Source organism: Mytilus californianus, unplaced genomic scaffold (genome assembly GCF_021869535.1).
Source record: "Mytilus californianus isolate M0D057914Y unplaced genomic scaffold, xbMytCali1.0.p SCAF_9, whole genome shotgun sequence".
Lineage (NCBI taxonomy): Eukaryota > Metazoa > Mollusca > Bivalvia > Mytilida > Mytilidae > Mytilus > Mytilus californianus.
Genome location: NW_026262745.1, coordinates 98,498,983 through 98,565,497, shown reverse-complemented (window position 1 = coordinate 98,565,497; position 66,515 = coordinate 98,498,983). Strand labels below are relative to the sequence as shown.

Below are 66,515 nucleotides of genomic sequence, written 5' to 3'. Positions count from 1 at the left end.
TGCTAGATTTCCAAAGTGTTCAGTAAAGCCTTCGATTACTTGGTCACCAGAGTAACATTTGTCATTTACATGTAGATCCATTATACCAGCCCTGTTTCTGTTCCTACTGCTTTTTACGAGTTTGTGGTACAGCTTACTGTCTCTTGTTCTTGCCTCCAATATCTCTTGTTTTTCCCTGTCTCGCTCTCTGGCCTGCTCAACTTTCACCTGCTTTTTAAATTCCTTTCTGGTGTTAATTCTGTCTTGATATGACTTGTCAGCTGGGTTGGTGGGTTTTCCATTTCTAGTCCATACATCATAGCGTTTTCTCATCTCTTTCAGACTACTTTTGATGATTGGCGTCCATACTTTCAGTTTTGGCTTTGCCTTATATCTTGATTTCTTCGATGAGCTCTCAATTGCTGCTTTTGTTAGCATTTGGTGCATCTTACTGATAAGGAGGTTGGCGTCCTCTGCTGTCTCAGCTGGGCATTCTGCTATCGTATCCACCTGCTCGTTTATAATTGCCAGATATAAATCCTGGTCTACTTTGTCCCATTTTATAGTTGGTTGAATTTGCTGTAAATTGTTGGTTTTGTTTGTACTAATTTTTGGTATCCCTATTTTAAGGTCACATCTAATAGGATAATGGTCGGAGTGGTTACTAATGACATCCTTCATGACCTCTTTCGCTGCAACTTGCATATGTCTAGACTTGTGCAGGAAGTAGTCGAGTTCGGAACATTCTTCGCCATTTGTCTTAATAAAGGTCCTCCCGGTATTCTCATAGCCTAGACTATAGTCTGCGATGAGCTGTTGTAAGTACTTTTTCCTCTTGTTTTGTCTTTCTTCATTTCCCAAATCTTCGTTGAGGTCACCGCCAATTACAATTTCGTGCGTGTCTTGGTATTTTATTATGATCTCATTTAGTTGGTCAATGGTGTCCATATATTCATCTATACTGTTTCGCCCTCCAGTTGAAGGTAAGTACGCTGATACTAAGAGTAGTTTTTGATCCTTTCCTGATATTTCCACACATTGGATCCTCTCTCTACCGTCGTCCAGTTGTCTGACTCTACTGTCTATTTCATTTTTCCAAATTACTGCAACCCCTCCATGTCCCCTTGGTAGAAATATTGGTTGTATTGGGTCATATTCATCACAACCTTTTGCAGCATAGTTGGTACATTTGCCGATTTCTTGTAGATAATGTAATTGTGCATGAAACAGCCAGTGTTCTTGAAGCAAAAGTATGTCGTTATTTTCGACTAGGTCGTGCAAGGCGTATATGTTTGATTTTGCGTTTTTACAGTTGAATGATATGATTTTCAGAGCTGGTACGCCTTCTTTTGCTGCTGTTTTTGCTATCTTCTGAGTTTTTGGAGGCTTGGTTGGCATAAAAAAACCTCGTTGTGGGTTTTGGTTTTATTGAGGGGCTCTTGATTATAGCTAGTTGTAGTCTGTCTGATACTATTGCAGCTCTCATGTATCCCCTGGTTGTTGTTTGGGTTGTTGTTGTGTTTGTGGGCATGTTGTCCAGCATACCTTCGATCTTTAACTGTTACGTGTCTTCGATCAGGTGTGTGTGTTGATCTGGGTGGTAGGTTGGGAACTTGCCGTACTTGTCCTCTATTGTTTGGATGTGAGGCTCTAGGTGGGATGGAGCTTGCTAGAAGAGCACTCTGCTGTACAGTGTTACATATTAATGGCATTCCGGTTAACATTGGATATACCGGTTGTGATTGGATATGTTGGTTGGTAAATGTTGGATTTTTTATATTTGTTGCCATTTTTGGTTGTTGATAGTCCTGTCTGGTTTTGGATTGTTGACTTTGCTGCACTTGGAGATGTATGTTTTCATCCATGCTGTGGTCTTTCATGTCGAGGTTCGCTGCGTACGAGTTGAATGCTGTCTCGTCTTTAGGATTCTCATGATTGTTGTTGTAATGGTGGTAGTAATTGGGATCGCCGTAGCTTGCTTTCTCATACTGTTTTGCATTTGTTGTGCTGTTATCAGTGCTCAGTAGGCCCGTTGCTACAGCGTCAATCTGCTTTTCTACCTGGTCCATCACCATTGATGCTAGTTTTTCATGTATAGTCATCATTCTGTTATTTAGCTTCTTCTGCATTTGTTCAAAGATTCCAGTCTGTTCTTCTCTAGGTTGCTGCTTATGGTCAGTTGTGCTACCATTTCCCTGCAGTTCCTCCAGGCGCCGTCTCATTGTTGTTACCAACGATTCAAGTTCGAAGTTGCGGGCTTCCAAGTATTGGACTCTTGTTTCAAGCTGTATCGCTTTTGCCTGATCTTCTTTTAGGGTTTTTTCCCTGATTTTGAGTTGCTCCTCAGCTTTTCTTAGTTTAAGCTCTCTGTCTCTCATGTCTTTCGTTTTTGTATCTGTTTGGTCTCGTTTACTTTTTGGGGCTTTTGCAGTAGGAGCATCTATGTGTACCTCTGCTGGACTCAACGTTGCCTTTGGGTTAACCTGCTGTTGATCTGTTGGCTCGGATTGTGGCTTTCCAGTTATATTAGTCTGCTGTTCCTCAGGTGTTTCTCCCAGTTTGACATAAGTTTGATGTTCATCTATATTGCTGTTACACTGGGTTATGCTGGTTCGTTTAACGGTATCTATACATGGGAGGCAGATTGTTTGACCATCGCTACATATTAAACAGGATGAATGGGCTATGTTTTGGCAGATCTCACAGGAGTCGGCAGTATCTTCTATTGTATTTTCACATATTCCACATGTTTCAGCTTCATATACCTCTTCCTCTCTTACAGCACCTGAGTCTGCCAGTATACTTAAGGCGTTGTTACTACAGGTTGGTAGGGCGAGTTGCTCATAATGGCCGTCAGTTGGTCTTGATGTTTGGACGGGTTGAGTATTGTTTGCTTCTCCCTCAATAGCTCTATTTTCATTGCATAACTTGCATGTATAGTTGTCATCTTTCTCCTCCTCTGATTCTATATCCACTATTTCCTGGGATGTCATCTTTTGGCATTTGTAATGGACCCAGTGCTTTCCTGTTGTTCAATAAGCGCCACGCGTTCTACAATTCTTTTTGCATTTTATGCATTCAATGCCAGGGTTTATGTTTCTATCGCATGTGGCTAGTGTGGTTTTGGCTCCAACTGACTGTTCCAGTCGTTCTCTCATGAGGTTGTTTAGGTGGGCTAAGTTGACCTTGGAATTTCCACATTTAGCATTTTGTGCTATCTGTCTTATTTCTATAAGATCCACATCGACAAAACGGTTTTGGTCTTTTCCGTTTACCAGTATCTTGCTCTTGGTATTATAGAAATTAACAGTATAACTATAATCATTGCTACTGTACTTATAGCTGTGTTGTACAATTATGTTGTTTGATTTATCTTTCTCTTCTTGGATTAGGATATTTTCTCCTGTCGTTCTGGTGTAGTAGATTGCAGTTGCCTGTTTTATAAGCTCGAAAGTAGCAGCATCAGCAGTTATGACCAGTCCACCACCTGTGGTTTTTAATTCAAGGTGGGCCTCTCTTTTAGTTGCCTCGAGCTTATTCATTAGTGCTCTCTGGATGTTAAGGTTATAATCTTTGGTGATCTGTCTCTTGTTTGGTAAGCTGCGCCCAACTCTGCTGACTTGCTGGTTGTCCCCCATATTATCAGGTGTACACAATCAGTGGAGAGGTACGTAGTGGATAATCCCACGGTCGACAGCTTTCCACTGACTGTGTACAGGCCTTGACGTTAGCGGGCTATATTTTATTTGAGCTGTAAGTATATATCTCTAGTGACGTTCCCCCTTTTCCTTTGTTTTCTGTTTATAGTACTGTTGTTTAATAAATAGCAAAAATCTATATATATATATGTATGTATAGTCTTCTTATAGAAGCTGTATAAAAGCTTTATAGTTAAGCTTGATAAGTTAATATGTGCTTATAAGGCAAAATGCAGACCTAATGGTAGAAACGGTATAAACACACAGCTACCTTGTTGGACGTATTGCTCTTATGTTGGTGGACGTATTTCTCAATCAGTGTAGATATGTTTAGGCCAGTCAGTTGTAAGTTCTAAGTCTGCTGCCAATTAGTGAGTAGGTACGTCGTGGATAATCCCACTGCCGACTGCTAATCACCAATCCACAGCAAACTTCACCCTACTGTTGGTAACAGTGACCCTGAGCTAACCTTCCAATCTTCTTCAGCCACACTCTGGCCAATAGCACTGAAGGATGTATTCCGTCTATATATAGGTTGAAGTTATACCTATCAGCTACCCTTTTGTGTCTGTTTTTGGAGCTCTTTTGCTGGTTATGACTGATGTCGACTGAAAGTGTGGGTGGAAAGACCTGTATCAGTTGGTTTATTTCACGTATTTTGCTGTTTAATTCCAGAATGTGTTTAACCAATAGGCAGTCCTGGTTAATATACTGGTTAGTGTCCGGGTGGTTTCGGCTTTTGTTCCAGTGGTAGATTGAAATGGGGGGTACTTCTAGGAGCGTCACTTTGCACCCAGGATAATTTTGTACTATTTTAACAATTTCATTTAGGTTATCCACTCTGTCTTTTGTGGCTTCGTATGGATCTGGGTGTAGTTCTATGTATTTAGTCTTGTAATTGTAGCATGTCAGGTCACATGTACCAAGCCATACGTATATGGAAATGTTGTCAAGTTGGCCTATCTTAGTGGCTATGTTGTCCCTTAGCCACTGGACTCCTTTCTTTGTTGTCCTGCCTTTCTCACTCCAGAATTTGATTTCCCTGCTGATTCCTGGTCTGATTTGTCTCTCTAGGTAGTTTCCTTTACTGTCGCTGAATAAAACCGGTGTCAAAGTTTTACCTCCCTTTATTGGCGGGTCAGGTTTTTTGAGATAGTCATTTAGCTTCTTAATGGACATACCAGTTGAACCACTATTTGGTGTTGTCAATAGGGAATGGGGGGGGGGGAGGGGGGAGGGGGTCGGTGGCAGGACAGTCAAGACCTGTGAAAACGGTGAAATGTAAATACACGGATAATGGCGGTTCGCGACTAGCCTATATTTATCACCGTGAATATAACAAATATACCAAATATATGATGGAATTCGGTCAAGAGTACCAGCAAACTTGGGTTCGGGGTTGAGACCCACGTGGGTTCAACAGTCAGAAATGTTCAGCTGTTTTTTTATGATATTCCTTGTTAGGGCGTCGAAAAGTTTGTAGGTATTTGTTTTCCAACGACTGTGGGAGTGTTATTGTATGGTTTTTAGTGGGTTTTGCTATGTTTTGCTACACTTATTCACAAATTTGTTCCAAATTTTTCCTCTGCTCGAGAAAACACAAGATGTCAGCCGTGCCTCGTTTTCAACATCAGTTGCAATGGCCAATGGCATTTTTTTATAAAACCGGATGTGGGTACGCGTAGCCTATGAATGGCAATTTGACTATTCGTACCCGCATGCGGGTACGCGCAGACACTGCCAAAATGGAAAGCTGACGATAGAAAAATTAGATGCATTGTTTGTGTGTCTAAAACTATGTTCTCAATATATGTTGAAAGCATATTTTTCTCTTTCTTTTTCGCCCTCTTCCTATACGAAATCTATACCGAGTAAAGAAAAGAATAAATCGGCGATATCAGGAACATATTTGTTTTACAAACCGGGCAAAAATATTGTTGTTTAACATTCGTTTCACTCCATTTCAAAGTCCATTAAGATTTCATTCTGACAATGAAGCCTGTGTATGCCATTTCAATCGGTAGTAAATGCAAGATTTGTTTTAATAATGTTTTGTACTTACAATGTATCCATCAGTTACATGTATATTATCTCAAGATACCATCTTTTTGTATACGTTGTAAATCGAGTTTGTTTTTATTTTTCAAACGTGACTGCACTTATTCACTTAGAGTGTAATGCTAAAGCATATATTATATAACTGCCGAAGCTTCTGATAAGTTATGCAAGTCCTTTCCGACTGATATTTAGTTTGTTTTACAGACTTGTTCTAGGCTGGTGGAGGGTTGACCACACACAAACATTTTAAACACGCCATTTTCTTTTCCAGGGGCCAGTTTTAGTCCAGTGGGTTGTCGTTAGTTGCTGTCTATCATATTTATTATTCGTTTACTGCTTTGTTATATAGGTAAGGGTGTTGGCTTTATCTTTTGAATTGTTTCACACTTTGCTACTAGTATTACAACCATGGCCTTGATAGCTTATAATACGGTTTGTGTTTTGGTCATTGTTGAAGGACGTACGGTGACTTGTAGTAGTTTCCATCCTCACCCATCATGTCTTTGGTGGATTGTTGTCTTACTGGCAATCATATAACGTTTACTTATTCTTTTATTATCCGTTCCTCAGTCCCTTTTTTGGTAGCATTTTTTGATAATCGGGAATTGCAAATAGAGATTCCTGAAATTTGTTATCCAGCATCATGTGAGCCTGACCATATCCTTTGATGCGTTTTCACTTCCATCAACCTCCTATTTACCGAATACTTACGTATTCTTACACATAATGGTCAAGTACATGTATGAAATTTTCAATGCATTTTTCTCTGAAACTACGAATCAGAGATTCCTTAAATTAAGTATCAATTAAGCTTAATGTAAGCATTCTGTGTCATTTGGTCTCTGGTGGAGTGTTGTCTCATTGGCAATCATATCACATCTTCTTATTTTTATATATACCGTATCATTGTTTTTTTTCAAATCTATCACTTATCAATTTTCTGTTACTGAATACTCATATACTACTATAGTTTTATAAGTAATAGGCAAAACACGAAAATATATCAAAACTCATTATTTAAAGGCAATAACTCCTGAAACGTTATCCACAGATTAGGTCATATTTACTTTTTTATAGATCTTGTGTTGGTGATTAATTTGGCTGTTTACAGATTCTATCTATCTATTATAGTTTTCGAGATGATAAGCAAAGACATGAAAATTATACAAAATCTTCATTTAAGGGCAATAACTCCTTCAGAAGTCATCTCATAATGTTAGTGAAAATAGGAAGTAGGTAGATCCACCTAGGGGCATTATGTTTTTCAGTCTGTGCGTTCGTTTCTTCGTTCGTCAGTCTGTCCCGCTTCAGGTTGAAGTTTTTGGTCAAGATTGTTTTTGATAAAGTTGAAGTCCAATCAACTTGAAACTTAGTACACATGTTCCCTATGATATTATCTTTCTAATTTTAATGCCAAATTAGAGATTGACCCCAATTTCACGGTCCACTGAACATAGAAAATGATAGTGCGAGTGGGGCATCCGTGTACTATGGACATATTCTTGTTTTTTATGTTATGGTTTTGAAGATAAGACAATTTATAATGCATTTTACACATATATTTTAATTTTAGCCATGACAGACATGTTTGTTGATTAACAGAGGGAAAAACACAATTTATACTAAACACTCTAAGGATCATTCACCCAAAGTTTGGTTTAAATTGATTCAGTAGTTTCAGAGAAGATCTTGTATTTAATTAAGTACAAACAATAAGAGGAGAAAATCTAACAGAGTTAAAAAAATTATAAAAACTATTTATACAGATGTTTTATTATCCCTTGAAATAAAAAAAATACATATACATGTATAATCACAGCAATTGTGTCTAGTATTGAATTCATATGAAAAATTCACCAACTATACTATTGTTCTTTATTTATTCTGGAACTGCATATCCTGGTGCAGCTAAAGGTCCCTCTTTATGAAATAAAACTGCAGGCCAGACCGTAAGCCTAAACTTTGTTCCTTTCTTTCCTGAGAAACGGAACATTTCCTTATTAAATTTTTCACCACGTTTTCCCCAGACTATTTCCATCGGTGGTTGTTGAATACACATATACCAAATAAGATTTACGCAGTTATCAACATATTCTTTGAGTTCTTTGCCTATAGATATGTCTGGTAGTACCTTACACTGCAACTCTTGTGTTAGAATATTCTAAAACAAACGAGATACAAACATTAAAATAGGTATTAGATTCCTATATATAAAAATATTAGATAGTCAAGTATATACAACAACAACAACAAAAAAAAATGCTGTTTTCTTAATTGCCCAGCTTAGCATTTAAATTTTCCAGAGGGTTCTTTGTAGTCACTGTCCATACAGAAACACACATGCCTTGTTCATATACTCAAAAGTTAATATAGATATCATCAAATAACTTAAATATAACATATGTAAATATATATCATGTTTTAAATTAAAAAAAATATACTAAGATACACATATTCATGACTCGTCAATCTGTCGATACCTGTCTCTTGGCATTGCAAAAGGTCATGTTTTTCTCTGACTGTTTATGACATCTTTACACTCAATCCATTGGATGTTAGTGTGTACTGATTGATATTTTAGTCCTAGATGCAAGATTTTTTTACTAGTTGCAATTTGCTTTGAATTAGGTGTCAGTAACTGTGCATGCAAGTACTCTCAGATCTGTACTCAGTGTCTTTTGGTTGTGGGAATATTATAGGTATCCTGACACATCCACTCTGTGCTTTTGCTACTTGTTTTTGCTTTACATCTATCAGACTAGTTGTGTCTTTTTCAAACTAATTTTTACAGTTTGTTCATTAGTTAAGTGGAGGTTTGGGCATCCCCTAACATGTTTTACCCTGCCACAATCTATGTGCCTGTCCAAAGTCAGCAGCCTATAATTCAGTGGTTTTTGTTTGTTGCTGTATATCATACCAGGTATTTGTTTTTCATACATTATGTTGTACATGAATCATCTGCTCATTGTTGAAGGCTGTACAGTGACCTATGATTGATTATTTCCATGTCATTTGGTCTCTTGTGGACAATTGTCTCATTGCAATCATACCACATTTTCTTATTCTTATATATAAGATGACAGTTTCTAATTAACAGGATTAGTATAAAAAGTATTCTGAATTTTAAACTTTAAAAAGTACATGGTAAAATTCCAAGGCATTTACATGATCTCACAGTTAATCTGATTTTTTTCATACAAAATAATTTAGATGTCCCAATGTCTTAACTTTCTTTAGACAGTATACAACTACCTGTTTGAGGATAGGAATGGTTGCTGGGGCAACAGCTTTTCTGTAGTCTTTTGCCATTTTTTCTGTTTTTGCTACAGTTTCATCATCACCTTTCTGCAATGTATAAAATCAGTGGTTGAACATTAGATTGCGTGCATTTTTCATTCAGATGCTGTATGAGAAGTTTAATTTCTTTTGTGCGTTTCATGTCAATCAAAAAATTATAAAAAGTTCCAATGTCCCCTGCGTTGTACATATTTATCAATCTATGATACAAGGGCAATAACTCAAAAAAAAATGTTTTTGTTCTTTTTAAACAATTCATAAATATCTTAAGAGAAATAAATGCTTCAGAGCAAATGCAATGTGAATTCTGTTAAAATTATTTTTTCCAAGGGGCATAACTCATAAATAAAATTTGATCAGCACTGATTTTCAAAGACGATCGATGCTGAAATAAACTTTACATAAAATTCTGTCAAGAATTGTACACATGAGAGTGCTTAAACAGAACAATTTTCCATATTATCCATATAATCGAACTCATCCAACGTTAAGACATTGCTAAAAAAACCATCACATAAGGTTCATAAAAATCTGGCAAGAACTGTGCATGTGAGAGCGCTTACAAGACCAGACTGAAAGACAGAAAGACTGACTGACGAATTGACAGACGCCTAGTATTTCTATGTCCCCCTCAATGCATTCCTGGGGGACTATAAATGTAAAAGAAATAAATCTCATGATATCAAGAGACTGAACTGCTTAACAGACAGAATTGTTCTATTAGGGTCAGGATGGGGTTTACTGAAAAGAGAATCATAGGCTAAATCTACAGAAAAATGGACCAAAAAAATAAAGAATAGAATTAAAAGTTAGGGCAAAATAATAAATAGAGATAAATAATGCAAAAATATACGATGTTTAAAGAAAAAAGAATAATAAGGGCCCTAAAATATAAAGAATAGAGAATAATAGGGGCTCTAGAATATAAAGAATAGAGAATAATAGGAGCACTAGAATATAAAGAATAGAGAATAATGGCCAAAAATTTATAGAAAATAGAAATATTTGCAAAAATTTAAGAATAGTGGGCAAAAAATATACATGATATAAAGAATCGAGAAAAAATTACAAAAATATAACAGAAAAATTGTCTAAAAATTAAAGAATACAGAAATGAAGGAACCAATCAAGACCCTCTTCTTTGAGTGTTAAGGTTTGAGTGATGATATATGGTAACTCCAGTTTAGACTTCTGAAAATGAATGTCAAACCTGAGGTCATTGTGTAGCTAGAAAATTTAAATTAATCAAATGCATTGTTGATTGCTCTCAATAAAAAATTCTATAAAATTGAGAATGGGAATGGGGAATGTGTCAAAGAGACAACGACCCAATCAAATTGCAGAAAACAGCAGGAGGCAACCAATGGGCTTCAGCTGGCCCCTTAACAAAAATGTGTACTAGTTCATTGAAAATGGTTGTCACACGAAACTCCAAAACATATAAATGAACTAAAATTTAAAAAATTATGACTACTTACACACTCTTTCTTTGTATTCATTGGATCAAATATGGGTGGAAGCATTTCCATCATGAGTTTATTAACCTGGCTATCTGCAGTCTTCTTACAGAATTCATAAATCACCTGCAAAACAAAAAATACTAATCACTGGTTTAAATCTAATAAATATTTCTCTCCACTGAAGACTAATGATTCTATCTTTACATTGTGATGTAGTGGCAATCATACCTCATTTTGATATAATGGCAATCATACCACATCTTCTTTTTTATATTGTACCTTGAAATAGCTTGTACTAAATATCCTTGAGTCTTCTTTGCACTGCTGATGGACAACCATTCATTTTGATGCTGGGAAATTGAATTTTAATGAAATTCTTACAATAATAGAAAAAATTAAGTAAATTCCTAATAGTTTTAATGATTGTTTTATCAAGTATTGTAGGAACTCAACTATAAGTCGGAAGTTTGGGAGTACAATTCACATTCCAGAGAGGGGTACCAACTTATAAGCGAGAGCCAGTGTACAGAGGAAAAATCCAAGCCAGAAATATGTGATCAGACGTGAATTTCCTGAGAAAAACTATGTTGGCTATAAAGCCAAAACTACTTTAAAACTTTCTTAATAAAGGTAAACAATACAATTCCTATATATCTGCCGAAACTAATTTTCAGGGGTATACACAAAAAAGTTTTTTTCAGGTTTATAAGTTAGCACAATTTTGAAATAAATTTATATGTAATTTTAAGGTGGTTCCAAACACCTTGACTAAAATTAATTTCCTCATTTAATTTTCATAAAATTTTTACCAAATATTTACTTTGATCCTTTGACAGAAAAATAAAATTAAAAACAAAAATTGAAACCTCTCACTGTATCGGAAAAAAATCCCTTGGATAAATGGCAATTTGACAAGCACTAATTTTGATCATTGAGGAGCTTAATATTTCTTTAACAATAAAACTTGATTAAAACATTCAGCTGATTTTTACAGAGTTATCTCCCTGTAGTTTTATGTACCACCTTAAATCAATAGCAGTGTACAATATTCAAAGCTATTAATAGCACCTACATACCTTTACAACATTTTGTAAGATATCAATTGTTTTCTCATCCATTTCTTCCTTCTCATCCTCTTTCTTACTTTCAGTTTTTTTAGGTTTCAGTACTTCATAAGCATTTGACCAGGTATCCTCAAATACCTCAGAGAATCTCTGACCAAGCCGTATTGGTTCATTTTGATCATCTCTTTCAGTAAATGTTCCATCTGCTTTTTGCCGGCTAGCTACATCATTTAACCTTCAACAAATCTAACATGTTTAATTTATTAAAGATGACATCAGGAACTGATTACCAGACACTAAATCCGCACGTAACGATTCTGCGTGTTGATGACCAAAACCTTCGAAAGTGATTGTATCTTGCACGTGATTGAAGATTTAAAACTTTAGAAAATTGTATTATTTTAATAAAAATTCAAATATTCACAGTACAAGTGGGCTTATATGAACGTAATCTATGAATCGCTGGTACATAATTAAGTCAGGGATTTTGTTACCACACTTCAATTAAAAAAAATACACAGTACTTTTATATATACAAATAGTTGATTTAAAAGTTTAGGGTATTACAAACAGGATATCACTTCCTACTTTTTACAATCATGTTGTTTACTAAGTCTGTGAATTTAGAAATAATCCTTTAACTAACTTATCATGTGGAAGAAACCACAGAGAAATCCAAACTTATAGTCATTAACAAACTGACAACGCCATGGCAAAAAAAATACATGCGCAGTAGTGATAGATATGTAGTATAAATATAGAAAATTTAATATTTTAATCAACAACAAAAAAAATTTTAAATATTATCTGTATCATATACCCAAGCGCCTGTGATTTATTATGGTATAAAATTCCGAGATAATAATGTTGAGGGTTTTACGTTTTACGTCAAAACTACAACGACCCACAACACGTTAGATAGGTATAGTTTTGTTTTTCCATTTTGTAGATATTTTTTCCAGCGAGTACTTAAAGTGTCGTTTGATAAATGTATTTCTCTACTTCTTACTCAATTTATCCCTTTCGTGACCCGTTGGTTATTTCTTATTTAATTTTAAAACGTCTGGTTGTTTGGTCTTTTTTCTTCATTGGTCAAAATTTGATAATGACGTCAAATTATCTTGCTTTTCTATGAAATTCCTATTGTAATGTGATGAAAAAAGGCGACCATGCCTGATGACGACACGTTAAAAACACATTCATTAAGCAAGTCGTTCGAAAAGATTGTCTGCATACCGTCTAAAAAGCATTAGCGAAACACATTCCACCACCTAATATCGCGCAATACGATAGCTATCAACTCACGACAGTTAAATTTTAAACATTTAAAACGCTCGGCGAGCCTCGCGTTTTAAATTTGGAAATTTAACTGTTTCGAGTGGATAAATATCGTATCACACTCGATGTAGCAGTAGAATCTTTATATATACAATATACATTTTTAGTTTTAGACAAATACCTGATCTTAAACTGTGTACAAAGAGACTGTATGATATCTTCTGTGAACCTTTGTTCATGAAACGCTGATGGTTGATAAGGTTTCATTATATTCGGGGTTGTCATGGAACCATTTTCTATATCGCATTTTAAAATCTGGTATGCAGATAAAAATGTCATGCCATGTTTTTCTCTAAGTAAATTGTCCAGAATAGAACAAGCTTCAGCTTGTTTCTTATAGTTTTGTCGCATATTGGCCAAATCCCGACGCGTTCGTTCTGTTTCAATTGACTGATCATCTTCGTATTCTGTTATTTTTATCTTGCCTTTACTGTTGATAATCTGTTGGGCCTCTTTCATTATAGAAGTAACATTTGCTGTGATGCTTTGTGTCTGTTTTTGACGTTTTTGAAGTTCTGGTATATGTATTTCCTCAATTTCCTTGATAATAGTAGAGGAAGATTGCATGGTCTCCTTCAATTTGACAACTTGAAGTCCTGCTGATTTTCGAGCTTCCTTCACGGCATTTTCAACATCACAAAATTTATGGTTATTATGAAGAGATGTAACACATTTGCTGCAAATTAAACATTCACAGTCAGAACAATACAACGAAAATTCTTGTTTATGGGTTTTGCATTCCGACAAAAATGTATATGCTGCTCGATCTACCTGATTTAAATCCGTTATGGAATGGTTTCTGGAAGCAGGAATGTTACTATGAATTGTTTTACATGGCTTACATATTGCTGTTTTACATTCGTAACAGAAGTATACTCCATTAATCAGTCCACAAAGATTGCATTTCGATGATGAAGCCTGTGCCATTGATATTTTGTATCAAGGAAGTTGTTTGCATATGCACAAAAAACGGAAATAGCTCTTCATAGTTTAATTTTAGACCATTTCTTAACTATTTAGGTCGACAATATTTATCAGTATCACATCTGGTGTTTTACCTTTTCTTATTTGCTTTAATATTTATAAATAATCTAAATAGCAGTAATTTCAACGAAAACAAATAAATAAACAAACAAACAAAACATTTAAAAAAAAAGAATTAGAATAGAGAAACAAAATCAATATTTGTTTATTAAATAAATTATAATATAAATTCGCTTGATTTGTTAGAGTTTGATTAACCTTTACAATTAACTTTAAGGACAGTTGGCTTGTTGATTACTCAATAAACGTGATGCATGTAAATGAGATCTATATTAGGTTTAATATCCAATCTAATTAAAATATAGATCTCTGATTTCGTTATACTACGTTATACTACATATAACGAAATCAATGATCTATATTTCAATTAGATTAATTTGGTTTTATATCCTGAGGCAAACCATTTCGGAATAGTTTTGGGTCCTAAATATTTCTTGAGCATCAAGGCGAATCCAGCTCAGGATAAAAGGGGGGGGGGGGGGGGGGGGGGTGTTCAACCATATGTCATCATTCAAAAGCATTTGATTGTCAAAAAAGGGGGACCAGATAGGACCCCCCCCAATTGATCCGCCACTGAGTATCCCGAATCTGTAGTAGAGACTGGCGTACACAAGCTACTATTGTAAGATCGTATGAATAGGAAAAAAAAAGAACATCTATTAAGTGAAAATATCTAAATACCCCTGAAAGGATAAACTAAAGGCCCTGAAGACATTGAAAGAGCCTGTGTCGTTCGCCTTGGTCTATGTGCATATTCAACAAACTTTAAGGACACTCTCCAACATTATAGACGAGAAAAAGAATTCATGACTAAAATCTCTGTTCTGTTGATCTTGTATTGCTAATTTAGTCTGTTTAATTTTTCTATGTCTTTTTTAGTGTTTAGTCAAAACACAAAAGAGGTAAAACAAATCCTCATTTGGGACAAATAGTCCTATAAAGAGTGACAGTCTACTAACTATATCGGCAAAATTTGACTTGATGTTAGATCTTGGCCTTTTTTGAGATCTAAAGTGTCTATGTATCTATTATAATTTTTATCATATAAGGCAAACACAAATCGTGAAAATCGTCATTAAAGGGCAATAACTCCAATAAAGAGTCGTAGGCCGATTTCCTCCAATCGGCAATCCTCGGGTGAATCCGCTACTCTCCTTAAGGTACGGAATCGGCCGAGTTGTGACGAATGCGATTTCCTCCATATTGTCTTAATTGTAGATCTTTTCTTGTTGATCATTTTTGCTTATTTAAGTTTCTGTAAATCTATTGTGGTGCTGAACACCAATATATAGTACTGAACCAGTCCATGTTTTATATGTACCTTATTATGAATCGATGACGTAATACTCATAATGAGACATTCTAACTCTTCACCTTCAACCACATGCATTGATCGTATATTGACATTATTGATTGCATTGATTGTTTATATTATAACTGTATTTTGTGTATAATTGCTGTGTCACCTCAATAAACCCTGGTGAGTTTCATATATGGTTATAATGTATTATTAGTATGTATGCTCGGATCCCACGACACTATTATTACTTTTAAGACATTAGGCGAAAACGCAAAAACATGGTAGAAAAATCGTCATTAAAAGGCAAATTAATCTAGGAATCTGATGTTTAGTAGTTGTCGTTTGTTGATGTGGTTCATAAGTGTTTCTCGTTTCTCGTTTTTTATATAGATTAGACCGTTGGTTTCCCTTTTTGAATGGTTTTACACTAGTAATTTTTGGGGCCCTTTATAGCTTGCTGTTCAGTGTGAGCCAAGGCTCCGTGTTGAAGACCATACTGTGACCTATAATGGTTTACTTTTATAAATTTTGACTTGGATGAAGAGTTGTCTCATTGGCACCCATACCACATCTTCTTATATCTAATAACTGTAATAAGGAGTGACGATCTCGACTATAAAACTTATTGTAGAGCTTGTCTTGTTGATTATTTATGCATTTTAAAGTTTCTCTCTATCTATTATAGCTTTCAAGATTATAGGCAAAAATGTGTCATTAAAGGGTAATGACTCCTATAAGAAGTCGTCCTACAGTTAGAGGTATATGGACAGTTGGTAGAGTTCAACACTCTGAATTTGTCTGCTTCTGTAAGATTTTTCTATTGATACATAGTAACGGTTTTCAAAATAAAAGACAAAATGTTAACAAAGGTACCAGGCTTATATTTTTGATACGCTAGACGCGCGTTTCGTCTACATAAGATGCATCAGTGACGCTCAGATCAAATACTTAGAAAGCCAAATGAGTATAAAGTTGAAGAGCATTGGGGACCAAAAATTCCAAAAAGTTGTACCAAATATGCCTAGGATAATCTATGCCTGGGATAAGAAAATCCCTAGTATTTCGAATAATTCATAATTTTGCAAACAGTTAATTTATAAAAATGACCATACAATTGATATTCATGTCAACACCGAAGTGCTGACTATACTGGACTGGTGATGACCTCGGGGACGAAACGTCCACCAGCAATGTCGACCCAGTGGTGTAAATATTTATGAAAGGTACCAGGCTTATAATTCTGATACGCCAGACGCGCGTTTCGTCTACATAAGACTCATCAGTGACGCTCAGATCAAAATAGTTATAAAGCCAAACAAGTATATAGTTGAAATGCATTGGGGACCAAAAATTCCAAAAAGTTGTGCCAAATACGGCTAAGGTCATCTATGCCTGGGTTAAAACTTGTATTTACCCTTATAGTCGATTTAAGCCATGTCGGCCATCTTGGTTGGCAGGCAGGGTCATCAGACAGAGTTTTTAAACTAGATACCCTAATGATGATGGTGGCAAAGTTTTGTTAAATTTTTCCCAGTAGTTTCAGAGAATATTTTTGTAGAAATTAACAGACGATGAAGGACGGAGACAGACGTCATGTGATGAGAAAAGTTCACTTGGCTAAATATACGACAAAAGAAATTATTTCAGATTTCCAATTGTGAACTTTCCATTTTTATGTAGCAACATTCAAGCAGCGCCTGCATACGGAGTATGTATCTCCCAATTGATAAGATATTCCCGGGCTTGTATTTCCTATCACGATTTCCTTGATAGAGGGTTGCTGCTCACAAGAAAGCTATTAAACCAAGAGTTTCAAATGGTGAAGTTGAAATCCTCCCTTCGTAAATTTTACGGACGCCATCACGAGTTTGTTGACCGTTATGGAATATCCGTTTCACAGATAATATCGGATATGTTCCTTTTGCCATATCAACTACAATCCCGTTCCCTTTTCACGAATGTGACCTACCGAATTAGACTATTTACCGGGTTTGTAATAACACGAGCAACACGACGGGTACCACATGTCGAGCAGGATCTGCTTATCCTACCACAGCACTGAGATCACCCCCTAGTTTTTTGTGGGGTTTGTGTTGCTTAGTCTTTAGTTTTCCATGTTGTATCTTGTGTACTATTATTTGTCTGTTTGTCTTTTTCTTTTTTAGCCATGGCGTTGTCAGTTAATTTTCGATCTATGAGTTTGAATGTCCCTCTGGTATCTTTCGCCCCTCTTTTTTGTCATGCGGGCCAGGTGAGCTAAACAGTCCATTCTCAAAATATGGTTTACCGAAGGCAAGAAAAAAGATATACCAAATAAAGATTTAGACAACATGTCAAATATAAACTAAATGATTTCAGTAAGTAGCGAGATTTTTGTTCTTGCGAAGGAAATACAAAATGTAAGACACGGCTGGTAATCTACACAAGCAGAACAATCGGTTCTGAAACGAAAAGCATAAGAGAATTTTCAGGTTATGCTTGAATGGAGTCATTGTCACCGCTTCGCAAGGCATGTACATTTCTAAAATCGCAATTTTCTAATTCAACTGATCAAATATTGCAAATCGGGGAATGCTATGCTGTGGTGAATGCTTTCTTGAAGAGACACGTGTACTGTTGTGCATGGATTTAAACTCCTGTAAAATCAATCACCCCACGAGAAATTGCCGAAAAAAAGTGACATTAAACTTTTGAGATGATTCTATTAACCATGTTAACAGACCTGCAAGTTCAAATTTCTTTCTTTTTTTCTGTCCACGCGACTGGATATCGATTTGGGCGGCTTATGTGCGGTCAGAAGTTGATAGACGTCTTTTATAATTATCTAATCTGTCAATGCTCATTATTTCATGCGTGAGGGGAATCGTTTCTGATTGAGGACATCATGAATGCTTGAGGGGAAGTGCAAATCTATCTTATCGAAAGTTCATGAATATCCCACTCTATAGTATTGACTGTATATGATAACCCTTATGAAACTGAATTGTTTACCGCAAACTTGCAGCAGACTTGCCGCAAACTTGCGGCAAACAAAAAGTTTGCAGGAACACAGAAAATTGTGTTTGCAGATGTTTGCCGCTAGCTGCAAACTTCCGGCAAACATTGCAGCTTTTTGCTGCAAGCTTGCGGCAAGTTTGCAGAAACATCAATGTTTGCCGTAAGATTGCCAGAAAGTTAGGATAATTAAGAATGTTTGCCGCAAGATTGCAGAAAACTTTGACCATTTTATATGTTTGCCACCAAATTGCAGAAAACTTTGACCATTCTATATGTTTGCCAGAACATTGCAAGAACTACACAATATTGACTGGGCATGCCTAGTTGGCACTTCCTGGAAGCTAACAATTTGAAATTGTGACTAGGTCATGTTGATTGTGTTTGGAAAATGCATTTCACATATAAGAGATCAAGGAGGCATTTTGGTTCAATGATAAAGGATTTATATCAATATGTAATTTTGTAAGTACAAATAATTCATAGAACAGCATGTTTTGATAAAATAATTAATGTCACAATATACATAATTAAGTAAGCAACTATATATATATGTGTGTGTTTGAAAATCTTTCGCTACATGTATTATAAGTTTGAATTTTGTAATTGATGTACTGTACCATGTTTATTAAAATTAAGTTCAATTTTGTAATGCAATTATTACCTAGCTTTATACCCGATACACACTTAAGATTTATTCTTTTTTCATTTCTTAATTACAGGTATATGATGTCATTTGAGAATGACCCCTGTCCCCTTTGTTTGCAAGAATTCTTTCAATGACTGTTTGTATACAGGCAGGAATTCTTTTAAAAATGTTGCTGTGTAATTTGAAAGAGCTAAATTAATTGAATGTGTCTACACACATGACATTAATATATGTGTAGTTCCTGCAAGTTTGCCGCAAGTTTGCAACAAACATTTGCCGCAAGCTTGCAGAAAACAATTGCCGCAAGCTTGCCGCAAATCTAATTTGCATAATTTTGTTTGCAGCAAGCTTGCCGCAACCTTCATTTGCATGGTAAAATGGTTGCGGCAAGTTTGCAGCAAATGTTTGCCGCAAGCTTGCGGCAATGTTTGCTGCAAACTTGCGGCAAATGTTTGCCACAGGGCTTATTTTTCGGTAAGGGAACTTTGTCCAAACTGGGGTTTTTGATTGATTAAAGCTAAATAAATGCGTCTTAAATTTCACTTACAACAAACATTCTGTGAGTATTGCATAGCAATACATAATCCCCTACCAATTAAAAATTCATTGTATTGGAACAAAATTCGAACTTGATTTCTAACTTGTCACAGTGTAAACTATGATAAAAACAATTATCGCTATTTTATGAATTTTTCCTTTGATCTTGCTGACTGATAATTTCTGTTCTCAGCAGAGTCGAGTGATATGATATTATCGCTAGAAACTAATGGAACACGTGCCGTTGTCAAGGAAATTAATAAGGTCTTCATAGGTAAAATAGCGATAAACAGACTGAGATTATCATTGGTCATCTCAACTCGATTGCTTTTCTCGCTTTCGCCGTACCGGCTCAAGTGAGAAAACCAATCTCGTTGAGATAACCAAAGATAATCTATAAATATCAAGTCAATATCTTTAGGCATGACGAAATAAAGTGTTGAAAACTAATAAAATACGTGTATTTTGTAAGTCCAAGGACCATAACTCTGCACAAAATCATCATACCGTAACAAAATCCTAACTTGATCTGTAACTTGTCATGATAACGGTCTATACGGTTCGTGTAACACTTATCAATTCAAAATTTTTAAAAGTTTTCAAATTTAAGATTTTTGGAATTTTGATCAAAGTTTTAAATTATCAAAAATTTTTGAGATTTTTTGAAATTTTTTAATTTTCACCAAATAATTAAATTTTAAAAATCTAAATATCGTTTTTAAATTTGATAGTTTAGATATTTGATCAAACTTTAAAAGTACTAAACTTGACGTACAGTTTTGATTATTTCGCTTTTTGAAAGTTTGATTTTTAAAATTTTTGATTAAGATATCAAAAATAGAAAACGGGCGAAAAGAGGGGTACCTGTAAAGTGCGAAACGGAATAAAAGCGGAACGAAACGAAACAAAACAAAAAGAAACGAAACAAAATTAAATGAATAGTTACTGTTACTTAAAAGTTAATGTATAAAATAAAACCAGCGGCAGACAGTTGTAAGCGGTGAAAAATTTGATAACAAAATAAATATTTCTCAAAAGCGGAGAATTCATTTTAAAACAAGAAACACGGCTCTGAATTATGATCATTCTCAGTTCGGAATGAAAAGCACGAAATATATCAAATCCTTTTTAATTGCAAAATAAACAATTTTAAGAAGAAGTCGTTTTTTTTTAAAACAAATTGGACATCAAATGAGAAAACAGTATTCTGAAATTTTTTAGGTTTTACATTTATTGAAAAAAAAATTATTTAAACCTATTCAAACCGGCATCAAACAAGTTGATTAACTTAAAAAAAAAATCTCTTATATAAGCTTAGCGTTTCAGATAAATAATTCAGATCTATTTGGTTTCCCCAGCGCCCATCATTTAGGAGTAACAGTGAAAACTGACCAACTCGCAGTAGGCCAAATAGTTTGATACTTGCACATTTTTTATGTTATCGTACGACAATCAACTTTGAGCAAAGTACAAGAACGCAGCTACGTCCAGGGCGTGTAGAGAGTGCCATCCAGTTTGGCCATACACCAATGTTGCTCTCGAAAAACTAGGACAATGTAAAACGCTGAATTTTAAGTAAAGCATTTAACCACGGAACGCTGAAAACTGAATATTTGAATGTCAAGTAAATATAAGAACCGAAACAATTGAAGAGGTGTATGGCCAAAAGGAAAGTTAAACATATCAAAATCCATCTAAGGGCTACTTTGCCCGAGGGAATCGAAACGCAAGTTTCTTTGTAATTTGTATATAAACTACCTATTCTAAATGATTGATTGTCGGTTGCCAGTGGCACATATTTCATGCATGGTCAGGACGTTAACATTAACAATAAATACAATAGGTAGGTCCTGTAAGAGTCCGTTCAGGATGAAGATCGGCATTTTAGATGCCACTGGGAAATGAGAGAATATTGGATAGGGACAGAAATGTTGCCTTGCAACAAACCAACGAGTTACTGCAGGGGTTCTTAGCGTGAAAAGAGCTTGGCACTCTTTCTACACGCCCCATTCTGACTAGACTTCGCTGCGTACTTGTACTTTGCTCAAAGTTGATTTTCGTGTGATAACTTAAAAATGCGCAAATTACAATTACGGAATTATCCCTTAATACAAAAAAATCCCGTTTCCTTTTATTCGCTATTTAAAAACAGGGCGGATTTAAAACCCCTAAAAGAGCTACATATATGATAAATGCATATACTTTTTACAAGCATCAGTCCAAACGTTGTCTAAGGGAGAAACCATTTAACTTCAATGGTTTTTTGTCGGATTAAAATTGTATTTGGTTTTTCAACGCTATCAATCAAATTATTTTGTTCAAAATTTAACACTATAAAGTATGGGGAAAATCTGGATTCAGAATATATTTTTTTTGTCCTCTGCTTGAACAGAATATTTTTTTTCATCAAATTGGGGATCAGAATATTTTTTTAGGAAAAAACCATACCCCTCTCTTTGAAGTTAAATGGTCGTTTCCTGACTAGGCCCCCACCTCTTCAAATTCATTGATCTGCACCTAAATAATGTACCATTATTGAAGCCCCTCGTGGAAGTATCCAAGTCAAATTAAGTGTCACCTTAGTATCAATATTTATATTTCCGATTCCCAAATAGATTACCATTTATCGTTGATATGAACTTTTAAAGATTTATTTCATATCACGATTTCAAAATGCCGACACCTACAAATAGGTAGATGGGCGCTTAATGTACAGCGGCAACTATTACAGGCTTAAAATAATGTTTATGGTTTACGTTTATATAGTATGAATGTATTCAGCTTTTACAAGAATAGCACGATCAGTTGGATGTTTACGTTAGATACATTTTAACAGTAACCTGGCTCCAAGCTACTAATATTTGATCTTACTCTTAAATTCAGCGTGTATAGCGGGTAGCAGTGTAAAATAGTTATCAACAACCTTCTACATTCGTGGCTAGCACAACGTTCATTGCGACACAATAAATTCAGTTTTCCTACCGTATCAATACTTTGAACTTAAATCAATGATAAAAGGCAATATATGATCGTCATGCAATCGATAAAAAATGAAAACAAAACGTTAAAAATTGCTGGCGTCCGAAGCGCTTTCCTGGATCTACCTTCATCGGGAACGCTCAAAAGCCGAATATTTGAAGGCCAACAATTTATAACAACCGAAATAGTTGATAAAATGTTTACTGAGATGATCATTCAACATATACATCCAATGATTTCATCTGCCGACATGATTGCAGATAGCAACAAGAGGCTCTCAAGAGCCTGAATCGCTCACCTGTATGTCAGAGGAGAAGATTTTTAAATGTTAGCAAACTTGATGAACAAATTGTGTAAAATTGTCTTTAAAGGGCAATAACTCCATAAGGGGTCAATTGACAATTTTAGTCATATTAACTTTTTTGTAGATCTTACTTTGCTGAACATTATTGCTGCTTACAGTTTATATATATCTATAATAATATTCAAAATAATAACAAAAGACTGCAAAATTTTGTTAAAACTACCAATTCAGTGGCAGCAACCCAACAATGGGTTGTTCGATTCGTCTGATAATTTCAGGGCCGATAGATCTTGACCAATTAAACAATTTTACCCCCATGTCACATTTGTTCTAAAAGATTTAGTTTTTGAGATATAAGCCAAAAACTGCATTTGACCCTTATGTTCTATTTTTAGCCATGGCGGCCATGTTTGTCGATGGATACAAACTTCGGATATAATTTATAAACAAGATACCCTAAGGAACATTGAGTTAAAGTTCGAAGGTAATTGGCCCAGTAGTTTCAGAGAAGAAGTTTTTTAAATGTTAGCAAACTTCATGAACAAATTGTGTAAAATTGTCTTTAAAGGGCAATAACTCCTTAAGGGGTCAATTGACAATTATGGTCATATTAACTTTTTTTGTAGATCTTACTTTGCTGAACATTATTGCTGCTTACAGTTTATATATATCTATAATAATATTCAAAATAATATAAAAAAAAACTGCAAAATTTTGTTAAAACTACCAATTCGGTGGCAGCAACCCAACAATGGGTTGTTCGATTCGTCTGAAAATTTCAGAGCTGATAGATCTTGACCAATTGAACAATTTTACCCCCATGTCAGATTTGCTTTAAAAGCTTTAGTTTTTGAGATATAAGCCAAAAAACTGCATTTGACCCCTATGTTCTATTTTTAGCCATGGCGGCCATGTTTGTCGATGGATCAAAACTTCGGATACAATTTATAAACTAGATACCCTAAGGAACATTTAGTTAAAGTTTGAAAGTATTTGGCCCAGTAGTTTCAGAGGAGAAGATTTTTTAAATAGTTTATGACGACAGACGACAACAGACGACGGACGACGACGGACGCCAAGTGATTGCATAAGCTTTCATGGGGCCCTTCGGGCCCCGGTGAGCTAAAAAGTCGTAATCAAAACAAAAAACAAAAATGAAATCAAATTTGAGAGAATACAAGCTTGTATTGAGCCATTTTATTGCTTAATTTTCAGTAGAAAATAAATATACATACTCAACCCTACCATACTATTTAGCCTACTGCGAGTTGGTCAGTTTTCACTGTTACTCCTAAATGATGGGCGCTGGGGAAATCAAATAGATCTGAATTATTTATCTGAAACGCCAAGCTTATGTTAGAGATTTTTTTAAACGTAAATCAACTTGTTTGATGCAGCTGTAAATAGGTTTTATAACATTATTTTTTCTTCAATAGATGCAAACCCTTAAATAAATCAGGATACTGTTATCTCATGTGATGTCTAATTTGTTTTAAAAAACCCGACATTTTTATTTAAATCATTTATTTTGCAAATAAAAATGTTTTGATATTTTTCGTGTTTTTTATTCCTAACGTACTAAGAATGGTCATAATCAGAGCCGTGTTTCTTGTTTTAAAATGAATTCTCCGCTTTTGAGAAATATTTATTTTGTTATCAAACTTTTCATCGCTTACAACTGTCTGCCGCTGGTTTTATTTTACACATTAACTTTTAAGTAACAGTAACTGTTCTTTTCATTTTGTTTCGTTTCGTTTCGTTTCGCACTTTACAGGTATCCCTTTTTTCGCCCGTATTCTATTTTTGATATCTTAATCAAAATTTAAAAAATCAAACTTTCAAAAAGCGAAATAATCAAAACTGCACGTTAATTTTAGTACTTTTAAAGTTAGATCAAATATCTAAACTATCAAAAACGATATTTAGATTTTTAAAATTTTAATTATATGGTGAAAATTTCAAAAATTTCAAAAATTCGGAATTTTGATATTTTAAAACTTTGATCAAATTTCCAAAAATCTAAAATTTTAAAACTTTTTAAAATTTTGAATTGATAAGTGTTAAACGGACCCTATACCAATTTTCAAATCAACACCTTCAATTATGACAAAAATTGCGGAAACTGATTATTTGAGCAATAAGTCCAAGGACCATAACTCTGCACAAAATCATCAGACCAGAACAAAATTCAAACTTGACCTGTAACTTGTCATAATAAAACAATAGACCAAATATCAAATCAATATCCTCAAGCATTACGAAAAGAAGTGCAGAAAACTGCTAATTTGAGTGAATTTTCTAAGTCCAAGGAAAATAAATGTGCTCAAAATCATCATACCGGAACAAAACTCGAACTTGATCTGTAACTTGTCATGATAAAACAATATACCAAATATCAAATCAATATCTTCAAGCATGAAAAAAAAATGTGGACATAACTTATTTGCCGGACTGACGGATGGACAGACAGACAGACAGACGGACGGAGTGCAAACCTAAAAATTACAACAATCACTCCAAACAGATACATGTACATATAAAAGTTTCAAAGAAAGGCAAGTAACTCGCATAGTTTCAGTGAAGTTCACACTAAATTTAAATTGACAATGGAAATGGCTAGACCATAAATATAAGTGGTTAAGATTTATGATTGACTATGCTTTTTCCCGCCTGCATGTAAGACTTTAATAAAATTGAGATTGGAAATGGTTAATGTGTCAAAGAGACAACAACCCGATCAAAGAGCAGGTAACAGCAGAAGGCCAATGGGTCTTCAACACAGCGAGAAAATTCCGCACACTGAGGCGTGCTTCAGTCGGCCCCTAAACAAGAATATGTACTAGTTCGGTGATAATAGACGTCATACTAAACTCAGAAATATATAAATGAATTAAAATTAAAAAATCACACAAGACTAACAATGGCCAGATGCTCCTGACTTGTAACAGGCACAAATTTAACATACGGCGAGGTTGAACATGTTTTGTGAGATCTCAACCCCCTATACCTTTAGCCAATGTAGAAAAAAACAAACACACAGCAATACGCACAGTAAAACTCAGTTTAAAAGAAGTCCGAGTCCGATGTCAGAATAGGTAACAAAAGAAACTAAACAAACTTAATATTCATGAACTTTCGATAAGATAGGTTTGCACTTCCCCTCAAGCATTCATGATGACCTCAATCAGAACCGATCCCCTCACGCATGAAATAATGAACATTGACAGATTTTAGATATATTAAGACGTCTATCAACTTCTGACAGCCAGCATATAAGCCGCCCAATTCGACATTCAGTCCCGTGGACAGAAAAAAAAGGAAATTTTAACTTGCAGGTCTGTTAATAGAAACATCTCAAAAGTTTAATGTCAATTTTTTTTAGCAATTTCTCACTGGCGTGTAGCAGGAGTTTTAACTCCATGCAAAAAAGTAAACGATAAACGTGTCTCTTCAAGAAAGCATTCACCACAGCATAGTATTCCCGGATTTGCAATATTTGATCAGCTGAATTAGAAAATTGCGATTTTAGAAATGTACATGCCTTGCGAAGCGATGACAATGACTCCACTCAAGCATAACCTGAAAATCCTGTCACGCTTTTCATTGCAGAACCGATTGTTCTGCTTGTGTAGATTACCAGCCGTGTTAGAATTTATTCGAAAAAACCTTAAAAAAAATTATGTTAAATTGTCATTAAATTTTTACTTAAATAAATACTGTAATGGTCAATATATCATTCCCTGAGTATAAACCATAGAAATAAATTTTTAATTAATATTTATATACATTTTATATAAATTTCATGCATATACATCATTAACATTTAAAGAAATAAGATTGTTTTTGATTGTTCATATTGTTAAAACTGTTCTTAAAAAGTTGGTACGAATTGACCAAGCATCTTGGGACGAATTGGTTGGCACGAATATGAGATAGATTGGTCATGACAATATGACTTGTGTATAATCCAAATACTCATATACTGTCTAGAACGTATATGAATTTTGGTGCAATGAGAGGAGCTCGATTTATTCACCTTTTTTTAGCATACATGCAACCATCACAGGATTTGGAGATGTTCTTGTTGCTAAGTCTTTAGTTTACTGCATACTGAATTGTAGTTAATTGTTTGGGGTTTCGTCATTTCCTTTTTGACTACAGGGTTGTCCTTTTTCTCTTCGACTTATTAGTTTTTTATTGTCCTCTTGATCATGCAGTCAGTGGTATTACTAGTATTTTCAATGTATTGTTACAGGAAAAAAAAGCCTTTAGATACCAAAGAGACATTCAAAATTCGTAAATAATTTTAACCAAAGCTATATCCCTTAAAGCCATGGTCATAGTGTTTGTTGTCTGTTATAGTTTGAATTATGTTTTTTATCTTTAGTGAGCAAGCTCAAATACCACTATCCTAGCATCTTGACTCACTGTCAGAATCTATTTTGTCTGTTTTAGTGTTTCTATGATATATTTCATATAAAGCTTACATTGGTATGATATGAATTTATAAAAGGTTCACACGGAAATCACAAATTACTACCGAGAAATGTATATGAATCAGTAAATTCGATTTGATATTTAATTAGTATTTTTTTAACATTTTAAAACTATCGAAAATCTCCTGACAACCGATCAGACCATAGTTTCAAGTTGGCCAAATGCATAAAAGAACACTAATTGATGCTCAATAGCCAGTCGATACATTTGTATTTTAAAATACAACGGGCATATAAGGATCGTAATGATATTATGTGGATAAATTTGTCGGTTTTCAAGAGTTAAATTGACAGCACATCATCACTACAATGGCTACCATTTTTAAGATTAACTTTTATCAGTGTATATAATTCTTATGGATTTAATGTAAATACTGGTGGAGGATATTCAGTGTATATACTTAACATTTTAATTTATTATACTTCACGTAAAAATGCAATATTTTGATTGGCTTATACGAGGGTGTTAATTTACTCTATTCTATGGTAAATACTTTATTACCCTTCACGGAGACGCTTGATCAAGTGTGCGCTTTATTTAATACGACTCTATCCTATCAAGGACGTATATTAGATTAGTTATACGTCCTTGATCCTATGGCAAAACTCTATTACCCTTCACGGAGACGCTTGATCAAGTGTGCGCTTTATTAAATACGGATGGTTGTTATGTACAAGACGTCATAGTTTATTACTTTGAATTTGAAATTTAATCAACAGTAATAACAGAACCTTCAGTATAATAAATTAAATAACACATATCTGAGAGGGTGATAGAGCAGATTGTTACCCCTCGAAAAGACATTGTCAGCCTTGGCTTCGCCTCTGACAGTTGACAATGTTTTCTCGGGGTAACAATCTGCTCTATCACCCTCTCAGCTATGTGTTATTTATATAATACCGTACTCCGGGTTCCAGGAGGTGTGCCTTGATTGGCAGAAGTTATTTACAGATATATAGATAGGTGGCGCAATGGGGAGATAATTTTGACGAAATCGAATCCTGACTGCCCCCACTGGAGTTTTAACAAGAAATGTAGTTTTCAAGAACAATGTAACTTGCCAAGGATGAAAATACCAATAGAACATAACTCCTAAATTATAATCTGTCTGGGTAAACTTCCAACATTTGAGTCATTGCAAAATTTTTACTCACTCTGTTGGTTTTCTATTATGATTTTTTTCATACATGTATAGTGAAAGTTCACGAGACAGATTAATTTAGGAGTTGGGTATGTTCTATTGATATTTTTATAGAAAAAAACAAATATTTTTTTTTATCAAACATTAATGAAAGTGAAACAGTGAAATTTATAATTCGTTTTTAGCAGGTAATTTGGTTCAGTTTTATCCAAATAAGCTAAGATATATAGTCAATGAATTATTTACTTGCAAGGGAATAATTCGACTTCATTAAATCCGTATTCATGCGAACTTCAATTGAATCCCTAAGCTAGAGATGGGTTACGCATGAACTAGGTGTGTTTAGCTATCAAAAGGAAAAGAATGTCAACATTGGAGGTGAAACAACGGTAAATCATTTGGTTGATCGACTGATTCATCTTCTAAAACTCATCCTTATACAGGTAAAAATGATTATTAACATATTGTTTTAACCTATAATATCAAACAGTCCTAGAAAATCCAATTGCACGTGTTTGCTATCTTTTACAGTGCTCCAGATAGAAATTGAAAGGGGCAGGGTGCCAGTGGAGGGCAGGGCACTTTTTAGGATAGAAAAAGGCACTGCCCATTTTTTTTTCTACATTTCTGTGTGTATCTATATTGGCTTTTTATCACAAGTTCACATTGTTTTTTTACTGTATATGTTGACAATAAAGATGTATAAGTTGTTGTTTTAGAATAGAAACACTTAAACAGACAATATAGATTTTGACCTAATTCTGCATTCGCCATCTTGGGATGACCGTGAATTGATTTACGGTCATCAGCTTTACCCCAGTGAATAATTCATATTAAATTCATGAAAATTCCTTAGAAAAACCTCTACATATAGTTCTTTTCTGATTACCTTTAGGTATGATTCATTCTGTTATGATTTTAGACTGAAATATTGTCTCACATAAATCGATATTTTATAACTATGACCTGATCCTTAGATATAGTGACCTCAAATTTTATACAGATCTTTAAAATATTGATGTGACAAGAAAAATCCTGCTTTAAACAAAACACACTTTTTTAGTATTTTAGTGTAGGACCTAAAGGGTGCATTCCACATGAATGCATGTTATCCTACTGCAACACATTACTAGTATTTTAACTTTAACTTAACTTGTATGGTGAACGTATATGTAACAGTTAATGTTCTTTACTGGACATAAAAGCAGAAAACCTATAACTCCACACTCATGACTACAACTGTATATATAGCTAGCCTGCTTTTATCGAACTACCAATGCATTTCAAATTATGTGAGGAGAAAATCTAACCTAGTCTTAAACATAATAAAAACTATACAGATACTTTATTATCCCTTGAAATTATAATTAAAAAAGTACATATATAATCACAGCAATTGTATCTACTACTGAATTCATATGAAAAATTCAGCCATTATATCATTGTTATTTATTTATTCTGGAACTGCATATCCTGGTGCAGCTAAAGCTCCCTCTTTATGATATAAAACTGCAGGCCAGACCGTAAGCCTAAACTTTGTTCCTTTCTTTCCTGAAAAGCGGAACATTTCCTTATTGAATTTATCACCACGTTTTCCCCAGACAATTTCCATTGGTGGTTGTTGAATACACATATACCAAATTAAGTTTACACAGTTATCAACATACTCCTTCAGTTCTTTGCCTATAGATATGTCTGGTAGTACCTTACCTTGCAACTCTTGTAATAGAATATTCTAAAACAGACAAGATTAAAATATTAAAATATCAAATAATATCAAAGTATACTGCAAATCCAGAATTAATACTTACATTCATTATAACAATTATTGAAGAATTGACAATTTTGGTGATTTCAAGAAAATATGAATACTGAAACAGATATGTATCTAAGTCAGAATGCAAGTTCTCATTATTGCGATACTCACCCATTGGCATTAATTTTTGAATTAACAGTATATGAGAAGCAACGAAGGCAAATGATTTCCAGATTATTCAAATATAAATGGGGTCACAGATGGTGCCCCTGCTTGCATATCATATAAAGTTATGAAGGAACATAACTGAAATTAACAATTACATCATTGATATTTTTAGAACAGATATGAGATTCCTATTTTTCCATTCGTAAAGGAGCATAACTCTAGAACGGTTGAAGTGACACTACCAAAATTCAAACTTGATCTGCATTTTGTGGTAATAAGCATTGTGTATAAGTTTAATAACATTTGGTTAAGGCAAACTAAAGTTAGAGAACGGAAACAAAAAATTCAGCAATTTGTTTATTTGTAAAGGGGCATAACTCTAGATGGTAAATGTGACGCCACCAAAATTCAAACTTGATCTGTGTTTTGTGGTAATAACAATTTTGTATAAGTTTCATAACATTTGGTTAACATGGTTAAAGCAAACTAAAGATAGAGAAGGGAAACCAACTTTGGGACGTACTTACGGACGGACAAGGGTAAAACTTTATGCCCCCTCCGCTACAGCTGGGGCATAAAAAAGGTAAAAGTGACACTTCACAAATCTGTATTTGTGGTAATAAGTATTGTGCATAAGTTTCATAACATTTGAGGCAATCTTTCGTCAGTGAAAAAAACAAACAATTCAGCACTTTTTCCATTTTTACAGGGGCATAACTCTAGAACAGTAAAAGTGACACCACCAAAATTCTATCTTGATAAAATTGAGAATGGAAATGGGGAATGTGTCAAAGAGACAACAACCCGACCATAGAACAGACAACATCAGAAGGTCACCAACAGGTCTTCAATGCAGCGAGAAATTCCCGCACCCGGAGGCGTCATTCAGCTGGCCCCTAAACAAATATATATACTAGTTCAGTGATAATGAACGCCATACTAAACTCCAAATTGTACACAAGAAACTAAAATTAAAAATAATACAAGACTGACAAAGGCTAGAGGCTCCTGACTTGGGACAGGCGCAAAAATGCGGCGGGGTTAAACATGTTTATGAGATCTCAACCCTCCCCCTATACCTCTAGCCAATGTAGAAAAGTAAACGCATAACAATACGCACATTAAAATTCAGTTCTAGAGAAGTCCGAGTCTGATGTCAGAAGATGTAACCAAAGAAAATAAACAAAATGACAATGATACATAAATAACAACAGACTACTAGCAGTTAACTGACATGCCAGCTCCAGACTTCAATTAAACTGATTGAAAGATTATGTCTTCATCATATGAATATCAGGCACAATCCTTCCTGTTAGGGGTTTAGTATCATACCATAATAACATATATGAGAAGAACATAACCCGTGTCATGCCAACAACTGGTTTTTAAATAAATGTGTTTAGTGCCGATGCAAAGACCCTATAAGTGAATCAATATTAACGCCAAAATATGCAATCTTTAATGACCTGACAACAGTATCGTAACTATATCCCTTCTTAATAAGTCTATTTAAAGGTTTTGTTAGCTTCAGAGGTGAATACTGACATTTTTGTGCTTTATAAAGAATATTTCCATAAAAAATTGGATGTGAAATACCTGAACGTATAAGAAGTCTGCATGTTGAGCTATATTTACGAATGATGTCCTTATACCGATGATAAAATTTAGTAAATGTTTTGACTAGTTTGTGATATCGAAAACCCTGGTGTAATAATTTTTCAGTAATACATAAATTTCTCTTGTTAAAATCTAAAACATTGTTACATACACGAGCGAATCGTACAAGTTGAGATATATAAACACCGTAAGATGGTGACAAGGGAACGTCACCATCTAAAAATGGATAATTAACGATAGGAAATGAAAAATCATCTCTTTTATCATATATTTAAGTATTAAGCTTTCCGTTAATGATATAGATATCAAGATCGAGGAAAGGGCAGTGGTCATTGTTAGTATTAGCTTTATTTAAAGTAAGTTCAACAGGATAAATTTCTTTAGTATACATACTGAAGTCGTCATTATTGAGAGCCAAAATATCATCCAAATATCTAAAAGTATTATTAAATTTGTGTATCAGATGTTGTTTCGATGGGTCTTTGCTGATTTTTGTCATAAATTGTAACTCATAGCAATACAAAAAAAGGTCCGCAATAAGTGGTGCACAGTTAGTCCCCATTGGAATTCCGATAACCTGACGATATACGGAATCTCCAAAGCGAACAAAAATGTTATCTAGTAAAAATTCAAGGGCATATATAGTATCAAAGCATGTCCAATTGACATACCGTTCCTACTCGCTTATTAGTCGGAAAATTGGGAGTAAAATTCATATTCCAGAGAGGGGGACCGACTAATAGACGAGATCTAGCGACCAGAGGATAAATCCAAGCTTGAGAAAAGTGGTCAGGAGTGAATTTCCTGGTCAAAACTACGTTTTTGATTGCCAAACCTACATAAATCAATAAATAAAAAGTTTTTGTTGAAAATAAATGACTACAATACTGTCTTTGTGTTTTATTTGTTCTTTGGTAAACATTTTCTGCAAATTCGTGTTGAAATTCTACTGTTTCCGGTTTGTGTATTGATTTTCATGGTCACATGGTTTTCCTATAAACCCAAAAGAAGAGCCAAGAACCAAAAATGAAAAGGAGATAATAATGTACCAAATATGTGAAAGGATGTTTTCAGCGGAGTTATTGTGTCATTATTGTGATATCATGATATCAATTCAATGCTTATAAATCATATAATAATCAAAAAATAATTTTAAGATTCATTCCCAAAATCAAAATATTATTCATTAAAGTGTCTCAGTAAACAAATTACAAAATTGATTGACAAGCCAATATAATCCATTGATAACCCCAATTAAGAGACAAAGAGTTGTATTTACTAAAGGTGTGAAAACTATCAGTGATAGGTAAACAGATGACACTAATGAGTTGGAGTTAGTTATTTTAATATATTGATTAGCTTCACTTAATTTTTTTAATCCTTTAATCATCACAATATAATAAGAATTATGAAGTGTACATGCTCATTTAACACCGAGTTATGTATGCTGTGAAAAATATTTTCATCAAGTGTTGATTGACTTTAAATTTTTCAGGTTCATATTGGTTTATATTCGCTTTTCTCAAACAATAGGTTGTTAGTCATACCCTACAAAATCATTGATGCATTACGTAAACAACACATGGCTAATCTAACATTTGAACAGTGAACAAAACAAGAGAAATGAATACATCTTTATTATTAACAGCAATATAAATTATCATGATGAGCATCAACTAAATTCAAACCAAACAAACATTAATGCAGAAATGAATATTATTCCTGGATTTGCATTGGTTTTACCGGCGTTCAGTTACTGTCAGCTGAAAAAAAAATGCCCAAATTTTGTCCGACTTATACGAGGGTCAAGACTAAATCCTTAGAATTTGGAGCTGAAAAGGGCCCCCGACTTATAGTAGGATCGACTATTAGGCGAGTATCTACGGTAGTTTTTTTGTTTATTGCTACTAAAAAATGACCTAAAAGAGTTTGAACATATATATTCACATTCTGACTTTTTAAATGCCCATTTAATTAGGTGTGTGAATTTTTTCTTAATGAGAATGTGAGGCAATGTGGTATATAGGGTAGAAAAATCAAAACTTTGAACAGATTCAAAATCACCAATATATGCATGCAATTTATCAAGTACTTCCAACGAGTTCTTGACACTCCAAAAGTAATTAATTCCACTATTTTCAAAGGCCTTATTTGAACAATTTATTATCAGGTTTTTGATTGTACCAAGTGTACTGGTAAGAAGAATAGACAATTTAGTAGTGGAACAATGGCTTGAAGACGAAATGAATCTATATTTGTAAGGTGTTTTGTGTAGCTTCGGAAGCCAATACATAGTTGGGACTTTCATTGTATTTGGTTCTGCTTGTAAAGCGGTAGCTAAAAGTTTATGTTTGTTACAGATGTCGTTTTCTGAAAATGGAGTCAGTTGGAATGTTGGTGAATTGGTGATTTCTTTTTTCAGAACCTCAATGTAAAATTTACGTCAAACAATAATAATTAATATTATTAGCAGCTTTATCGGCCGGGACAAAAAAAATTCCTTGGCTAGTTCTTTTAGTTTATGTTTGATCTGTATTTTGTATTTATAGGCATTGTGTATAAGTTTCATAACATTTGGTTGAGGCCAACTAAAGTAAGAGAACAGAAAACAATGTTGGGACGTACAACTGGACGTGCAGATTGATGAGGGTAAAACTTAATACCCCCTCCGTTACGGCGAGACTAAAGAAATTGAATAGTTGATGGCAGATTTACCCATTGGCTTATTGGAGATTTATTTGTTGGCTTAATGACGTTAAATGTTTATGAAAATTAGAATTGTTTCGAAATGCAAAGGATTTTTTACCCAAGGAATAAATTACCATAGCTGTATTTGGCTAAACCTTTCAAAATTTTGGTTCCTAAAAAATAGAAGGACAAAATACAAGGAATTCGCATATACATGTATTCACAGCCTTCTTCCTACTGCAGGTAACACTTAATGATGTAATCTGATTTGACTGCATAGAATTACCTGTTTGAGGATAGGAATGGTTGCTGGGGCAACAGCTTTTCTGTAGTCTTGAGCCATTTGTTCTGTTTTTGTGATAGTTTCTTTATCTTCTGTTTTCTGTTATGTATAAAATCAATTGTTGAACATTAAATAACATGCAATTATTATTCGAATGTCTTATGAAAAGTTTTATGTATTTTATGAGTTTCATGTCAATCAAAATATTAATAAATGTATAGTACATAAATTTCATGACATCAAAAGAACGAACTGCTAAGCAGACATAATTATTCTATTACAGTCTGTCGGAATGGGGTTTGCTGAAAAGAGAATAATAGGATAAATCTATAGACCCTAAACTGTTGGTACTATATAACCCCTAAAAATACCCCCAACCTTCCTTTGTGGGTATTGAACCTTCTGGTAAAATCATAGAGATCTATTCACTTAAACTAAAGTTATTGTCTGGAAGCCAAATGTGTCTTCTGACGACAATGACGATACTTATGATGAGGACGACATGATAACATTATCCCAACATAATTCTTTTGTAGTACTATAAAAAATATAAAGAATAGAGAAAAATGGGCAAAAAATATAAAGAATAGAGAACAAGAGGCTCTCAAGAGCCTGAATCGCTCACCTGTATTTCAGTGGAGAATATTTTTAAATGTTAGCAAACTTGATGAACAAATTGTGTAAAATTGTCTTTAAAGGGCAATAACTCCTTAAGGGGTCAATTGACAATTTTGGTCATATTAACTTTTTTGTAGATCTTACTTTGCTGAACATTATTGCTGCTTACAGTTTATATATATCTATAATAATATTCAAAATAATAAAAAAAAACTGCAAAATTTTGATAAAACTACCAATTCGGTGGCAGCAACCCAACAATGGGTTGTTCGATTTGTCTGATAATTTCAGGGCCAATAGATCTTGACCAATTAAACAATTTTACCCCATGTCACATTTGCTCTAAAAGATTAAGTTTTTGAGATATAAGCCAAAAACTGCATTTGACCCTTACCTTCTATTTTTAGCCATGGCGGCCATGTTTGTCGATGGATACAAAGTTTGGATACAATTTACAAACTAGATACCCTAAGGAACATTTAGTTAAAGTTTGAAGGTATTTGGCCGAGTAGTTTCAGAGGAGAAGATTTTTAAATGTTAGCAAACTTGATGAACAAATTGTGTAAAATTGTCTTTAAAGGGCAATAACTCCTTAAGGGGTCAATTGACAATTATGGTCATAATAAATTTTTTGTAGATCTTACTTTGCTGAACATTATTGCTGCTTACAGTTTATATATATCTATAATAATATTCAAAATAATATAAAAAAAAATGCAAAATTTTGTTAAAACTACCAATTCGGTGGCAGCAACCCAACAATGGGTTGTTCGATTCATCTGAAAATTTCAGAGATGATAGATCTTCACCAATTGAACAATTTTACCCCCTTGTCAGATTTGCTCTTAAAGCTTTAGTTTTTGAGATATAAGCCAAAAATTGCATTTGACCCCTATGTTCTATTTTTAGCCATGGCGGCCATGTTTGTCGATGGATCAAATCTTCGGATACAATTTATAAACAAGATACCCTAAGGAACATTTAGTTAAAGTTTGAAGGTATTTGGCCCAGTAGTTTCAGAGGAGAAGATTTTTTAAATAGTTTACGACGACGACAGACGACGACGACGGACGCCAAGTGATGACATAAGCTCACATGGGGCCCTTCGGGCCCTGGTGAGCTAAAAATGGGCAAAACATATAAAGAATAGAGAATAATGGGTAAAAAATATAAAGAAAAGAGAAAAATGGCAAAAAAATAATAAAGAATCCAGAAATATGGGCACTAAGTTAAGAATAGTGGGCAAGAAGAAGAGAAAAATGACCTAAAAATTAACAAACTCAAAGATGAAGGACACCCTCTTCTTTGAGTATTGATAGTAATTGGTTACCGGTACTTCATTTTGGACTCCTGAAAATAAATGTTAAACCTGAGGTCATTGTGTAGCTAGAAAATATACTGTGGATTCATTATTATTCGTTGGATACCAATTTTCGTGGACTTCGTGGGTACAGGTGAACCACGAAATTAAATGTTCAACTAATGACATATTTTCTATAGGATTAAACACAGACTTTGGCAAAACCATGAAATTAAATATCCACGAACATGCAAGTTTTCCTTAATCCACGAAAATTGGTATCCACGAAAATAAATGAATACACAGAATTTAATCTAATGCATAGCTTTCAACAAAACCATCTATAACTTCTTACTGGCTCTTTCTTTGTATTCATTGGATCAAATATGGGTGGAACCATTCCCATCATGAGTTTATTGACCTGATTATCAGCAGTCTTCTTACAGAATTCATAAATCACCTGCAAAATAAAAATAGCAATCAGGCAATCCTTTTTTTGAATATATGTTTCTCTGGACATGCTGGAGACTAATAGTTCTACAGATTTAATACAATTGAGCAAGTGTTGAAACGAAGAGTGTGGACATAGTAATAAGGTGGACACGGTAAGGATTTGGACAAGATTAATGCATTTAATTCTATTTCTTTAAAGAGATGAAAATGAGGAACATAATGCAAAAGACCTCATTCATCTCAGTTGGAACTAGAGGCTTCCAAGAGCCTGTGTTGCTCACCTGATTCTACTTTGGTTTTGGAAATCATGTAAAAATAGATTAGAATCATAACAGATACCCTAATAATGATTGAGTCCAAATTTGGTTTAATATTGGCCCCATAATTTAATCAAAAGCAGAAGACTTTTGTAAAATTTACAGAAATTACCAATAAATTCATTGAAATTGTAGAAAATAACTTTGTAAGGACAATGACAAATCAGCTACAAAGTAACAACACTTGGTCAGCACCTCAAAAGAAACATTCATACCATGTTTTGTTTCAATCCTTTAAGCGGTTTTCTGGAAGAAGACATTTGTATATATTTCCCATAGGGTCCTTTGTTAAACTAAGTCCCCCATTGGCAGCCATCTTGGTTGATGGATTTGCTACAAAGTAACAACACTTGGTGAGCACCTCATAAGGAACATTCATGCCATGTTTGGTTTCATTCCATTCAGTGGTTCTTCAAAAGAAGACTTTTGAATGTATTTCACATAGGGTCCTTTGTTAAACTAAGTTTCCCGCTGTCAGCCATCTTGGATGATTGATTGGGTACAAAGTAACAACACTTGGCCAGCAGCTCATTAGGAACATTCATGCCATGTTTGGTTTCATTCCATTCAGTGGTTCTCTAAAAGAAAACATTTGTATGTATTTCCCATAGGGTCCTCTGTTAAACTAAGTCGCTGCTGGTGGCCATCTTGGATAATTGATCGCCTACAAAGTTACAACACTTGGTCAGCACCTAATAAGGAATATTCATGCCATGTTTTATTTCATTCAATTCAGTGGTTCTCTAAAAGAAGACATTTGTATGTATTGTCCATAGGGTCCTATGTTAAACGAAGTCCCCCTGCTGACAGCTGTCTTGGATGATGGATCGGCTACAAAGTTACAACACTTGGTCAGCACCTCATAAGGAACATGCATGGCATGTTTGGTTTCATTCCATTCAGTGGTTCTCTTAAAGAAGACATTTGTATGTATTGTCCATAGGGTCCTTTGTTAAACGAAGTCCCCCTCTGGCAGCCATCTTGGATGATGGATTGGCTTCAAAGTAACAACACTTGGTCAGCACCTCATAAGGAACATTCAAGCCATGTTTGATTTCATTCCATTCAGTGGTTCTCTAAAAGAAGACATTTGTATGTATTGTCCATAGGGTCCTATGTTAAACGAATTCCCCCGCTGGCGGCCATCTTGGATGATGGATCGCTCATTTTGATCCAGTGAGGCTGAGTTTTGGAAATGTCATTATCTTGGATGATGGATCGGCTTCAAAGTAACAACACTTGGTCAGCACCTCATAAGGGACATTCATGCCATGTTTGGTTTCATTCCATTCAGTGGTTCTCTAAAAGAAGACATTTGTATGTATTGTCCATAGGGTCCTATGTTAAACGAAGTCCCCCGCTGGCGGCCATCTTGGATGATGGATCAGCTACAAAGTAAGCTAAATATAAAAATATTAAATACCCTAAGAAAAGTGTGGCAAAGTGTGATTTTCAGTATTTTTTTTACTGTTTTAACTCAATAAATGTATGAGCTACGTAAAATCTGATGACATTTCCAAAACTCAGCCTCACTGGATCAAAATGAGTAATATAGTGAAAAAATTCCATCTAAAACAAATGAAAAATAAAATCGACAGTAGGCCGACTGAGCATGAATGAAAGTGTATAAGACATGGATCAATAACGGACCCTGAAATTTTGATATTTTCTAAACTAGAGGCTCTCAAAAGCCTGTGTCGCTCACCTGTATTTACTGATGCTTTGGAAATCATGTAAAATAAGGTTAAAATCATAATTAATAGTATTAGATATTAGATATTATAATGATATCTAAGATAATAACAAAAAAATGTAAAATTTCTGTAAAATTACTAACTCAGGGGCAGCAACCCAACAACGGGTTGTCGGATTCGTCTGAAAATTTCAGGGCAGATAAATCTAAATCTGGTGAACATTTTTGCCACCAGTCAGATTTGCTCTAAATGCTTAAGTTTCAGAGATATAAACCAAAAACTGCATTTTACCCCTATTTTCTATTTTTAACCAAGTCGGCCATGATGGTTGGAAGGAGGGGTCATCAGACAAATTTTTTAAACTAGATACCCTTATAATGATTATGGCCAAGTATGGTTAAATTTGTCTCAGTAGTTTCTGAGAAGAAGATTTTTGTAAAAGATTACAAAAATTTATGAAAAATTTTTAAAAATTGACTATAAAGGGCAATAACTCCTAAAGGGGTCGACTGACAATTTTGGTCATGATTACTTATTTGTAGATCTTACTTTGCTGAACATTATTGCTGTTTACAGTTTATCTTTATCTATAATAATATTCAAGATAATAACAAAAAACTGCAAAATTTCCTTAAAATTACCAATTCAGGGGCAGCAACCCAACAACAGGTTGTCAGATTTGTCTGAAAATTTCAGGGCAGATAGATCTTGACCTGATAATCAGTTTTATCCTTGTCAAATTTACTCTAAATGCTTTGGTTTCAGAGATATAAGCCAAAATCTACATTTTACCCCTATGTTCTATTTTTAGCCATGGCGGCCATCTTGGTTGGTTGGCGGGGTCATCAGACACATTTTTTAAACTAGATACAATAATGATGATTGTGGCCATGTTTGATTAAATTTGGCCCAGTGGTTTCAGAGGAGAAGATTTTTGTAAAAAGCTAACGACGACGGAAAACGACGACGGACGACAAATGATGAGAACAGCTCACTTGGCCCTTTGGGCCAGGTGAGCTAAAAATTGGTGTTTTCTGTGGAAAAAAGATTTAGGACAAATTTAGGAAGTAAAAAAACTACATTTGTACATCATATCACAAATATATCCAACTTTGTATGGTTTCAGAGGAGTTGGGGCTCAATGAAATCGGTCTCTTCCTTAAGTAGTATAGAAGTACCGGTATATCAATTTCAAATCCTAGGAAAAATCATTTCCAAAACTTTGTGATAAAAAAAGAAACAAGTTTTACCACAGTTTTTTCTTTATTTTTTAAAGGGGCACTACATTGTAGCTGTCAAACATCATGTTCATCGATTATTTAAATAAACAGTTTGCAGGTCATGAGCTGTTTCGTGTGTATTTTAGTCTAGACGCCATCTAATTAACTATCGAGTTGACCCCCGAAAAACGTCCGATGACCATATAAGCAATATAAACATAAATATAGATATAAATAGATTAAGCAAATCATGCAATTAGATTTTTCATGGTCTGTTTAATTTCATATTATAGATTAAAAAATATGTTTATCATCGTTTTTACCTGTATAAGAATGTTTTTTTGAGGATCGAATCAGTCAATCAAATGATTTACCTTTGTTTCACTTTCAATGTTGACATTCTTTTCCTTTAAATAACTTTACATGGGCAATTCATGCGTTATCCATCTCTAGCTACGGGGTTAAATTGAAGTTCACATGAATACGGATTCAATGAGGTCGAATATTCACTTGCAAGTGAATAATTCATCATCAATGTTTCTTAGCTTATTTTGACAAAACTGAACCATACTGGCTGCTAAAAGCGAATAATTATTTCACTATTTCACTTTCATTAATGATAAAACAAAAAAAATCACACTTTAGATTTTTTATTTATCTCGTAGCTAGTGCCCCTTTAATACCTGAAATTAATTCTGAAAAAACTCATTACATCTAGTAATCAGTTGTTGTTGCAATTGATGCAAAAATGGAGGTTTCTCAATCTCAAATTTCTTTAAACTTTGAAATAAATAATTATGGGATTTTTCCAGGGTATACAAAAAAATCTGTGTACAACCCACTCACCGACAGACAGAGGGAACAGAATAGTTCCTATATATATGCCAAAACTATTTTTGGAGGACACAAGAAAATGTGAGTCTTTTTCGGTAAATGAGCTAGCATATTAAACTTTGAAATAAATTATTATGTGATTTTAAGGTGGTACAAAACACCTCGACTAAATTCAATTTGGGTCGTTTAATTTTAATAAAATTTTTACAAAATATTTACCTTTATCCTTTGACCGTTGACAAAAATATAAAAATTTCAAAAAACTTGAACCACTTTATTGGAAAAAAATTCATTGGATGCAGTTTGACAAACATTAATTTTGATCATTTAGAAGCTTAATATTTCGTTAACAATAGAACGTACTTAAAAGGTTTAGCTGATTTTTACAGAGTTATCTCCCTGTAGTTTTATGTACCACCTTAAATCAATATGAGGCCACAGACCACAATTAAATTCTCTATTAGTTCTTTATAACGTTTTGTTTCATTAAAAAAAAATGCACCGAATCTTTTTGTAAAATATTTTGTGTGTGTAAAGTACAGTACTAGTCCAAACAATTTATCCAACATTCATAAAGATTGCTCCCCAGTATCTTACAAATTTAGCCAATACACATCCATACCCCTATGGACAAGTCAAGAGATGTTCCGAAAACTGTAAATATCACCTTTTTGCACCTGGCCTAATCACTCTTTCCATATCAAAATCAGTTAAAATACAACATCCAAATGTTTATTTCACCTCTCTTCTTTCATTTACATCCAAAAAAAAAACTATGAAATGAGTGAGGAAAGGAAAGAAAAAAAATTAAGAAAAAAAACACTCTAATTAAAAGGAACTATATTCATGGACAACGAAAAGTGGGATCATTAATTGTGGTCTGGGGCCAATAGCAGTGTACAATATTCAAAGCTATTAATAGCACCTACATACCTTTACAACATTTTGTAAAATATCAATTGTTTTCTCATCCATTTCTTCCTTCTCATCCTCTTTCTTACTTTCAGGTTTTTTAGGTTTCAGTACTTCATAAGCATTTGACCATGTATCCTCAAACACCTCAGAGAATCTCTGACCAAGCCTTCTTGGTTTATTTTGGTCTCCAATCTCTGTAAATATTTCTCCATCTGCTATTTGCTGGCTTGTGATTCCACTCAACCTTGAAGATACAAAATCCCCCATTTTAATATAATGGCTAATGTCTATTAAAGGGTGAATAAATGCCTGATAAAGTTATTTAAGGTGGTACCCAACACCTTGACTAATACTAATTTGGCCCGTTTAATTTTCCTAAAAATTTGACAAAATGTTTACTTTGACCCTTTGACAAAAATATAAAAATTTCAAATAATTTGAACCACGCACTTTATCAGAAAAATTTCATTGGTTATATAGCAGTTTGACAAACACTAATTTTGATCATTGAGAATCTTGATATTTCCTTAACAATACAACATGATTAAAACGTTTAGCTGATTTTTACAGAGTTATCTCCCTGTAGTGTTAGGTACCACCTTAAAATTGGGAATGGAAATGGGGAATGTGTCAAAGAGACAACAACCCGACCAAAGAGCAGAAAACAGCTGAAGGCCACCAATGGGTCTTCAGCACAGCGAGAAAATCCCGCACCCAGAGGTGGGCTTCAACTGGACCCTAAACAAAAATGTGTACGTACTAATTCAGTGAAAATTGACGTCATAATAAACTCCAAAACATATAAAAGATTATATATTTTAATCAAACTAAAAGTAAAGACAACTAAATTGACCACAAGCAGAAGGTTACCATAGGTAATGTGGGATTAGGATCCTTGAAGAGGAATTAACTCATATAGAAGATTATAAAGTGTCAGGGTAAATAAAAGTCTTCGGGTTTAAGAAAAAAGCCTGATGTAAGTGATTCACCAGGATGGAACTCAGAAGACAAAATGGATTGTACTGAAGTCTTTTATTAATATTTAAATCATCTGTACTATCCAATAAAGGCCAATTTAGTGTCCTATTTTTCTTAAATCATGTTTATTAATTATGTGTAGATATTTAGAACAAACAATAATAAATTCTAAAGTGTTGACTTAAAAATGGTCAATGTATCTTCGAGATTACGGTACCAAAATTTAAGTATCTAAATAATAATGATGATCATTCTTTTATATATTTTAATTCATATTAAACAAAAGAAAGCATTAATTTCTGATGTTTCAGTATTAAAATGAAATTAAACACCCACATCACATAATACAGATATCAAGCAGCTATAATTGCTGCTAGACAAAAAACTTAAAAAATTTTAAAACCTTGTTGTGAAGCTTGTCAAATACAGTTGAACCTCGTTATGTCAAAGTCGAAGGGCCCGGACAAAAATATTCAAATTATCCAAGGTTCGACTCATCCGAGGTTGATTGTGTCATCAGAAATTTTGAATAAATGAAATACGGCATGAGATTTGTGAAAACTCGATATTTTGAACAGTGTGCCTCTTTTTGTTATGACCCTTTATGGATTGATAAGACCAGAAATTACTTAGACTCATCCGAGTTTTTCGACACAACTGAGTTCGACACAACGAGGTTGGACTGTACATGAAACTACCTGCTGCTTAATTCTGAAATCTGGTTTCTTTGATGTTCTATTGTTCCTCTAAGTTGTTTATATTCTTCCAAAGGAACCATTTTAAATTCTGCGGCCTGTCTGAAGGAACGACTGCTAGGCATTCTGTATCTTTCAGCCATCTTTTTAAGGGTAGAATTTGGATCTCTATCATCTAATTCAATATCTTTTGGAATCTAGAATGAAATGATATTGATTAAATAAATTTTTTGAGGAGGAAAATCAGGCTCCAATATTGTTATAATTATATATGGTTGCTAGCATTAATCTTATAATCTGTATGTATTTTCATGTTCATCAACATAGTATCATAGAATTTTTAGAATCAGTTAACATTTAGTATCAACCGCTACCCCTTTAGGCATTATATTTGAAAACTTTTGATAACTACACAACTGACATTATTATATCAATACGGGGGACCTATATGATTATGTTTGTATGGTCACTTAAATGCCTTACACTTTAAATATATATATATATCGTCACTGGGCTTCCAAAATGTAGTAAATTACTAATTTTTCAACAATAAAAAATTTCACAAACAGGCTTCGAAAATTTGGTCGAAATGTTTTCTTCTAAACTGTCATATGTGAACTTGAACATTTTTGTAAATAGCTGTGAAATATAAAACTTGGCCACTACTGGACAACACAATGAACGTACATCAATGAAAGCCACATTTATCAGCAGTCGAGATCTTTGACCATAGGAACTTTTTAGGGTTATTATGAATAAAACTAAAAGGAATGAGGGATGTACATCAACAGGACAGCATGCAAACAACACAAAATAAAATATTTACCTGCTTTGTTGCCATTGTTTTTTCCATGTTCCTCAGTCTAACATATTCCCCTGCTGCAGCCTTTGCATGATCAGTATTCCTTGCCTGATCCAGTATTGTAGTAATAACTGCATATATTGGTCTGTTTTTGGGCAATTCTTTAAACTGGGCTACAGACCCATCCTTCATTTCTCCTTTTTTCTTAAATCAAAATTTAGCATGTTAACTAATTTGTAATGTGATCTGCCAAAAAAAAGTTATTTTGAATTCTAACGCAACGTTCTTCTTTCACTTTAGAAACAAAGCCATGTTCTAATTCGAATAAAACACAATTGAAATTGCAACATCAGCTGTATTTTTAACAACATCTGAGATCAAAATGGATCTGTTGGTGTTGCTTGCTAGGAAATTAAATAAAATCCTTCTAAAAGTAAGTTTACATGTATCTGTTCGTTTTTTATCGTGAAACAGTTTATTTTCGTTATCGTTTTGGCTTCTCCAAATCAAAAAATGGCTGCCTTTTGAAGGTGAATTATAGGTCCACTTCAAAGTGTAAAAGTTCTAAATTTTCATATTAGAATCGAAATTATTAGAATCGAAATAATTCTATCATGCCATGCCCTGTGCTCATTTCAACATGGGTAGGCATCAAATTTGTCAACATTTTTCACCTCGCTTTATGGGTAGGCATCATATTTGTCACCATTTTTCACCTCACTTTAGCCCAGTATAAAGGTATTGACAAATATGATGCCTATCCATGTTAAAATGAGCATTGAGCATGGCATGAAAGAATTTTTTCTTAACTTTTTGTCTTCTTTCATAAATTTGTTTTGTAAAATTTGTAGTATGTAGACCTGATAAAAAAAACATCAAAATGTAAGGGCCAATTTCAACCCTTTGTGAACCTACTCCTTCAAGAAATGTATTAAAAGTATCTGTTAAATACCAAACTGACAGCTCAGAAAATGTTTTGGTGTATTAATTTATTGAAAGCTTCTTTTTTTTTCGGACAAAATTGACAGCCTTCACAGATAATTTCTTTGACAACATAGTTATCTTAAATATTTATTAAACTGTATTTTGTTAAATGAATGTAACATGTTTCCTCAACAGAGAATCAACTTTGATCATAAAGAAAATGTTTTTTTTCAAAACAAAAAATATTTCTATAAATATAAATATTATAATTTTACCTGTTGTTTCCATTCCCTTTCTAACATCTTGTAATATTTGTATTCGCCTTGTGCCTTCGACAAAATCTTTGAGTCAAAATAATCATGATTCATCCAAATCAAACTTAAGATGACTGATTTTTTAAAATCTTCCATTTCTTCTTCATACCCAAACCCATACATGTCTTCAACATTATCAGTATCCTACATATATCAATATAATTGTTAATTAAATCTTACGGCCTCACAAAATTAATTGGTTGTTTTTCTAAGAAAAAAAAAGCATAAGGGGTGCTCAGTCATAATTTTGTTTTTCATTTACATTTTTCTACAGTTTACAAATAGTTTTTACCAGCAGCTTGAAATATGCTGTCAGATCTTTCAGGATTTGTTTGTAAGCAAGAGTTTTCAAAAATCTAAATACATTGTTAAATTCAGCTTATCAAAGACATCAAAAAATTCAATTTTTGATCAAATCAAACAAATTTTAATTTTAGACCCCAATTTCCACCAACTTGAAAACTGGGCCCATAATCAAAAATCTTAATAGACATTTTTGATTCAGCATATCAAAGAACCCCTAGAATTCAACTTTTGTTAAAATTAAAATAAGTTTAATTTTGGTCCCTTTGGACATCAATGTGAACCAATTTGAAAACCTGGCCCAAAATTCAAAATCTGAGTAATCAGTTAGATTCAACATATCAAGGAACTGCAAGAAGTTCTTTTTTGTTGGAATCAAACAAAGTTTAATTTTGGATCCTTTGGACCTAAATGTGGATTAAATTAAAAAAATCTAAATACACGGTTAGATTCGGCATTTTAACATGTTTAAAGAACTCCAATAGTTCAATTTTTATGAAATAAAAGATAGTTTAATTTTGGACCCTTTGAACCTCATTGTGGACATATATAAATACAAAGTTAGATTCAGCAAATCAAAGAACTCCAACCATTAAAGACTTTGTTTTAAATCTCATTGAAATTAGTCAAGAAATAAACAATTTGTACATTTAGAAAAGTATTGTTTTTTGTGCCTTTTTGGTCCCTTTTCTCTAAATGGTTAGCGCCATAACCCCAAAAGTCAATCCCAACCTTCCTTTTTTGGTATGGCACCTTGGGTTACAATTTCATAGAGATTCATATACTAATACTCAAGTTATTAGTTATTGTCTGGAAACCAATTGTCTTCGGAAGATGTCAACCACAGCGAAATCGCCATACTTCTTTGCAGTTGTAATTAAAATGCCAAATGCGAAAAAAAAATAATCATTTAAGGAGTTGACTTAGAATTTGGTCATGAGGGTGAAATTTTTAGATACAAATTTGTAGACTCTCTTGCTGATCTTTTTCGCCATCTTTAAATTTTTAGTTAAAAAAAAACAAGAAATATTGAAAAAAATAGAAAATGAATGGGGAGGTGTCCATGGGACACAGATGATGCCCCCGCTTGCATATAACGTTATAAAGGGACATAACTTAAGAACTGTAAAAGTGACGCTACCCAAATGTGTACTTGATCTGAGTTTTGTGGTTATAAGCATTGTTTAAAAGTTTCATAACATTTATTTGAGGCAAACTTAAGTTATAGGACAGAAACAAAAAATTCAGCAATTTTTCTATTTGTAAAGGAACATAACTCTAGAACGGTAAAAGTGACGCCAAAATTCAAACTTGATCTGTGTTTTGTGGTAATAAGCATTGTGTATAAGTTTCATAACATTTATTTGAGGCAAACTCAAGTTAGAGAACGGAAACGAAAAATTTAACAATTTTTCCATTTGTAAAGGGCATAACTCTAGAAGGTTAAAAGTGACGCCACCAAAATTCAAACTTGATCTGTGTTTTGTGGTAATAAGCATCGTGTATAAGTTTCATAACATTTGGTTGAGGCAAACTAAAGTTAGAGAATGAAAACTAATTTTGGGACGTACGTACGGACGGACAAGGGTAAAACTTAATGCCCCCTACGCTAAGACGGGGGCATAAAAATTTCATATAAGAGAAATAACTCCTAACTCTGTTTTAAAATAACAAGCTTTTTAAAAACTGTTATAAATTGATAAAATATAAATAACGGAACTTGAAAAGTACATAAAAATGACATGTCCGTGTCCTTGTTTTTGAGATATAATCAATTGAAAATTTGGAAAGAAATAATTCTCTCTAGATTTTTCATACACTTAACATTGGCACCTTTTTCTTTCAAAACCTATGAAAAAATAACCAAGAATTATATAAGATTTTGGAATATAGCATTTCAAACTATATGCAATAAGCATGATAAGATTATGGAAAGAAAAGTAGGGGATAGCAGGCAAAATTTTTATTGGCACTACATAGAAATAAACTGTTAACACAGAGATATGTCTGGCCTTTTTGTACTTTTGATAATGCAAACGTTGAAAGTAAAATAGCAATACTTTAACATGTAAGTTATGCAAATATTAAAAGTCAATGAACCATGACTGAAGGTACATGGCAAATCAATCTCCATGGGTATGAGATGTGCCAATGCTAATACAACTGCATACCAAATACCATAGACTTATCATAAGTCGTTCCCTCTCAACAAACTTAACACAAACATTGACTTGTAAACTATGTTAACGTTTCAAAGTCAATGAACCATGCTGAGGGAGTGGGGCTATATAATCTACATGGAAACGAGACTTGCAAATGCCAATAACTTTGCATACCAAATATCATTGACTTAACATTAGCGGTTCATCTTAATTGATCTAATCACAAACTAATACATGTAAACTAAACGAAAGTTTCAAAGTGAACAGACCATGACTGAGGGGGCGGGGCCAAATATTCTCCATGGGACTGAGATGTGCCAATGCTTATACAATTGCATACCAATTAACATTGGCCTACCACTAATGGTTCCCCTTGAACTAACCTAATCATAAACTTATACATGTAAACTAATCAAAAGTTTCATAGTCAATAGACCATGACTGCCGGGCGGGACCAAATAATCTCCATGGAAATGATATATGCCAAAGCTTATACAACTGCATACCAAATATCATTGACCTACCACTAGTGGCTCCCCATGAACTGACCTAATCACAAACTAATACATGTAAACTAAGCAAAAGTTTCAAAGTCAATAGACCATGACTGAGGGAGCGGAGCCAAATAATTGCCATGGGAATGAGATATGCCAATGCTAATACAACTGCATACCAAATATCATTGACCTACCACTAGTGGTTCACCTTAAACTAGACCTAATCACAAACTAATACATTGTTGACGCCGCCGCCGTTGCCCGATACAGCATACCTATGTCTCGCTTTTTGACTCCGTCAAGGCGAGACAAAAACTAGAGTATTCCGAATATTTGACCAAAAGTCAAAATCATGAGCATCCTTAAGGAGTCTTCAGACAGTTTTGGTGTAAATGGGGAGAATAGATCTAAACATTTTGAAAATTCTGCTTGTTTTATATTATCTCTATCTATAATGGTTTTCAAAATAAAAGACAAAACATGCAGTTTTACCCCTATGTTCTGTTTTTAGGCATCTTTGCCATATTGGTTGGTAAGGAAGTTTTAAGAGTTTTTTTTTTAAACCAAAAACCCAAATGATAATTGTGACTAAATTTGATTCCAATTGGCCCAGTGGGGCAGAGGAGAAGGTTTTTTAAAAGTTAAAGAATCAGATGAGGGCAATCCAGGCCATACTACAAGTGATGAGAATAGCCTTTTGACCCTTTTGGCCTAGTGAGCTGAAAACATTAATCCTTTATCTGAAATAATCAGATCTAGAGGTATATTAAAATTAAAAAAAATCTAATACAATTTTCTAAATTTATCAAAAAGTTTAAATTGCATAAGGTATGATACTACTTTGAAAGATAAATAATAAATAATAAAAACAAACCATTGGTGCATCTGTTTCTGATGGGTCACCAGCTGTGCCTGGTGTTGGTTCTTTTTCACTGGGGTTAGGATTAACTTGTGTCTTTTTAGCAGTCTCTGTTGGCTAAAAGAGATAAATAGTCAAAATGCATAGGAAGCTGGCACTGCAAATTTTGGTAATTATAAATAAAGAACTAATAGCTTTTTCAAGAATAATATATAGGCTTCGAAAATTATATACTTTCAGAAAATTGTATAAGAAAATAAATGAGTTACATGTAAGGGCATACGATACAGTTTTGATCCCACTCATGCAGTCAATCTTTTATGACAATTGGCATAAATAAAATTGAGACTGGAAATGGGGATCGTGTCAAAGAGACAACAACTCGACCACAGAGCAGAGAACAGCCCAAGGCTTCCAAAGGGTCTTCATCACAGCGAGAAAATACCACACCTGGAAAAAGCTATTTTTTCTATATGTCACAGTTTGACATTTTATGTTAGCCATGTCATTACCTCCCTGTAACTGTATCATATGCCCTTAAACAAATTTAGAATTAGTGCCCATGACCTTGAAATAAGGAGGGAGGACATAAAGGTATACCTTCCAGGGCCGTAACTAGCCTCTTTTCAAAGTGAGGCAAAATATATTCGAAAATTTTTTCGGCGAGGGGTCTGCTCTGGTAAAAATGATGCAAAATCGTGCATTCTGCGGGTTTCCCAGACCCTTTCTTAATCTGAAACGCAACTTTAGTTTTAATTATTTTTTCGGCAATATTCAGGTCTTAAAGCAAAATATATAGATTCAGTGTAAGACTTTTTAGTTTTTAGGGACAACATCAAAAGACTGATATGTAGGATAAAGCAAAAATCGTAATTTGCATAGTCAAGTGTGTGGCTGCTGTTTTTTTGTTTTTGTTATTGAGTTTATGCTTGCAGAATGACATATACCTGTCAATTATGTTTTTTTCAAATAAAGTTAAAAGGGGACTGATTATCATTGATATAACTTTGTGAATTTCGGTTTTTCTAACACATTTCAATTACAACTTGGTCTTTTTGTTATTTTACTTTTTGATGTAGTTCCTAACTGTAATAAAAGGCTACACTCAGAGTAGACTTAGGAAAACTGTTCTTAGACCTCATTGCTACATTTTTGTGCAGTTTTAATATGTATACTGGCTGATTAATGTCGGATCTGTCTGTTCTGGTCTTGTATTGTGTTTAGACTTAGGTGTTATATTTTTGTGACTTAAAATTTATTCACAGTACAATACTTTAAGTACCGGTTAAGTCGACTCTAAGGGCCGTCTTGACCTTGATGTAGGGTATGAATAAATCGTTCATTGTTGAAGACCATCCAGCGACTGTAAAGATGAAGAACAGGAATAAAAGTCCTGTTCATTGATAATTTTCTATGTTTTCTATGTATTGTGTACGATTTTGTCCCATGCACATTTACTCCATATCCTTTTTTTTTCTATTTTAGGGCATGATGCAAGTTTAGCCCTTCAATGTAAAAGGTCATATGGCAATACATTATTTTCTTTTTAAATGATTTGAATCCTGGAGATTGGGTTGTCTCACTTTAATTTAACCCATGTCAGCTTTTTTTGTTTTATTTGCAGAAAAGAGAGCCAGTTTTGTATTCTTTAATATAAAGTTTAATTTTCCATGAAAAAACAACAATTTTTTCTATGTCTGGTAGCATCGTATCTCTCAAAACATTTTCTCGAACAATATCTGGACATCGGAGGGCATGTAACATTGCCAAACCACACATGACCATTCACTAGTCATTGTAGATCTTTCTCAAGTCTTCAATCTACGCAAAGCAGAGCATGAACGTTCACAACAAGGAATATTAGAAAACATACTGAAGCCATAGTCATAAAGATCGATTGATTGGTGTTTGCTTAATGCCACCTAAGAACAAAAAGGCGAGTAATTTCAAATATTTTTACAATTTAAAGTAGTTTTAAAAGTTAGACAAAAGGTCCTTAAATATAATAAAACTCAAGTTTAAAACAAAATTACTAATTTACAAATGAAATTTAACACTAGGAGAATAGTCAAAAAGAAGGGCAATCAATGACCAAAAGACAACCCTGGGAACAGATATTAGACACAAAATGACAAACAATAGACAATCAACACTGAAAACTAAAAATAAACGAGAAACATGGATCCCGAAAAAAAAATGGGGCGACGTCAAATTGTGAACAGAACTTGCTTCTTAAAAGACACTCGCCGTGAAAATAATTTGATATGAACACAAGCTTTTGTTTCAACTTATAAATTTTTTTTTTAAATTTCCAACATGAGGTATTTGCCTCATTTGCCTCAACTTAACAGTAGCCGTAAATTACTGTTTGACGCCTGATGGTAAAGGGCATTCCTACACTCTTGAATGAAGATCCTAATAATTAACAATATTATAACATTGTTAAATACTTTTATCAAGACTTATATGAGCCAAATCAGTTTATAGCTATGAGTGGCTCTCTAGCTCTTTCCAAACACATTACAGAAAAAAATTTCCATCTCCACTGTTCACACTGTGCTTGTTGTCTCCCTTTCATATATTTTGTTTATATGAAAAACAACCACAGGATAAAATGGTCATATTTCTGAGGGTTTGGATGGAGTTTAGAGAATAGAGATTAATGGGCCAAAAAAAAAAAGAATAGAGAAAAATAGACCAACAAATAAAGAATAGACAAATCGGGTGTTAAAATATAAAAGAATAGAAAATACAATGGGCTAAAAAAATAAAGAATAGAGAAAAATAGACCAACAAACATGACAAATAAAGAATAGAGAATAATGAGGTGTTAAAATTTGAAGAATAGAGAATAATGGGCAAAATATATAAGGAATAGAGAAAAATGGCTTAAAACATTTAAGAATACCGAATCCAGACTCATCTCTAGTAGTTGTGTGAAACTAGTGGATCAGTATCTGCTTTCTTCAAAGCACTTGAGATCATGGACTGTCCTATAGTTGTTTAAGCCATTTGTGATGCTGGCGACCAGTCTCTTCTTTTATGTGTTAAGTACATGTTTTGTAGACTGCTGTTTCTCATTTCATACATTTTTCTATTTTACCATGGTTTTGTCTGTTTTTGGATTTTCCTTGTCTCCTAGTTGTCTGAAGTTTTTTGCATCTTAATTTAATCATGTTTATATTTGATGGGGGAAAAGAATTATCTCGAGACTGATGATAATGTGAGGAATTGCACATGCATGTCCATGATTCTGAACACACCATGAACATTATATACAGATTCAATAAAAATTTGACAAAGGGGATGTGGTATATAATACTAAGGTTACGCCTTCAAAATAATAGTTACTTACTGCTGCTTGATTTTTGCGTTCATCCAGCTCCATAGCAGACTGAGTCAAGGTTATGTAATCCCAAGCTGCTCTATCATTTCTCCCATTATTAAAGTGTAGTTTCAAGGCTTTAGTCAAAGAGTTGGTTTTCACTTGATCAGTGAAATCTTTCAAAGTAAAATTTCTTGGCATATCAGACACAGGTACCTAACAATTTATATCAATACATTTATTAAATCATTATTGCAATAAATTATCATAAAATATCCAGTTTGCAGATTAATTATTGTTCCTGTTCACTATCAGTAGATGTCTTTTCAAGATGCTTTGTTTGTGTTGTTGGGTAACTGGTTGCTGTGCAATTTTCATTATATTAACACAAAACAAATTATAACAATAAATACTGTGGTTTCATTATTATTCATTGGATTCCAATTTTCGTGGATTTCCTGGATACCCAGGAACAGTCATTTCCAATGCCCAACCATTGGCAAATTTTCTATAGGAATTAATAATTTATGCAAACTTTGGCAAAACCATGAAATCTAATATCCTTGAAAATGCAAGTTTTCCACAACCATGACAACCCATGAAAATTAGTACCCACGGAAATAAATGAATCTACAATAGGCAATGACATTGCAGCAACCTTGGTAGATATACCCATTAAGTAGCTGTTTTCATTTTTGGTATTCAGAGTACCTGGGCAAGAATAAGAATGTAATATACATTTTGTAACTGACCAATTCAAGAATGAAGTTATAACTAGAATTACATAAAGTGTTGATTAATAATTAGAGAACGATTTTGATTATCATAATTATGTAGGAATAAATACTCATGAAGACAAGAACGAATTTTCATGGTTTAAACATTGTGGTTACTATGATCTCCACCTTATGAAATTAGACAACATGTATCTTTTAAATTATATAAAATGCAATCTTACGGAAATATCAAAACATACATACATGTACGTATATATACATGTAAGTATCAATATAAATAATATGGTTCACACGTCTTATTTAAATTTTCACCTTCTCTTTAAGCATGTCTTTCAGTTCCTTTTCTTTTCCCATTAGTTGTTTATACATATCTTCTGCTTTAGCCTGTTCATCTTTTGATGAAAAATGTTTTACGTCCAAAAGGAATTTAGACAAATTCAGTCGTTGATTTTCATACAATGGACTGGGTTTAGCCGGGGTCTAAAATTTGAACAAAAATTATCAAATTCAATCAGAAATTTTATCACAATTTCTATCAACTATGTGAGCTACTTTCCCATAACCATGTTACAGTTTTGATTTGTTGGAGGTGTTTGTAACCCTATTCTGCCTGTATATAAAACTCGAACAAGGTATTAATTTATTTATAAAATGTCTAGTGCTTGTGGGTGTCTAAATACGCAGCAATATCATGAATATCTGGTCAGAATGATGACATTTAATCAGAGGTTTTGTGTTAAATAGATAATAGAGTTCCATGCCCTCTGCACGTTAATTAAAACCCTTGCAAACTCTTTGAAAGGTTGGTAATTGGCTTTTTGCAAGGCTTAATTAATATCCTTATCATATCGATTTTCTTGTGACATGCCAAATTTCCTGCCTTTGCCTCCATGCTCTTCAACTTTATACTTGTTTGGCTTTCTAACTATTTTGATCTGAGGCCGCAATTAAAAATATCTTTGTTTCCCCTTACCCTACCCACCATTTTGGAAGTGGGTAGGTAGGTAGGCTTTTTTTTTTTTTTTTTTTTTAGAGAAAATCCCTTAAATATATCTAACATACAGGAAAACACAGAAAAACAACAAATTGAACTTTATTGATACTAAAACAACATACTGTATAACGTATAATGCATGACTAGAAGACCTTACAATTTCAGACTAGAAAATGTTTGTAAATATCAATGTCTTTGTGACTTAGAGTAGACCACATATAAATTGAGACACGGTTCTATATCTTTCTTATAGTTTTATTAATTCAATTGAAAATATAAAACCCCAACGAGACTGCTACCTAGTAACATTCGATGCAAAAAATATGTACACTTGTTTTTCATTTAAGGAAATACTAGAAGCCACAAACCGTGATCCAAGCGAGTATGACTACGCCTATTAAGGCTTATTCTAGAAAACTATGAATTTATTTTTAACAATAAACTTTACCATGAAACCTTGGGCGTGCCTATGTGCGGATCAGCATTCGCTGAGTTAGCAGACCTTACAATGTTTGTTAATTCTTGAACACATTTTACAACGCTTTCAACACAGAGAAACAAAATGATAATGATAGTTGAAGTTCACCTACGAATTTTCCTGTAATGAAACAATATTCTTAGACACTGTCATAATTATACAAAGGAGAAAGATTCTTTAATGAAGGCATAGTATGATACAAGACATTAAAACCAATATCAAACCAACTGAAACATATCAATATCTGCACAGACACTGCTCAAACCCAAAAAGTGTTTTCATTGAAAGGATTTATCAAGGGTGAAGTATTGAGGTATCTCAGAAACACAAGCAGCAAAACTGATCTTAAAAAAACAGTAAGAAGCTCAAACGAGGATATCAAATATCTGAAATCAACGATTTTTTTTATCAAACACAAAATACAGAAAGGGAAACATTGCTAACACATCGCCCAGCGAAACGGGAGCAACCGCTAGTAATGTTAACAAAATTCAACCCATCTATACAGAAACTAAAAATATAATAATGAAAAACTGGCATCTTATTTCACAAAACCCTGAATGTGTGACCATATTTAATCATCAGCCCATTATAGCTTATAAAAGACATAAGAACTTACAAGAACTTTTATCAAAGCATTAGCTGGTATAGTCATCTCGACTTTTCACAACACAATATGATGCTGAGCTCGAAAAAAATCAACTACTATTTTATCCAAAGACAACTAGTGTATGATCCAATATCACATACGAAATGAAACAAAATAGCATAAATAGCACGCCAATATACAACTTATTGAGTCAACCACTGATAAAGGCGAACTCAGGGATTAACCACAAACACGACAGAAACACCGGGCCTAACATTTAAGCTCAAGGGTGAGCTCGGATGCGCAATCGTAACTACTCGGCCATTCTCGCTACGCATTTTGTTATTGGAGGCGTAGCTAGAATGGAATAGTAATTAAGATTGCTTGGATGCATTTATTTAAAACATTATTCCACTCCAGTTTCAGTATCCTTGCATACGTTGTTTACCCTTTGCTGCAAACACACGGGCGACAATGATTTCGCAGAATGTTGAAAATACGGACCATTCGAAAAAAAAAACAACAACGTGATTTTCGAAAAAAAATTATTTCAGTCGGCGGATTTTTAGAGGGTCGGTCGGGTAAGGGGAAACAAACTTAATTTTAATTTTGGCCTGAGCGTCACTGATGAGTCTTATGTAGACGAAACGCGTGTCTGGCGTATCAAATTATGAGCCTGGTACCTTTGAAAACTAATTTCATCCATGTAATCCCCGTCTGCTCGTATTCATGGTATTACAGGACCAGGAAGTGGGTTAAAAGGACCCTCCTGTCCACCCCTTAATTGTAATGCTGAAACTATTTTTAATGTTTAAAGGTTTAAATTTATTGCCACATATTAATTTGTAATGAATATGAATGAAGCATTTAATATATATAACAGGTCTTGGGTTTGAAACGGGGGAAGGGTGGGGAGGCACCACCCAAGAATTATACTTGAATGCGATATTTCTGTTCCATCTAATTTTATGTTTTCATCTTTAAAATGGTTATCTTTTACAAAAAGAATAAAATACCAACAATCAATTCTAATGTATAAAATTGTAAATGGACTAACACCTGATTACTTAACAATGCTAAATATCAATGATGTGCAACACCACAACTTACGATCTGTCTATAATAATGATCTATTTGTTCCAAGACCAAACACAAATTTTTATAAAAAATCTTTTCATTATTCTGCAACAAAGGTATGGAATAATTTACCACTCAAAATATAAAATTGTCAAAATGTGGAATTATTTAAGAAACATTGTTATAATCATTTTCTTGAAAATTCTATGCAAGTCGAATAATTTGTTTTCTTTCTTTTATTGTAAGAATAAGAAAATTTAATCAAAACTTTACCAATTATTGCCATTTATTGCCATTTGTATGTTTGAGTATATACTAGTAATATATATTGTATTTTAATGTATGAATCGAATGTATGAATGTTAACTGTATACATGTATTTTGTTTGAGGGCCTCAATGAAAATTAGACTACTTCTAATTGAGTTATCCTCTTTAAATAAAGAATTTATTATTATTATTATATATAAGGACATGTTAGGAGCACATGTGCCTGCTTCATGCAATATAGTAAAGACCCTGCCTCTCAGAAAGAAGGAGAGCATTTACCATTGCCTGCGGTCCAAACTTAGTATTTATTCATTAAATTATTTTAAAAATCCAGTTTTATTGTATTTTAAATTACCATTATTTCTGTGTGACACACAGTATAATTTATCGATCAATATAATAATTTGGTTATTTTTTTCAATTAACACTTTAACATGTTCTGATGTTTAATAAGGGAGTTTATATTTACCATTTAACTTTAGGGGGGTTATGGTTTTTTTGAGTCAGAATTTGTTTCGCGTTTGTTTTTGGACGCTATCAATCAAATTATTTTTTTAAAAGCAATTTAACACTTTAATAATAAGGTATGGGGGAAATCTGGATTCAGTATATTTTTTTGTCATCTGCTTGTCAGACCACAATATTTGTTGTCAAATAGAAACAGATGAGAATGTTATAGGAAAAAAACCATGGTCGTTCCCTAAAAGTTCTAAAAGTGCGTAAAAGTCGTAAAATTTGTTTCTCCAAATTTCTACTTTCGATTTTCAATTAACCTTCCTGGATGAAAACACAATTTTTTGTTAATTAAACCTTATAAATTTGTACATACCGTCTGAGACATTATTCAGTACTGCGTTGACCACTCAATTATGTTTATTCCATCAACTGAGATATCAATACAGTATAAGTTCGCAGATTTTGTGATATGACTGGCTGCATTCGACAAAATTGCTCACGAGTTATCTTTTCTTCCTTGTGTTTACTTTTTATTATCTCCCTTTGAGTACTTTTTTCCTCAAAAAGGGGGGGAGGGGGGGGTTGTCGAGATTTGAAACGGATTTGCATTCAGCATTGCATTTTTAAACTATTTCCCAGATTTGATTTTAAAATTCTGGTAAGAGTTCCATATGGCGCCCAAAATGTAAAAATATATTTAATTGATATATATTTAATGTACAATAATAATATATTTGTTTTACAAGGTATTAACTAAGATTTAAGGAAAATGGGGGTACCAAAAGAAAAAAAAGGTTGTCAACAGAAAATGGCCCACATCAAGGATTTGTATACAAATCCTTGCCCACATGAAAAGCAACTACTTTGTAATATTTTTTTTTATTTATTTTTTTAACATTTGTTTTCCAATTATTTTTTTAACCCCCCCCCCCCCCCCCCCCCAAAAAAAAAAGCCATGCCCCATTTTTTTTATAAAGCTCCCCTTAAAAAAAAACCTTTTTTAGAATGTTTTCTAATCGGGAAAAATATTTTTGGGTGGGGGTGCCATATGGAACTCTTTCCCATTTCTTTCCACTGTGCCATGGTTTGCCATCTCCATTTTTCTCTAAACAAAGCACGACTCAAGCATGGTTAATATTGATTCACTTATAGGGTCTTTGCATCGGCACTAAACACATTTATTTAAAAACCAGTTTTTGGCATGACACGGGTTATGTTCTTCTCATATATGTTATGATGGTATGATACTAAACCCCTAACGGGAAGGATTGTGCCTGATATTCATATGATGAAGACATAATCTTTCAATCAGTTTAATTGAAGTCTGGAGCTGGCATGTCAGTTAACTGCTAGTAGTCTGTTGTTATTTATGTATTATTGTCATTTTGTTTATTTTCTTTGGTTACATCTTCTGACATCAGACTCGGACTTCTCTTGAACTGAATTTTAATGTGCGTATTGTTATGCGTTTACTTTTCTACATTGGCTAGAGGTATAGGGGGAGGGTTGAGATCTCATAAACATGTTTAACCCCGCCGCATTTTTGCGCCTGTCCCAAGTCAGGAGCCTCTAGCCTTTGTTAGTCTTGTATTATTTTTAATTTTAGTTTCTTGTGTACAATTTGGAGTTTAGTATGGCGTTCATTATCACCAGAGACATATTGTATTATATGTCTCTGGGTCAAATTTATCTGATAGACATGTTTTAAAGATGGAAAATTAAATATGCTTTTTGAAAGGTTATTTTAGCAGTGCCCCCAAGTGTCATAAAGTGTTTAAAACAAACTTTAAAAGAAGGATGCATATTATATTATATGTCTCTGATATCAACTATAACGTGTTTTGGAAAAAAAATTAAGTGTCCGAGAATTTGAATAACGCAATTAGCGCATGCCGATCCCTTTCGATAAAATAGTAATGCTTTAATGTTACATCGTAGATTTTTAATATTTAGAAGTGATTTGTTACTGTTAAAAGCATAGACATCTATACGCATTCTGGTTTAAGTTTACTATGAACACACTATAAATCTTTCTTTGAAATATCAATCAATTTTGGGCAGATTTTTTTTTTATTCGTAAAAATTATCTTACGTTTCATTTCATTTGAATGCTTCAAAATACTATACGCCTGTATTGGTTTTTATCCCCCCCCCCCCCCCCCCCCGGTAAAATAATTATATATTCATTTATGTTGTAGCCCAAATTCACTCACAAGGAGTGTTTCCATAGATCGTACAAGGTATTCAACTTGATAAATCAAAATTAAAAAAAAAGTTCTCCGCTATATTTCAAGAAACCCTTTTTTTGGGATTGTTTACTTTTATCAAAACTGGTCAGGAAAAAAAATCAGCATAATATTCGTAACATTGAAAGTTTAAGGTTAATTGTGTTATGATTTTTTTTACATTTCATTTATTTCAGCTTTCATTCACCGTGTTTATTTTCTTTTAGCGGTTTTGATCGCTTTATTTTGTTCAATAAATAATAGTAAAATTTACTTTCCATAAAATATACTTGACTTCCTAATTAACACTTGGAAATAAATTTTGAACAATTAATGTGTCACTATTTCGCTTTGTCGTCTGCCCAACTTAGTTTGGTCCTTAATATGCATGAAATACTTTCCACTGAACGTTAAACAAACGGCAACTATCCACCAAAAAGCGATACCTCTGTTACATACCCGTAATTTTGTCACATGCTTGGTACTATTCTTTGAACAAATTTCGTTTTGTAAGCCGATTTTGTCCCACATTTAAATCGTTTTTGTCCAGTAGTACATTCCTTGTTTAAATGTTAAACAAAATCCTATAAAATTAATTTGGTGCATTGGTTTTCTGAAACAGATTTTTTTTTAATTTGAGCGTGTCACCCCCCTCATGAAGTAGTGGTTTCGGTTAGTATAAACATACAACAAAAGTCTATGTTGGAATAGTAAGTTATTATTTCATTTAACATTTTTACAATTGTTGACAACAAATAAAATGTTATGCATGTTTTACTTAGCCATACGTTACTATTCGTCTCTGGTATGAAAAGTTTGTAAACAAAATTTAAATATAATCAAACTGAAATTTTGATTATATTAAAAGGTTTTACACTAGTCATTTTTTTTTTGGGGGGGGCCTTCATATCTTGTTGTTCGGTGTGAGCAAAGACTACGTGTTGAAGACCGTACTTTGACCTATAATGGTTTACATGTACAAATTATGACTAGGATGGAGAGTTGTCTCATTGGCATTCATACCACATCTTCTTATATCTATATACAAAGTAAACCAGACGTTTCTCAGACTGTTTTCTTTTTTTAATAAATCCTTTGCCGCGCGTTGTGTACTGATTGATACTTAAGTCTGGGAGAACAAGATTTAATTCAGTACTAGTTGTAATTAGCTTTGAGCAAACTTCCAGTAATTGCAAATACTCTTATGTCGGTGCTTTGTGTCTATTGTCTTACTATTAGGGTTTTTTTTTTTGTGTTTCCTACCGATCTTTTGAGTTAATCTAATTGCAACTGATTAGTGCAAGGTTGTTCTTTTATTGGACTGTTACACGACTGTCAGAGCTTCGGGATGGGTTGAGTGCTCACAAACATGTTGTTGTACTGTTACACTACTGTCCCAGGTTAGGGGGAGGATTCGGATTTCGCTAACATGTTTAACCCCGCCACATTCTGTATGTATGTGCTTGTCCCAAGTCAGGAGCCTGTAATTCAGTGGTTGTCGTTTGTCGCTGTGTTATACATATTTGTGTTTCGTTCATTTTATTGTACATTAATTCGGCCGTTAGTTTTCTCGTTTGCATTGTTTTACATTTGTGATTTCGGGGCCTTTTATAGCTGACTATGCGGTGTAGGCTTAATTTGCTTATTGTCAAAGGCCGTACGGTGACTTATAGCTGTTGATTTCTGTGTAATTTGGAGAGTTGTCTCATATGCAATCATACCATATCTTCGTTTTTATATTAACCCTGCCATATTCTTTATTTGCCTGTCCCAGGTCAGGAGCCTGTAGTTTAGTGGTTGTCGTTGGTTCATGTCTCGACTCATATTTGATATTTTGTAAATTGTTTTGTTATGTATAATTAGGCCTTTAGTTTTTCGTTTAAATTGTTCACACTTTTCATGTCGGGCTTTTTAAAGACGACTTTACAGTAATAGGTTTTTGTCATTGTTGAAGGCATTACGATTGTCTATAATTGCTTACATCCACTTCATATTTGAAATCCGGTGGATAGTTACCTTATTAGCAATCATATCCCATCTCTTCGTTTTTATTTTATATACCAGACTTCTAAACTCGTGTTTTCCTAAACAAGCATGAAATATTTGTCACTGGGCGTTAAAAATTAGCAACAAACAATCGATCAATTTTAACTTGTGTTAAATAAGAGGAAAACCATTTGATATTTATTTATTTGTTGGGGTGAGGGACAGAAGGATTTCATATATGAATATGGTTGCCTGGTATAAGAGCTGAAAAAATAGGCATGATTAGCGACAGATTAAAATGAATAATAATGCCGTCTCTTCCCTTCCCCATCCTTCATCTATAAATTAAACTGACCACCACGGTATAGCCCAATAGTGTTGAAAGTAGCGTTAAACACCAATCAATCAAAATCCCATCCCTAGAATATCAAATGATAGTCCCTTAACTGTTATTGTCCGTGTAGTTCTTATATTTATCCAGCTTATCGTCCTACAGGGATGTCCTACTAAGGCTGGCATACCATAAAAACGTTTATAACACAGCTCACATTCTAATATATCTGCATTCATAAATTTATTAATGTCATTTAGACTAAACGACGCCATCTTTGTTATGTGCCTCTGCCGTCTAAACAACCTATAAAAAAAAGAAGAGATGGAAGAGAGCCAGAAGATCTTCCCAGTGCAAAAAAAAAAAAACAGAAATGGACTTCTTCTGGCTCACTACCGAAGAACAAACAAACGCGCCCTATTAATATGTTTTAAAAACGACTTGCCCCTACCCTTTTTTTCCAAAAAAATGGCATTGTTAAATATATATACATATATATAATCATCATTAAAATGCTATTGTATTTTTATAGGACCTACTTTATTACATGATCTGGGACTAATGACATCTATCTATAAGTCCAAGCAAACAGTAAATTATTATAATATGAATATGTTTCTTGTTTTAATAACCACATATGATGCTATTGCATGAGTCACCATTTATCAGGACAGGAAATGGGTTTACATAGAGAGAATAATGTGCAAAAAATAGATAAGGGGCGGGACCAAACTTATAGATAACATATAAAAAAATGATGAAATATGAAGAATACGTTGATTGTTTTTTGGTTGCCTTAAGCGCAAATATTTCACGCATGTTTAGGACAAATATAATAGAGATCAATGGATAAAGAAAAGAGTGAAATGGTAACAACTAAAAGATATAGAATTATAGAAACGATCTTTGATCTGAACACCCTCCCCCTCCCTCACACACACACCATAACCATTACTGCCAATACTCGAATATATACATCTCTATACAAATATCTAAATCTGACCCCCCCCCCCCCCCCTAGACACAGAGGTTCTGGATCCGCCCCTGTTAAATGTATCTTATTATATACATTTTGTACGGGTCTAGATAATAGCTAAACGTACAATTCTATAATTTGTTGGTTACAAATCATTAGAGATTTGTATCTAATTATATTATATACTGTGCCACAAAATAAACTTGTATAACCTACCCCCCCCCCCCCCCCCCTTTCCAAACGCAGTATTGAAAAGTAAATCATTTAAAAGTCCTGAAGAAAAAATATGTTTTGAAATATGCCCTGCATACTTATTTATGCAAAGACATATAGTAATTATTGAACTACTGTGGGGCTTGAAAAAAAAATCTGTTTAAGGGATTCGGAGATGGGAACAGTAAAAAAAGCTCAGCAACGAATCCTAAATCCTAAAAAATGTTGTTTTTTTTTTTTTTATTTATTTCAATGTGTAGACTGAGGGGAGTTTCTTCAGAAAGGGTTTTCATTTGAGGCGTTTTTGCTATGCACGCAGACATCTCTTTCTATCCGGCATGAACAGGTTGTGTGTCAAATTAATTATTATTACTTGTCAAATTAATAATTATTATTGGCATTAACAGACAGTGCACGAACTCGTTTGAACGCCAAATTTAGTTAGAGGGGCGATATTCCGACGCGTTTATTTAATTCTTGGTCACTCACGTTTAGAAAGAAAGGGGAGAAATCCAAACAATTACCGACCAATCACAAACGTTGTTGCAAATTTGACCTTGTGACGTCAAAAAATTTCCCATAATGCAATTATTGCATATAAATTAAAAAAATACTATACCAATTGAATAAAAAATGTTGCATTTGAATGACAAATTATACCATTTTAATAAAAAATGTTGCATTTGAATGACAAATTATACCATTTTAATAAAAAATATTACATTTAAATGAAAAAATATACCATTCAAATAAAAAATATTGCATTTGAATGACAAATTATACCATTTGAATAAAAAAATATTGCATTTAAATGAAGAAATATACCATTCAAATAAAAAAATATTGCATTTAAATGAAGAAATATACCAATTAAATTAAAAATATTGCATATAAATGAAAAATATTTAATTTTTGCAACCAATACCATGCCATAAAGGATCTAAAATTTAAATGATTTATGTAAAAACTAATTAATACGTAGCGTGGGTATTGCACGAAGTCAGCCAGACTAAATCCTAGCCTCCGAACTTGTATGATCACCTAATCCAAAATTTAGCGTGTCAGATGAAAAACAAAACCGCTTAGGTTTAGGACTACAGTTGAAAAGTCGCATTTGCTAAAAATCCATGCAAAATAGTAAGATGTATGTTCCTGAGCGTATAATGCACAAAGAAAGGGTTGTTGTGTACTTTTGATTTTAGTAGGGTACCATGCACCTTCCTGTTATAACAGATACGAACGACGTGCACTACAGCGGAATTGCGGTTTCAGTTGTTATAGTACACACACAAATTAATTGGGCTAATTTGGTCTCTGCTGCATAGTTTATTTCATTGGCAATCATAGCCCACACTTTTCATCTTTAAAATTCACTTTGCATTAAATATCTAAATGAAATTACATAGGAATAACTTTGAGTGTATACATGTATATGTAAAAAAAACAAAACAGAAACCAACAGCAATATTTGACGAAGACGAAATTGATGATCAATGGAATTTTAACATATTACAATGCATGTCGAACCAGAACTTGAAATTGACAATAGGTATAAATAGAACCGTTGCTTTTCCAAAGTATTGATGCTTAGTTAGAATTTCACGTGCTATTTCACAAGGTTCGCATTCTAGTTATACATGTACAATATAACTAACAATTGTGAGGACGAATTTCTTTAACTGTTCTGGAACGTTCTAGTTGAAATATAATTCTGTGATTTTTCTATATTCATAACTTCGACGAAGCAAAGCAAGTTAGAAATAGAACTGGACTGATATGCATAAAACGATATCCAATCGTAGTATTAATTTATCGTAAAACATGTAGAAAAATCCGTCCGTTCGGAACAAATCTTAACTTTAGTACCTTTATGCATATACGGGCCCTGAATATAAATCAGATCGGTTTTGCAGGTTTTTGTCTTATTTTCAAAATACATATTTTAAATTGTGACTATCTTTAGTTTCTTATCTTTCTATCTGTATAAACTAACCATGCTAACGATCGACAAGTGCGTACATTTTTGTGAAATGAATATTTATATGTTTTAAAAGGCCAATAATTATTGACAAGTAGTACAAACTTACATTTTTCAAATTTTACAGATGGAATTATCTCAATAAAGTGTTACTTCATCAAATCTTTGATGAAGTTAAAAATAATCCATTTATTACACCAGGAAGGTATTTCATAAACAAGTGGTAGTAAAATTGACTAACTTCAAATTATGATTTACGAAGTAATAACAACTATATAGTATCATAGACTAGATATAACAAGAACATCTTTTTCCCCATCTAATACAATTGAATGGAAAGTCAAAACCACGACAGATGGTTTTCCAAAAATATAAAAATAGTTATCCTTCTACTTAAGTTGTGGTGTTAGAAAACTTGATATTATTCATGGTTCAGAAATATGCGAAGCTCTTTTAATGCAGATCTGCACCGTGTTAATATTAAACTAAATCCCGTATGCAGCTGTGTGGTTGAGGATTGTATTCATATTTTTGTCGAGTGCTCATTTCACAACGAAGCAAGAGAAATATTGTTTTTGATTTAAAAATAAAGATATGCTATACCAATTGTGCATCTATTGGCTGATCACGGTGTCTTTTATACATTTCATCAAAGTAAAGCAAATTTTGAACCTGTTAAAATTTCGTATCAGAATTACCGGAAGATTCTAGAGGAGGGACGACACTCTGCACACGGCACGCAGATTTGTCTTATATTATCGATCGGTCGCGGTGGTATTGTGTCATTTATAATAAACTACTCGTGGTGTGGACATCACTGTTAATGACACCTGGACAAGCGAAATTTGTTGAATCAATTAAAAAAAACAAGTAATATACAGAAGGGCTGATCATGCAATATACATATACTTTGTACATATATAATAAACAAATTTGTTAGTTATTTCTTGGCAATACACATATTTATACCCAAACTGACTGTTTATTACCAAGGGCTAATTTATACATCGATAATCACTGAATTCTCAATTTATTCAGTCGGTTTTAAGTTTTTAATCGGGACAAAGTTTTGTAAAATACTAAATTTTAAATATTGCATTATTTCGTCATTTGTCAGTAAACAAAACAGAGATAACACTAGAGAGA

At 33.6% G+C, this 66,515-nt stretch overlaps 1 protein-coding gene and 1 long non-coding RNA gene across 5 annotated transcripts; one reads left to right on the top strand and one right to left on the bottom strand.

Moving 5' to 3' along the window:
• Window positions 1-7,489: 7,489 nt before the first annotated feature.
• LOC127716654 (uncharacterized) lies at window positions 7,490-58,173 on the bottom strand. 4 transcript variants are annotated; one of them, XM_052222903.1, is made up of 11 exons: window positions 58,034-58,173; window positions 54,111-54,278; window positions 53,092-53,277; window positions 49,752-49,853; window positions 45,877-46,059; window positions 44,702-44,881; window positions 43,879-44,072; window positions 42,221-42,446; window positions 37,125-37,229; window positions 34,855-34,950; window positions 7,490-7,896 (listed from the first exon to the last, which is right to left on the bottom strand). In XM_052222903.1, the coding sequence occupies exons 1-11, from the start codon at window positions 58,043-58,045 to the stop codon at window positions 7,615-7,617; spliced, it is 1,734 nt and encodes a 577-aa protein (XP_052078863.1). In that variant the 5' UTR covers window positions 58,046-58,173; the 3' UTR covers window positions 7,490-7,614. The 4 variants fall into 4 exon arrangements, with proteins under 4 accessions (XP_052078863.1, XP_052078864.1, XP_052078865.1 ...); XM_052222904.1 differs by lacking the exons at window positions 34,855-34,950; window positions 37,125-37,229 and adding exons at window positions 8,988-9,080; window positions 10,511-10,615; XM_052222902.1 differs by lacking the exon at window positions 7,490-7,896 and adding an exon at window positions 29,670-30,074.
• Window positions 7,501-29,967, top strand: LOC127716672 (uncharacterized). Its single transcript, XR_007989066.1, has 2 exons — window positions 7,501-7,649; window positions 29,828-29,967. It is a non-coding gene; the product is annotated as an uncharacterized LOC127716672 (long non-coding RNA).
• Window positions 58,174-66,515: the final 8,342 nt, after the last annotated feature.

Excerpts from the sequence above, each read along its gene's own strand:
- LOC127716654 (XM_052222903.1), bottom strand. Across the intron at positions 44,073-44,701 it reads AAACAATGGCAACAAAGCAG|ATTCCAAAAGATATTGAATT; the intron begins GTAAATATTTTA and ends ATTTCATTCTAG. Across the intron at positions 42,447-43,878 it reads ATTTCAGAATTAAGCAGCAG|GTTGAGTGGAATCACAAGCC; the intron begins GTAGTTTCATGT and ends TGTATCTTCAAG.